Below are 72,089 nucleotides of genomic sequence, written 5' to 3' on the forward strand. Positions count from 1 at the left end.
AGGGGTTGAACTATTTATGAAGGAGAATGCTCTCACCAGCTTTAACCAGTGGCCAATCTGGACATTGGAAGTTTGGAGAGGGGGGATCAGGTCCAGTTAGATTAGATTAAAGTCTGTCACGAGCCTTGTGACCCATCAGGCCAGTGCTTATGCCAGTTTCCATGGCGTGAAGCGACTGAGAGTACGAGTCTCCCCCCCCCCCACCAGATAGGGCGCCAGTCTATCGCAAGGTGAACCACCAGCATTTTTGCCGGTACCCATTCTCAACTGGGTAGACTGGAGCACTGTGCGGTCAAGTGCCTTGCTCACATTGCCTTGGCTGAGGCTCGAACCCACGACCTTCAGATCACTAGTCCAATGCCCTAACCACTTGGCCATGCACCACACTAATCAGGTCCAGTGCCCGAGGATAAAAGGCAGCAGCAGGTCGCGGCAGTGTCATACAGCTTTGACTAGAAGCCAATCTGAGTGCCTCCACTCTGCCCACCAGAACAAGTAGGATCTCCCAGTGGCCACTCATTTTAATTCCATGTCCCATTCGCATTCCATTATATCCATCCATGGCCTCCTCCACTGTTGTAATAAGGCCACACTTAGGTTGGAGGAACACCTTATATTCTGTTTGGGTAGGTAGCCTCCAACCTGATGGCATGAACATCAATTTCTCGAACCTCTGGTATTGCCCCTCATGTTCCCTTCCTTCCCCTTTTCCCTCTCTCACCTTATCTCCTTGCCCACCCATCACCTCCCTCTGGTGCTCCTCCCCCATTTTCTTTCTGCCATCACCTTCTGTCTCTTTCACTAATCAACTTCCCAGCTCTTTACTTCATCCCGCCCCCTCCAGGTTTCACCTGTCACCTTGCGTTTCTCTCTCCCCTCCCCCCCACCCTTTAAATCTACTCCTCAGCTTTTTTCCTCCAGTCCTGCTGAAGGGTTTCGGCCTGAAACATCGGCTGTACTTTTTTCCACAGATGCTGCCTGGCCTGCTGAGTTCTTCCTGCTGTGTTGCTCAGATTTCCAGCATCTACAGACTTTCTCTTGTCCAGACATCAGAAGTTTGGATGGGGGGAAGCCTCAATCAGGTCCACTGCCAGAGGATAAGAGACAGCTACAGGTCATGGCAGCATAATAGAGCTTTGACCAGCTACAAATTGGCATTTGGGATTGATTAACAAGAGGAAATAAAAGGAAGGCATGGGCAAGCACAACAGCTGTCATCTGAGTGGACAGAGTCAGAGTGGTGATCTTCAGGCTTTAGCTCTTCAGGGCTTCAGTGAAGAGAAACTTCAGTTAGAGAAAGCAAAGGAAAGAAAAGCTCAAGCTTTTTCTCTTCTCTTTATACCTGCTCAGCTTGGACAGTAGAGATGAGAGGCAGGATAATGAAATGCTCCTCTTGCAGGATGGGGGAAGGCATGGAGACCTCTAATGTCCCTGACAACTCCAACTGCGAGAAGTGCATCCAGTTGCAGCTTCTATCAAACCACTTTAAGGAGTTGCAGCTGGAACTGGATAAATTCTGGATCATTTGGGAGGCTGAAGGGGTGATAGATAGCACATATGGAGAGGTAGTTACACCCAAGATGCAGGACGCAGAAAACTGGAAGACAGTTAGGAAGGGGAAATGAGTTAAGGCGCCAGTGCAGAGTACCCCTGTGGCCAACCCCCTCAACAACAGGTACAGTCTTGTATATCAATTTGGATACTGTCAGGGGGTGGGGGTGCGGGACCTAACAGAGGAGAGACACAGTGGTTGGGTTTCCGGCACTGAGTCTGTTTCTGTGTTCAGAAGGGAAGAGGGGAAAAGAGGCACACTGTGGTGTTAGGGCATCATTAGTTAGGGAAACAGACAGGTGATTTTCTAGGTGAGAATAAGGTGTCCGGATGATATGTGCCTCCCAGATGCCAGGGTCCTAGATATCACGGATCGTGTCCTCAGTATTCTTAAGTAGGAGAGTGAACAGCCAAAGGCAATAATCAATGTAGGAACCATTGGCCTGGGTAGGATGAGTGATGAGGTTCTGCATATGAAGTTCAGAGAGTTAGGAGCTAAGTTAAAGGGCAGGACCTCCAACGTTGTGATCTCAGGATTGCTACTCGTGCCACGTGCTAGACAGGCTAGAACTAGGAAGATCATACAGTTTAATAGGTGGCTAAAGAAGGAGGGCATAAGATTTTTGAATCATTGGGCTCTCTTTGAGGGAAAGTGAGAGTGATCCAGAAAGCACGGTTTGCACCTGAACTAGAGGGGGACTAATATCCTAGTGGGAAGTGTTACGTACCCGGTAACTGGGTTGCCAAACCAGCAGAAATGGATCACTCAGTTGGAGTCTGGTTTACTAGAACTAAGAAAGTTTTATTAAAGAAACAAGCAACACAGTAATCGAAAGGATAATAAATGCAACAGTTCAGCAATGATAAACACACATGTGCACAGAATTAAGATAACAGCATCAATCAAGCTCTATCGTTGTCTAGGGGTAAATGACCAATTTCAAAGTGACACAAAAGTCCAGTTCGATTTAGTTCAGTTCGCAGCAATCGTTGCCATGGACAACGTGGGGGGGAGGGAGAGAGAGAACGAGAACGACTGATCATTCAGAATGGCTTCCACTCACAGACCGGCAATATTGCTCACAAGCAGCTTTCGGGCGGGTCCTTTGTGATGTCACCTGAGGTCACCGACTGTGACCCCTCCTCCAGATGCGGTCGATCCTCTGCAGCGAACCCGGCAACCAAGCGAGGGTGGACACACACTGGGTTCCCGCTGATCGTACCTTTCCACTCTGTGCGTCTATGGGCCGATACTTCCCACCGACTTGTGAGAGGCGCACCGCTTCCAGGGTCTCGTTACCTCGGGTGTCGTGTGTGCTACCTTAGCGAACCTGTCCCTTTTTATTCCCCTGCTGGGGTATCGCCTGTCCATCACTTCAAACAGTTCAGGGTTCAAAGGGGGAGCCGATCTTGACAATACCCAGACTGATGGCTCCTTCATTAACATCTCCAAATGCTGCTTTATTGTGTTCCTTATCTCTCCCTCCCCTGAGGACAGGTGGCAGACCAACTGCTGATGCCACTGGTGCTATCCCAGGCCAGCAAACATCTTAATTTATGTGCATTCTCGTCACACTTCACCCTTTTAAGGATTTTTACCGGGGTAAAAATTACAAACATGAGTACATTATTTGATACACACAAATATACATCTTTATCAGCTATTTGGCTAATACAGAGAATTTTAAGTTGTCAGCACCTTGACAGACAGTCAGCAATCACATTTTCCGTGCCTTTTATATGTCTAATTTTTACATCAAATTCCTGTAGCACCAGACTCCAACTTAGCAATCTTTTGTTTTTATCTTTCACAGTGGCCAAAAACACTAATGGGTTGTGGTCAGTGTAAATTACCAGTGGTTTCCGTGCCGGGCAAATATAAACTTCAAAATGTTGTAATGCTAGTATGATGGCCAGTAACTCCTTTTCCACAGTGGAATAATTTCTCTGATGGGTATTAAATTTCTTGGAAAAGTAAGCGACTGGGTGCTCAACCCCCTCTTTGTCTGTCTGCAACAGCACCGCCCCGGCAGCTTCGTCGCTAGCATCTGTTGCTAGGGAGAAGGGTTTTGAAAAATCCGGCGCATTTAGCACAGAATGGTGACACAGAATCGCCTTCAGACTCTCGAAGGCTTGTTGGCAAAGGTCGTCCCACACAAACTTCGCATTCTTTGGCAAAAGCTTAGTGAGAGGGAGAGTAATATCCGCAAAGTTTTTGCAAAACTTCCTGTAGTACCCCACCATCCCCAAGAACCTTCTCAGGGCTCTCTTGTCTGTCGGGGTGGGGACCTCCGAGATAGCCCGCACCTTAGCCCCCGTCCTACCACAAATCCCAGATAAGTGACCTTTGCGTGGCCGAACTCACTTTTCGCGAGGTTCACCGTCAGGCTGGCTTCAGACAGCCGTTTAAACAGCTCCCCCACCGCCACAATGTGCTCCTCCCACGTGTTACTCCAGACCACTAAATCATCAATATATGCTTCAGTGTTCCTCAGTCCCTCTATTACTGAATTAATCATCCTCTGGAAGGTCCCTGGGGCGTTTTTCATGCCAAAAGGTAGAACATTATACTCGTACAAACCGGAGGGGGTGAGAAATGCCGAGATTTCTCTAGCCCGGTCGGTTAAAGGGACACACCAGTATCCTTTCAGCAAATCGACCTTGGTGATGTACGTAGCTCTCCCCACTTTATCGATGCAATCGTCTACCCTTGGGATGGGGTAAGCATCAGTCTTTGTGATGGCGTTCACCTTTCTGTAATCTGTACAGAATCGGATGCCCCCATCGGCTTTCGGGACAACCACGCAGGGGGACGCCCATTCCGACTTGGATGGCCTAATAATATCTGTGGCTAGCATGTGTTCAATCTCTTTCTCCACTAGTTTGCCCTTCTCCAAATTCATCCTATAGGGGTGCTGTTTAATAGGCTGGTCTGAGGTGCCCACAACATCATGCACCGTCCCTTTGCATCGCCTCGGGACATCGGGACATACATCTGTGTGCCGTTTAATTAGCTTTATCAATGGCCCGCTTTGTTCGGGGGTTAGGTGAGAGACGTTGTCAGTAAGATTAGCCAGAACAATAGAGTTCTTCAATCGGGTCGGCACCATATTCATCTTTTCAAGATGGGTTTTTCCCGTCTCATTCGACACCCCAGTCTCAGTAATTTCCGTGATAACACCAACCGGATTTTCTTTCTGATCGTGGTAGGCTTTTAACATGTTAATGTGTACCACCTGTGTGGGTTTACGCCTGTCCGGCGTTTCGATAACATAGTTCAAAGGGTCTATCTTTTTAGTTACCTTGTACGGACCGTGGAATCTCGCCTGGAGGGGTTTTGGCTACCACTGGGAACAGAACCAAGACCCGATCGCCCACTTGGAACTCTTTTTCGCGGGCAGGCCTATCATACCATTTTTTCATTTTAGTCTGGGAGTGTCGCAGATTTTCTTTGACAAGGTCACAGATCCTTTCCAGCCTCTCACGAAATTTTAAAACATAATCAATCACATTAACTTGGACTGCCGGACTGGACCATTGCTCTTCCAGTAAGGTCAGGGGTCCTCTGGGCCGATGACAAAAGACGAGCTCGAATGGGCCGAACCCCAATGACTCTTGAACCGTGTCCCTCACGGCAAATAGCAGGAGGGGCAAAGCATCATCCCAGCTCCTAGCGTTTTCTTGACAGTAAATTTTAATCATTGTCTTTAAGGTGGCGTGGAATCGTTCCAACGCCCCTTGTGACTCAGGGTGGTACGCGGAGGCCAAAATCTGCTGTGCTCCCATCTCATCCAACATCCGTCGGAAGGTGTGAGATGTGAAGACACTCCCCTGATCCGACTGGATTTCCCTGGGCAGCCCCACCGTACTGAAAAATTTCACAAGCGCCTTTACCACGGTGGGCACCTTCACGCTTGCCAGGGGCACAGCCTCCGGAAACCTGGTGGCGGCGCACATCGTAGTCATCACATAAACAACAGGAATTCTGCAGATGCTGGAAATTCAAGCAACATACATCAAAGTTGCTGGTGAACGCAGCAGGCCAAGCAGCATCTATAGGAAAAGGCGCAGTCGACGTTTCAGGCCGAGACCCTTCGTCATCACATACTCCCGCCCACTCGCAGTTCTGGGCAGGGGACCAACAAAATCCACAATGACTCAGGGAAAAGGTTCCCCGAAAGCGGGTATCAGTCGAAGGAGCGCTTTAGGCAGGACTTGATTTGGCTTCCCTACTACCTGACATAAATGACATCGCCTACAATATTCAACAATGTCTTTCCTCATGTTCGGCCAGTAAAATTCTGTCATAATTCTGTCGACTGTCTTCCTCACCCCAAAATGTCCACCAAGGGGTACCTTGCGGGCCAGGTTAAAAATCTCGCCCCTGTATAAAGTCCCCCCTGGCTAATGCTAAGTCTGCCTCAGCTCCCTCACTTCCTCTTGTTTCATTTCGTTCCGTCTTTTCACTTTCTATCCCCTCCTTGTACAAGGCTGGCAGAAACGTTTCAGCTAACTTTATGTTGGCCTCTGCAGCTTTTCTCGACATCCGCCGAGTTACTGCGCAAACGGGATAAACCTGCGAGTCCACGGGCGGGGCCTCCATGCTGACAGGCTGACTTGTCAGCCTCACGGCGGGGAACACAATTCCCCCCGCGAGGTCATTTCCGAGCAAGACTTCTACGTCTTTCATCGGTAATTCGGACCTCACCCCGATCGTGACTAGTCCAGAGACCAAGTTGCTTTGTAGGTGTATCTGGTGCAAAGGCACGGCTTCAGTCCCTTTTCCAATGCCTTTTATCACACTGACTTCCCCAGTCTCCGTCTCTGAGCTAAAGTCTAAAACACTCTTCAGTATTAGTGACTGACACGCTCCCGTGTCTCTCCAGATCCGCACTGGAGCTGGTTTTAACCCCTCCTTCACTGACACCAGTCCGGCCGAGATAAACTTCTCGCGCCCTTCCTGAACTTTATCAGACCTCCTCTCCCTTGGGGGTGGGTTTGCCGGCTCAATACAGCCAGTAGGAACCCCCGTTTTTCCTTTCCCTGTCTCCTTCCTTGGGGCAAAGCACCTGGACGCAAAGTGTCCGGCTTTCCCACAATTATACTTTCCCCAGGGGACTTCCTACCAGACTGCTCCTGGTCTACCTTATCCTTTTCACTAGTCCCCGGCTTACTTACTGACTTTTCTGGCGGACTCTCCCCGCCGTCCTGACGCCCCTTTTGGTAGCCTTTACTCAGGGCAAACTTCATTTTATGCATCAACGCATACTCATCTGCTAATTTAGCAGTTGCAGCTAACGTGGCTGCCTCTTTCTCATCGAGGTAGGGTCTCATACCCTCAGGGACACAACCTTTAAACTGCTCAATCAGGATCAGCTGCAGCAGTGTGTCATAATCCCCCTCTACCCCCTTTGAGGCGCACCAACGCTCACAATATGTCTGCATCTCACGGGCAAACTCTAAATACGTGCGGTCCCACTGCTTCCTCGCATTCCGGAACCTCTGCCGGTATGCCTCCGGGACCAACTCATAAATCCTGAGGATGGCCTCTTTCACCACCTCATACCTCTGGGCATCTTCCGCGGACAAAGCTGAGTAAGCTTCTTGGGCTTTCCCTTTCAGTACACTCTGAAGTAAAACAGCCCACTTATCCCTCGGCCAGTCCTGACTTATAGCCACTTTTTCGAAATGGAGGAAGTACTGATCCACGTCGGCATCGTCAAATGGGGGAACCAGCCTAACCTCCTGGGTCGCCCGGAACCCTCCACCTTGGTTCGGCACGAGCCCCTGCTCGGTCCTTATCTTTAACGTCTCCAGCTCAAATTCCCTTTCCCTCTGTTTCTCTCTCTCTTCTCGCTCCCATTGCCTCTCTTTCTCCTCTCTCTCCAACTGTCTCTCCCTCTCTCTCTCTTGCCTTTCTAACTCTTTCTCTTTCTCTTGCCTCTCTAACTCTCTCTTCTGCCTTTCTAACTCTCTCTCCTTCTCTTCTCGCTGCAACTGTCTGTCCCTCTCTTCTCGCTCCAACTGCCATACCCGGAACTCGTGCTCGAGTCTCAGTTTTTCAATCTGCATCTGTACCGCGTCTCCGGCAGGTTTTTCAATAGACACCACCTCCAGCTCCCCTTGGGGAAACACACCTTTAGATACATAGTGCTCTACGATAGCTCTGTGTATCTCCTCTCTCCTCATTGTCGACTTCCCTTTAGCAAGGTTCAACCGTTTGGCCACAGCTACCAATTCCGATTTCCTGGCATCCTCTAATGCCTCCAAGGTCGGCGCCTTTATAAATTCCTCAGCCTCCATTTCTGCTGTTTGCCTTTTCTTTCTTTCGGGAATTTTAACCCAATCAATTTACTCCGTCCCAAATTTAGCGTTCAAAATCGCGGACGAGAACCCCACTTATGTTACGTACCCCGTAACTGGGTTGCCAAACCAGCAGAAATGGATCACTCAGTTGGAGTCTGGATTGCTAGAACTAAGAAAGTTTTATTAAAGAAACAAGCAACACAGTAATCGAAAGAATAATAAATGCAACAGTTCAGCAATGATAAACACACATGTGCACAGAATTAAGATAACAGGATCAATCAAGCTCTATCGTTGTCTAGGGCTAAATGACCAATTTCAAAGTGACACAAAGTCCAGTTCAATTTAGTTCAGTTCGCAGTAATCGTTGCCATGGCGATGGACAACGTTGGGGGGGAGGGAGAGAGAGAACGAGAACGACTGATCATTCAGAATGGCTTCCACTCACAGACCTGCGATATTCCTCACAAGCAGCTTTCGGGCGAGTCCTTTGTGATGTCACCTGAGGTCACCGACTGTGACCCCTTCTCCAGGTGCGGTCGATCCTCTGCCGTGAACCCGGCACCCAAGCGAGGGTGGACTCACACCGGGTTCCCGCTGATCGTACCTTTCCACCCTGTGTGTTTATGGCCCGATACTTCCCACCGACTTGTGAGAGGCGCACCGCTTCCAGGGTCTCGTTACCTCGGGTGTCGTGTGTGCTGCCTTAGCGAACCTGTCCCTTTTTATCCCCCTGCTGGGGTATCGCCTGTCCATCACTTCAAACAGTTCAGGGTTCAAAGGGGGAGCCGATCTTGACAATACTCAGACTGATGGCTCCTTCACTAACACCTCCAAATGCTGCTTCATTGTGTGCCTTATCTCTCCCTTCCCTGAGGACAGGTGGCAGACCAACTGCTGATGCCACTGGTGCTATCCCAGACCAGCAAACATCTTAATTTATGTGCATTCTCGTCACAGAAGATTTGTTAGTGCTGCATGGTGAGGCTTAAACTAGAGTTGTAAGGTGATGGGAACCAGAGTGCCAGAACACTGGAGAGGTTGTGGATGTAGATGTAGATGTTGATAAGACCTCAGACAGTGTTAGGAATCAAAAGGCTGAGTATGGTGTGATTAGTAAACTGAGTTGCTTATATTTCAATGCAAGAAGTATTGTAGGAAAGGAGGTTGACAGTGCTGGTTTACAAACAGAGGCAAGGTGTAGTGAGGAGAATCTGTTGATAGGGCAAAATTGCAGTCAACAAGGAGATGAGTTGCAATGTAAAAGGTGAATAAAATCGAAAAGGGTGAAATCAGGATTGGAGGTATTGTATTAGAATGCGCTCAGTATATGGAATAAGGTAGATGAACTTGCAGTACAGTTGCAGATTGGCAGGTATGATGTTGTAGGCATCTCTGAATCATGGCTTAAAGAATATAACTGGGAGCTTAATGTCCGAGGATACAGATTGTGTCAAAAGGAGAGGCAAGACCGCAGAAAGGGGCATTGCTTTGTTGGTAAAAAAAAATGAAATCATAGGGTCAAAAGGTGTTGAATCATTGTGGGCAGAGCTAAGGAACTGCAAGGGAAGAAAGACCCAGATGAGAGTTGCAGACAGACCTCCAAACAGTAGTAAGGTTGAAAGGTTCAAAGATCCAATTTAATGTCAGCGAAACGTATACAATATACATTCTGAAAGGGTTTTTCTTCACAAACATCCACGGAAACAGAGAAGTGTCCCAAAGAATGAACAACAGTTAAACGTAAGAACCCCAAAGTCCCCCCCCAGCTCCCCTCCCTCTCGCGCATAAGTAGCAGCGAGTAATGATCCCCCCTCCCCCCACGGGCAAAAAAAGGCAAGTATTGGCACTGCCACCGAGCACGCGAGCATGAACAAAGCAATGGCAAAGACACAGACTTGCAGTTACCTCAAAGACTTTGCGGTTCACCCGGATTTCGACATCCCATGGGTTCTCTCTCTCCCTAATAAGGGAGAAGGAGAATGTGGCCTACAAATGACAATGGGAGACAGAGAATGCATGCCAAATGTGCAATGTTTTAATAATCATGGGGACCTCCAATATGCAGGCAGTCCGGGAAAATCATGCTGGTCCTGGATTCCAAGAGGGGGAATTTCTAGAAGGCCTAGGAGATGGCTTTTCAGAGGTTGGGCCCACTAGAGAATCAGCTGTTCTGGATTAGGTGTTGTGCAATGAACCAGAATTGATTAGAGAGCGTGAGGGACAAGTGATCATAATATTATTGAATTCACTCTGAAATTTGAAAAGGAGAAGCTAAAGTCAGATAAATCAATATTACAGTAAAGGGAATTACAGAGGCATGAGAGAGGAGTTGACCGGAATTGTTTGAAAAAAAAAACACTGGCAGGGACGATGGCAGAGCAGCAATGGCAGGTATCATTCTGGAAGGAATCTGGTAGACACAGGAGATATACATCCCAAAAAGGAAGTAGTATTCTAAAGGAAAGATGACACAACCACGGCTAACAAGAGAAGACAGAGCCTACATAAAAGCTAAAGAGAGGGCATATAGTAGAGCAAAAATTAGTGGGAAGCTAGAGGATGGGGAAGCTTTTAAAAACCAACAGAAGACAACTAAAAAAGTAATTAAGAAAGTAAAGATGGAATATGAAAGTAAGCTAGCCAATATTATTAAAGAAGATACCAAAAGTTTCTTCAGATACATAAAGTGTAATAGAGAGGCAGGAGTGGATATTGAACCACTGGAACACAATGCTGGAGAAGTAGTAATGGGGGACAACAAAATGGCAGATGAACTAAATAAGTATTTTGTATCAGTCTTCACTGTGGAAGACACTAGCAGTATAATGTAAGTTCCAGGTGTCAGGGAGCATGAAGTTACCATAAATAGAGAGAAGGTTCTTGGGAAACTGAGAAGTCTGACAGTAGATAAATCACCTGGACCACATAGTGTATCCCACAGAGTTATGAAGGAGGTAGCTGAAGAGATTGTGAATGCACTAGTACTGATCTTTCAAGAATTACTAGATTCTAGTAATCTAGACACCTGGAAGTCACGAAAATTTCAAATGTCACTCCACTCTTCAAGGAGGGATTAGAAAGGAAACTATTGGCCAGTTAGTCTGACTTCAGTGGCTGGGAAGATGTTGGAGTCAATTTTTAAGAACGAGGTCTCAGGGTACCTAGAGGCATGATAAAACAAGGTGTAACTAGCATCATTTCCTCAAGGGAAAATCTTGCCTGACAAATCTTTTGGAATTCCTTGAAGACATAACAAGCAAGATAGGCAAAGGAGAATCAGTTGATGCTGTGTGCTTGGATTTTTAGGGGCCTTTGACAAGGTGCCACACGTGAGACTGCTTAACAAGCTATGAGCCCATGGTATTATGGATGGATAATGCATGGATAAAGCAGTAGCTAATTGCTAGGAGGCAAAAAGTGGGAATAAAGGGAGCCTTTTCTGGCTGGCTGCTGACAGCTAGTGCTCTTCCACAGGGGTTAGTGTTTGGACCAATTCATTTTACATTATGTGTCAATGATCTGGATGATGGAATTGATGGCTTTGCTGCAAAGTTTGCAGATGATATGAAGACAGGTAAAAGGACAGGTAGCTTTGAGGAAGTAAAGAGGCTACAGAAGGACTTAGAAAATTAAAAGAATGGGCAAGAGTTGGGAAGTGTATGGTCATGCAATTTGGTAGAAGAAATGAAAGGGATGACTATTTTCTAAATGAGGAGAAAATACAAAAAAAAACTGAGTTACGAAGGGACCTGGGAGTCCTTGTGCAGGATTACCTTAAAGTTAATTTGCAGATTGAGTCAGTGGTGAGGAAGGCAAATGCAATGCTAGCATTTATTTTAAGAGGACTAGAATATAAAAGCAAGGATGTAATGTTGAGACTTTATAAAGTACTGGTGAAGCCTCACTTGGATTATTGTGAGCAGATTTGGGCCCTTATCTTAGAAAGGACGTACTGCAAGTGGAGAGGGTTCAAAACAGAATCACGTAAATGATTCCAGGATTGGATGGCTTGTCATACTATGAGCATCTAATGCCTCTGGGGCTATATTCACTAGAATTCAGAAGAATGAGGGGTGACCTCATTGAAATCTATTGATTAATAAAAGCCTTTGATAGAGTGGATGTGGAGAGGATGTTTCCTCTGGTGGGAGAGTCTACGAATAGACACAGAGTCAGAATAGAGGGGCATCCTTTTAGAATGAAGATGAGGAGGAATTTCTTTAGCCAGAAAGTGGTAAATCTGTGGAATTCTTTGCCACAGGCAGGTGTGGAGGTCAAGTCGGGACGTATATTTAAGGCAGAGCTTGATATATTCTTGATTGGTCAGGGCATGAATGGATGTGGGGAGAAGGCAGAGATTGAGGCTGAGAGGAAAATTGGATCAACCATGCAGAAATAGCGGAGCAGACTCGAGGGGCTAACTGGGCTAATTCTGCTCCCATATCTTATGATTTTATGGTCTTACAGAATGTTGTAGCGGTACTCAGAGAGGAGGTAATGTTGGACCTTCTGAAAAGACTTACAGGAAGATGGAAAACTCCAACAGGCCTGATAGCATATATCCCAGTGACTGAAAGAAGCAAGTGACAAAATTTACAATATTACTGGAGCCCTGACAAAAAATCTTTGTCTCTTCACTAAGAGCAGGTGAGGTTCCAGAGCACTGGAGGGTAATAAATGTGGTGTCTTTGTTCAAGAAGGGAAATGTGCCTACTGAAAGCCTCTTAAATGCTTCTATTGTCTGTGCTTCCACCTCCCTTCTAGCAGGGTAGTCCATACACCCACCACCCCCTGTTTAAAAAGTTTGTGACACACTTTTCTCTGAAACTTTCTCCCTTTCACTTTAAATGCAATTGCTTTACGTTTCAATGCAGGGCAAAATGTGCTGACAGTCTCTCCTATCTGTGCCTCATAATCACTGTTAAGGATCCTGCAATTAGCTATAAACTTTTACAATTGATATCTCCAAGTGCAACACCTCACTCTTGCCCAGATTAAACTCCATCTGTCATTTCTCCACCCCCCGCCCCAAGTATCTGTAGCTGATTTACACTGAATCTTCTACTCTCTACAATACAACTAATTTTATGTCATCTGCAGAATTACTAACCCACCCACCCACATTTCCTTCCGAGTCATGTGAATCCACACACTATGGGTCACTGTGGATCCCATGCATCTTAATCTTCTAGATGATCTTAACATAAGGACACTTGATGAATGTCTTAGTAAAATCCACGTAGACAAGAACCACTGCTATGCCATCATCAATCCACCTTCATCACCCCCTTGAAAAACTCAAACTTATTCAGACATGACCTGCACACACAAAGTCGGAAAGACTGTCCCTAATTAGGCCATGGTTTTCTAAATGCATTTAAATCTCATCCCTAAGAATCCACTCCAACAGCCTTCCTGTGACTGATGCGAAACTCAGAAGTCCATAATTTCCAGGATTAGCCCTGTTTTGCATCTCGAGCGACACAACAACATTTGCTATTAAAGCCCTCATCTGAGATTTAATAGGGCACCAAGATCTTGGTGAAAACTCAAGTAATCACATCTCCACTAGATGAAAGGGAAAAAAAATTGCAGTTTATGGGATAGTTAAATTGCAAAATGGAGGCAAAATCAAAAAAGGCAATGAATAAAGAACTGAAGGTATTACATTTGAGTGAACACAGCATATAGAATAAGATAAATCTTGTAGTGTAGTTAGAAATTGGTAAGTATGATGCTGTGGCTATCACTGAGTCAACGCTGAAAGAAGATCATATCTGGGAGTTTAACATCCAAAGATACGCCTTGTATCAAAAGGACATGTAGGTACAAAGAGGTGATGGTTTGGCTTTGTTGGTAGAAAATGAAATAGAATCCTTAGAAAGAGGTGGAATACCATTGGAAGATTTAGAATCCTTGTGAGTAGAGTTAAGAAGCTGCCAGGGGAAAGAAGTTAGTGTAGTTATTATTAAGGAGAGATGCTTGGGAAATTGATAAGGTAGATAAGTCACCTGAAACAGATGGACTACCCCTCAAGGTTCTGAAAGAGGTAGCTGAAGAGATTATGGAGTCTTTCAAGAATAACCAGATACTGGAATGGTTCCGGAGGACTGGAAAATTGAAATATCACATCACTCTTTGAGGGGGGGAAGGCAGACAAAAGATGTCTTGGCAGATTATACTCCACAATGATCTCACAATCTTCCCGTCCTTGATAAATACGATAAATACAGATACAAAAAATAAATTTGGAACTTGGCTACATCCTCTTCCTCCAAGTACATGTTCCCTGTTTTATCCTTGAGTAATCCTACCTTTTCCCTAGTTCAAATCAAGTTTAATGTTCATTTAAATCGTACATGGATACAGCCAAATGAAACAGTGTTCCTCTAGGGCCAAACTGAGGAAACATGTATGTGCATTCAAAATAATGAGAAAGGAAAAAAAGAGCTAAGTCATGTAAGGAGACAAATCGTTGACAAGACCGGCAAATTGATGGTTCCCAGCAGTCCAGCCTGTAATTCTGCGATCCACCACTGGAGGGCAGCACTGACAGGAAAGGCCACCCCCAACTGAGCCTAGTTATCATTTTGCTCCTGTTAGATGAGTAGAATGCCATGAAATTCTCTTTAATCCTGTATTTCAGAGCCCTCATGGCCCTTCTAATTCTATTCTTGAGTTATTTTCTAACTTTATATTTTTCAAGGACCCTGTTCCATTTTAGATTCTGAAACCTTCTATGTACTTCCTTATTACTTGACTAACTTTGCCAATCTTCCTTCCTACTGGAACATACTTGCCATGTTCAGTTGACCTTTAATGCCCACTATATGTCAGATGTGGAGTTGCTCAAAAAACAACTGTTCCCTATGATCTCTCCCTAGTTCCTGCCTAATCCTCTCATGATTTGCCCTCCTTCAATTTTAAATTATTTTGTAAATTCCAAACTTATTCTTCTTCATCACTATCTTAAAACTTCAGGTGTCACGATCATTCTTCTCTAAATGCTCCCCCACTGAAAGGTCAATCACCAATTATTTTTCAATAGAAGGTCTAGTATAGCCCCTGCTTTGGCTCAACTATCCACATACTAATTCAAAAAAGTTTCTTGGTTGCACGAAACAAGTTTGACTCTAAATAGACCCCTTGCAATATGTAATCCCAGTCTATATTAGAGAAGTTAAAATCTCGTATGATAATGATCCTGTTGTTTTTCCACCTTCCCCTAAGCCGTCTGAATATTTGTTCCTCAGTGTCACAGTGGCTGCTCAGGAATCCCATCAGAGTGACAGCGCCATTCTTATTTTTTGAGTTCTACACATACAATCTCAGTGGATGACCCCTCCATTACGTCCTCTCTGAGTGCAGCTCTGGAACATTAAGCATCCAATCCCATCTCCCTTTGGCCATTACCAGGACTCTGTGATGACCAGAACAACATAATTATATTTATTAATCCACACACTGACTTCATCATCATAATTATTAATACTCCTTGCATTAAAATAAATACACCAAACTGTCTGGCCTATCATATACTGTATATTGTCTTGCTGTATACTGTGTAATGTAGATGAACTGAACACACTGATGAGGGAGAGGGAGCAGTGGAGAGTCTGTCATCGTGCCTGACGCCGGTCTCCTAGGCCTGAGTTGACGTAGTGGTAGTAGTAGTAGTCTTGCTCTGACTGTTTGTCCTTTCAGAATTACTAGTGGTGACGTCAACCTTTCCCTCAATCCCTCTACTTTCTGACTTGGCGCTCTGGTTCCCATCCCCTGCCAGATTAAAATAAACTTTCCCAAGCAGCACTAGCAAACGTCCTTGTCAGGTGCAACCTTTCCTTTTTGTGTCGGTCTGCCCTGCACCATAAAAGACAGAAAAGTAGACAAACCCACTGAAGGGAAAAGATCAAAGGGTAGAAATATAAAATAAGTTTGGAGTTTATTTATTTATGTATTTGGAGATAGTGTAGAATAGGCCCTTCTGGCGCTTCAAGCTGTGCCAGCCAGCAACGTCCAAGTTATCCCCAGCCACACTGTGCCTCTTTTCCCCACCTCCCTCCTGTGTCGCAGAGGCAGACTCAGTGCCAGGGACCCGATCCCTGTGACCTTCCTCTCACAAACAAGAGAAAACCTGCAGATGCTGAAAACCCAAGCAACGCACACAGAATGCTGGAGGAACTCAGCAGGTCAGGCAGCATCTATAAAAAAGAGTAAACAGCCGACGTTTCGGGGTGAAACCCTTCGGCAGGACTGAGGAAATAAAGCTGAGGGATCAGAGTAAAAGGGTGGGAGGAGGGCAGGGAGAATCAAAAGGTGATAGGTGAAGCTGGGAGGGGGGGAGAAGTGAAGTAAAGAGCGAGGAAGTTGATTGGTGAAAGAAGTACAGGGCTGGAGAAGGGGGAATCTAATAGGAGAGGACAAAAGGACATAGAAGAAAGAAAAAGGGGGAGGAGCACCAAAGGGAGGTGAGGGGCAGGCAAGGAGATAAAGTGAGAGAGGGAGGGAATGGGGAATAGAGAAGGGGGGGGTGGGGTTGCATTACCAGAAGTTCGAGAAAATCAATGTTCATGCCATCAGGTTGGAGGCTACCCAGACAGAATATAAGGTGTTGCTCCTCCAACCCGAGTGTGGCCTCATTGTGACAGTAGAGGAGGCCATTGATGGACATGTCGGAATGGGAATGGGAAGTGGAACTAAAACTGGTGGCCACTGGGAGATCATTCTTTTTCTGGTGGACGTAGCATGGGTGCAATATATAGGAGGCCACACTGGGAGCACCGGACACAGTATATGAACCCAACAGGCTCACAGGTGAAGTGTTGCCTCACCTGGAAGAACTGTTTGGGGTCCTGAAGGGTAGTGAGGGAGGAGATGTAGAGTCAGGTGTAGCACTTGTTCTGCTTGCAAGGATAAGTGCCAGGAGGGAGATCAGTGGAGAGGGATGAATAGACAAAAGAGTCACTTAGGAACCAATCCCTGTGGAAAAGCAGAAAATGGGGGGGGGGGGAGGGAGGGAAGATGTGCTTGGTGGTGGGATCCCGTTGGAGATGACAGAAGTTTCACAGAATTATGTGCTGGATGAGGAGGCTGGTGGGGTGGTAGGTGAGAACAAGAGGAACCCTGTCCCTTGTGGATGACGAGCCCCATCTGCCTGAAGTGACTAGTTTTAAAGCACCAGTAACCCGCTTTTGTGCCTCTTCTGGTCAATAGAAATGGTTCCACCAGGCTTAGTAGCTAGAGGCAGGACTAGGTTGTTGGAGGCTATTTGAGTCACTTGCCATTGGTAGCATTAAATAGTTAGTGAGAGGTTATCGCCACTGCCACTCCTGCTACAACAACCTTAAGGAACCTGCATCAAACCGAAGATATAGACCGAAGGATTTTAGCAAATTCTACCTTGCTCCACCTGAGGTGTACAACCCATCCAGGGGAATTTTATGAACTTTAAACTGCCACTGTCTTCTTCATTGATGTTACTTTATCCTCAGAACTTTCTCTTTCACCATAACGTTGTGAACATTCCCTCACCACAGCCAAGTTTCTCCCTTTATTCAGAGATAATCAGTTTTGCACACTAATTTGCTCCACAGTCACAGCTCTCTGACTATTAATATTGGACTCCATTTTAAGTTGGCGGCAAATCTATTCCCACATTGTATTATCAATTTTCCTTCTAATTTGGTGCATCATTATATTACGTAATCTTCCACATTGCTCAAGCATTCATTGCCCTCTTTGCACTTAAATTGTGCCTGAGCCATCTCCTGTCTGGGACATGCTCTCTTCTTGTTACTTTCATCAAGCATGTGGTACAGATGCATAAATATCCACACTCATTTATTCAGGAACAGCCTCTTCCTTTCCACTACCAGATTTCTAAAAGTCCATAAATCCATGAACCCGACCTCATTATTGTTTTTAGTTTTCCAATTTATATATTTAGATTAGATTAGATTAGATTTTGAGGACACACAGTCCTCTTTTATTGTCATTTAGTAATGCATGCATTAAGAAATGATACAATATTCCTCCGGTGTGATATCACAAAAACACAGGACAGGCCAAGACTGAAAACTGACAAAACCACATGATTATAACATATAGTTACAACAGTGCAACAATACCATAACTTGATGAAGAACAGTCCATGGCACAGTAAAAAAGTTCAAAGTTTCTCGAATGTCCCACATCTCACGCAGACGGGAGAAGGAAGAAAAACCCTCCCTGCCAAGCCCGACTACAGTTCGACTCTGAGTCGTCCAAAAACTTCAAGATCTGATCAGCCCTCCGACACTGAGTACCAAGCACCATCTCTATCCGAACACTTCGACCTGAGCCTCAGTTGCCAGCAGCAGGCAAAGCCGGGGATTTTGGGGCCTATCTTCCGGAGATTCTCGATCGCACAGTAACAACAGTAGCGAACTGGGCTTTTCAGAAATTTCTCCGGATGTTCCTCTGCTCCTCACGTCTGTTTTCATCAAATCAGAATTGTCCACCGCCCCTATTTAACAGATACGATATCATTTCACCAGAAAGCTGTGTGCGCTGCGTCGCGCTGCCATCTTTTCCTCCCGCCTCGTAATTATAGTCATTTTATGTTGTTAATCTGTGCTACTGCTGCAAAACAATGAATTTTAAGTCATTTAAGACAAGATACGTTTGATTGATTCTGCTTTTGAGATGTTCTACACTGACCCGTTCCCTCACTGACAGTACCATTTTGAACAGCTTGAAAAACTGTCATACAGAATGTTTGCAACTGGAATGCAAAAACATTCTATGGTCCCAGATAATCATTTGATACTGTTGCAGAGTTGAAACATCAGCCGTCTTGCAGAATGCTGGGACACTGAAGTTGTGTATAATGTCAAAGTTCATTTTGGGCTTTCCTCAGAAATAGAGGGAGAGGCCAGCCATCAGCCCCTCGGCATGCTGTCAGAATCAAACAGATCACCGGACCAAAAAAAAAAATCCACATTCTTTTCAGCCTTGTGTAAGAAGCATTCACGTGTTTCCATCTGCAAAATTCCAATTGTCCAAGCATTTACGAGAAGGTCTGAGGGAGAATGGTAGGGCAGGGTTAGCAGAGACAGAGGGTAGGAGGGAATCAACCTGTGAAGAGAGCACAAGGCAAATCATTCCCCTCTTGCACTCAGTCCATGTGTACTGCAGTGCTTTATCATTGGAGCAGGGAAAAAAATGATCTTTATAGTGAGGTATATCATAGTCAGTGGACATTTCTTTCAGGATCTCTGGTTATTGTTGCTGCAAGCTATGCATTTCTCATCTGGATTTAACACAGCCTGCCTAATGCAACTGCCCACTTCAGCCAGTCAGATTGCTAAAATCTGCCAAAGCTTGATCAAGTGCAGAGGTGGTCCTCATGTTTAATTGCTCAGCTTATTTGAGATGGTGCTTATTTGGTGCATTCAGGTTCTAAAGTACTGTCCTTTCAAATCGAAGGCAGAGGCATGGATGCATTTCAGTGCAAACATTTGCTCTCAGCAAAGGGCACAAAAGAAATTAATCCTGGCCAATAGTCTGTTTGCTCTTGGGCATGTCCACATCTGAAAGCAGCATTAATTTGGGAATCTCATTCTGCGAGTCTGCAGCATGGAGTGTGTGGAATAGCAATGTCAGATTACCTCGGTAATGAATTTGTTTTGTTATGGGACTTAGAAGCCCGATATCTCTGCAATGCAGCTTTCTAATTCATTAACTACCTGTAACGCTTTATAGTTGGCTCCCCAGATGAAACTTGAACATGCCCCAGATAATCGCATAGGCAAACTTTGGACAAATCTACACTGACAACTATTGTAAGTATTCTTAATTTTCAGATCTTCTCATTTCATGACAGCTAATATTGTAGCTAGATTGAAATAACCTTGTGGGGAGTCGGTGAATACTATAGATAGAGAAATAATAAAGAGGTTTATTATTGTCATATGTACCAAGGTGCTTGTAAAATCTTTATTTTGCATGACATCTGCCATCATTTCATCATATCAATATATGGAGGAGAAATAATAACAGAATGCAGAATTAGAGTGTTACAGTTACAGAGAAAGTTCATTGTAGGCAGACAAAATGTTGTAAGGGGTAACAGGGTAGATTGTGAAGTCAGGAGTCAATCTTATCATACAGGAAGTCCACTCAATAGTCTTATAACAATGGGATAGTATCTGTCCTTGTGGCTGGTGGTATGTGCTTTTAGACTTTTGTATTACTTACCCAAAGAGAGGGAGAGAAGAAAGAATGGCCAAAATTAATAATATACATGTGTGGGAGAGGAGGTGAATCAGTAACTGGTAGCAGCAATTTTGAATTGCCCAGTTTTCAAACTTCTTGAGGCTTCGGATGGAAGGATCAACTTTACTGCATGGTCATTGCAAGCGGATGGGTTTGCCGACAGCAACCTCTCTGAGGACCATGTCTGAACTTCAACATCTGATCCACATTTGTGGCTGCATTGATTTATTCAGAGACTCACTGGGGCACTTACTGTGCTAAGCCACCCTTGCACCCAAAACACATTTTCCTTGCCTGGGCCTTGGGAGAAGATGTTATTTTCTGTGTGGTATACCTTTTGGACAAAAGCGGGGAAATTGGACAACGTTATCCAAGGGCCACTTATTTGGGCACCCCCAGGACAACAAGGTCTTAAAGCTGCAGTGAGGCATGTGCTTGTATGATGTTACATGCCTTCGATGCTGCAGCAAGTAGATTTTTAATTGCACCTGTGGATATATAGTTTAATGATGCAGAATTAGAAGGAAAATTGATAATACAATGTGAGAATAGATTTGCCGCCAACTGAAAATGGAGTCCAATATTAACAGTCAGGGAGCTGTGACTGTGGAGCAAATTAGTGTGCAAACTGATTATCTCTGAATAAAAGAAGAAACTTGGCTGTGGTGAAGGAATGTTCACAAAGTTATGATGAAAGAGAAAGTTCTAAGGATACTACATAAAGTAACATTAATGAAGAAGGAGGTGGCGGGCAATCTGGCAATTTAAAGTTCATAAGTTCCCCTGGATGGGCTGTACACCTCAGGTGGAGCAGGGTAGAATTTGCTAAAAACCCTCTCTTAGCCTTCATTCCTCTGGTCTATCCACAAATCTTGGCTTCAAATCACCTGGTCGCTTTGCTTTGATTCACTGTTTCCAATCCCGCTTCCTTGCTGCTTCAAATGATCCATTCTCCCATTCACCCCAGCCTGCTAAACTCTGATTTCTCTTGACAGGTTTCTTGCCCATCCCCACCAAGAACAATGATCAAATAAGTTACTAGCTCCCAAAGACAAACCAAAAGCTTCACTTGGAGCAGCTCATAAGTTATGTTAAGTGACGACAAACCAAGTGGGAGATCTATGGGAATTTAGATTTCCTAATAGGTGCATTGTCATATATCTAACTTCAGCTCACTGCTCCTGTACACAATTCACACATATTCAAATACACAATTCATGCTCATTTGTGTTCCTCTAAATTGTTTAACATTAAATTGTTTCCAGAGAAAGATGTTCCCAGAGAATTTAGCTGTCTCTGGTTGACATATTATTTATATCTGACAAGAAGTGACAAAAAGTGGAAAATGTCAGTTTCTTCAGTAGCAAATAAGAAAGTAATTCGTATACCTGCCTACTTGGATTCACAGCATGACAGCTCACATCAGTGGAAGAGAAACAGAGTTAACATTTCAAGTCAAAGAGCCTTCTTCAGAACAGGCAAAGAGAAAAAATAAACTTGTTAAACTGCAGGGAGGGTGATCATGATGATAAGCAGCAAACAATGGTATCTAGTCAACACGAGGAATTCTGCAGATGCTGGAAATTCACGCAACACACATAAAAGTTGCTGGTGAATGCAGCAGGCCAGGCAGCATCTCTAGGAAGAGGTGCAGTCAACATTTCGGGTTGAGACCTTTCGTCAGGACTAACTGAAGGAAGAGTTAGTAAGAGATTTGAAAGTGGGAGGGGGAGGGGAAGATCCAAAATGATAGGAGAAGACAGGAGGAGGAGGGATGGAGCCAAGAGCTGGACAGGTGATTGGCAAAAGGGATACAAGAGGATCATGGGACAGGAGGCTCAGGGAGAAAGAGGAGGAGGGGGGGGAAAACCCAGAGGATGGGCAAGGGGTATAGTGAGAGGGACAGAGGGAGCAAAAGGAGAGAGAGAAAAAGAATGTGTGTAAATAAATAAATAACGGATGGGGTACGAGGGAGAGGTGGGGCATTAGCGGAGTTTGAGAAGTCAATGTTCATGCCATCAGGTTGGAGGCTACCCAGACGGAATATAAGGTGTTGTTCCTCCAACCTGAGTGTGGCTTCATCTTCACAGTAGAGGAGGCCTTGTAAGCAGAACAAGTGCTACACATGCCCTTACACTTCCTCCCTCACCACCATTCAAGGCCCCAGACAGTCCTTCCAGGTGAGGTGACACTTCACCTGTGAGTCGGCTGGGGTGATATACTGCGTCCGTTGCTCCTGATGTGGCCTTCTATATATTGGCGAGACCCGACACAGACTGGGAGACCGCTTTGCTGAACACCTACACTCTGTCCGCCAGAGAAAGCAGGATCTCCCAGCGGCCACACATTTTAGTTCCACGTCCCATTCCCATTCTGATGTGTCTATCCACAGCTTCCTCTACTGTAAAGATGAAGCCACACACATGATTTCTGACATGTCATACATCTCTTAACTGTTTGTCCAGCTTGTGTCCTGAACCATCTTGCTAAGGCTGTGCCAGATAAGGACACAGCTCAGCTGGGGTAACCAGCCTATGACTACTGCCGTATCTCATAGGACCATAGAACCATAGAAACTAAAGCACAGAAACAGGCCCTTTGGCCCTTCTTGGCTGTGCCGAACCATTTTCTGCTTAGTCCCACTGACCTGCACACGGACCATATCCCTCCATACACCTCCCATCCATGTATCTGTCCAATTTATTCTTAAATGTTAAAAAAGAACCCGCATTTACCACCTCGTCTGGCAGCTCATTCCATACTCCCACCACTCTCTGTATGAAGAAGCCCCCCCAATGTTCCCTTTAAACTTTTCCCCTCTCACCCTTAACCCATGTCCTCTGGTTTTTTTCTCCCTTTGCCTCAGTGGAAAAAGCCTGCTTGCATTCACTCTATCAATACCCATCATAATTTTATATACCTCTATCAAATCTCCCCTCATTCTTCTATGCTCCAGGGAATAAAGTCCTAACCTATTCAACCTTTCTCTGTAACTGAATTTCTCAAGTCCCAGCAACATCCTTGTAAACCTTCTCTGCACTCTTTCAACCTTATTTATATCCTTCCTGTAATTTGGTGACCAAAACTGAACACAATACTCCAGATTCGGCCTCACCAATGCCTTATACAACCTCATCATAACATTCCAGCTCTTATACTCAATACTTCGATTAATAAAGGCCAATGTACCAAAAGCTCTCTTTACGACCCTATCTACCTGTGACGACACTTTTAGGGAATTTTGTATCTGTATTCCCAGATCCCTCTGTTCCACTGCACTCCTCAGTGCCTTACCATTAACCCTGTATGTTCTATGTTGGTTTGTCCTTCCAACGTGCAATACCTCACACTTGTCAGTATTAAACTCCATCTGCCATTTTTCAGCCCATTTTTCCAGCTGGTCCAAGTCCCTCTGCAGGCTCTGAAAACCTTCCTCACTGTCTACTACACCTCCAATCTTTGTATCATCAGCAAACTTACTGATCCAATTTACCACATTATCATGCAGATCATTGATATAGATGACAAATAACAATGAACCCAGCACTGATCCCTGTGGCACACCACTAGTCACAGGCCTCCACTCAGAGAAGCAATTCTCTACCACCACTCTCTGACTTCTTCCATCGAGCCAATGTCTAATCCAATTTACCACCTCTCCATGTATACCTAGCGACTGAATTTTCCTAACTAACCTCCCATGCGGGACCTTGTCAAAGGCCTTACTGAAGTCCATGTAGACAATATCCACTGCCTTCCCTTCATCCACTCATACTCCACCATCGTTTAATAACCCACCATTTTCCATCCAGTACCACTTTCTTCATTTGAGATCTGATCTTCCATTTCTTGAATATCTTCCAAGTTTGTCTGTGACGCAGAGCTTAACTTAATTTCCATGGTTTCAATTATCAGGAGTTGCCAACCAAATTCAGGTCTTCAATCCCAGGGTTTTCTGACTTCTGATATACAAACCCAGGACTCACCAACCTGGGGATCACCAACCCTTGTTCTAGGGCCACAGATCATGAACCTGCATCCTCGGGGATCGCTGGCCTCAACCTCAGAGTACACTAACCTGAACTCTGACCTCCGATTCCTTCAGCTAACTCTTCTTCATTTACTACCCCTGATCTGCAGGTCCCCTCATCTTTCTCCCTATACCTGACATGGTATGTAGCCAGAAGATTTTGGGACTAATGCCAGAAGTTGCTATACAGGTGTAAGAGGTAGAATGGTTGTATATTTAATGTTTCAATAATACCTGAGTAATTTTGTACATATGCATTGTTTGATTAAGCATTCTTGTTCATTTAAATAAGTCATTACAGGTTTTATGTAAAAAATGCGATAACTACATATGTCATCACGCTACCACATGGTACGAGTACGCCTGGCTTAAAATATAGAAAAAGTTACTCCTGTATTTCGGACTTCCCGCATCTTCCTTTGAATTAATTTAATGATTTGAGGTTACAAAACATAAGATTGGTGACAAGGTATTTTTAAATCAAGCCCAAAATGGTTACCCACCCATCCAAGCGTAGTGAGGCTTCCATGTTAAAAGAAACAGCGCAGCGAGCAACGACGAAACAGGGAAGCACTTGGAGTGACATCGGGTAAAATGGCTGTAAATGGAAGATATCACAGTTCATAAAGAGTGGGTACCAAGTGATGATAATCATAAAATGTCCAGAAATGGCTGCTTACATCAGAAAGATTGACAAGTTTGATGGACAATTGGCTCATGTATACTGAGCTAATGGAACAGTGTTTTGAAGCAAATGAAATAGCAATGAGAAGCAGGTGCCAATTTTACTGAGTTCATTTGGTTTAAAGGCATACAATTTGCTTCGTATTTTGACTGCCCCAACCAAACCTGCAGAAATGACCTTCTCTGTTATTGTACAAGAGATGCAGGAACATTGTTGTATGTAGAGTGCTTTAGGTTTCATAAGAGAAATCAAAAAGAAGGGGAGTCCATTTTAGTGTCCATGGCTGAATTAAACAGATTGAGCATTGTCAGCCTGGAAATGGGTTTAATTATACATTAAGAGATTATTTAGTTTGTGGAATCTTAAAAGAAAGCAGTCTGAAATGGCTCCTGACTGAAGCACAGCAGTGAAAGTCGCTGTTTCAAGGGAAACCACAGACAGAGACACAATTAAATTTGCAGTCAGGAATGAAAGTGAGCGTGAACAAAATTGCCTCGTCTAAATAGAAACCAGCCTGGCTGGACAAATTGTGTTACTATCGTGAAGGGACTTATATACACCAAACAAAATTTAAAGATGAAACTTGCAGAAATTGCAACAAAGTAGGACACATGCAAAGAGCATTTTGGGAAGACAAAAATAAATGGACTAGTCAGGGAAGAGAAAGAGGTAGAAAATCAAATTACAGTTTCAGAAAGAGCACTAATCTGCACACTGCCAATGAAAAATCTGTTAATGATGAGAGTGACACAGCATTGTGTAGCATTGAGATTTACAATGTGAAAACTAACAACTGACAAACAACATGGCTTATGCCAGAAGTGAACAGCAAATTAATTAAAATGGAATTGGGTGCTGGTTCGGCTGTTTCAGTCATTTCAAAAATGATTGAAATGATTATACTACCATTATCTGAATTATATGTTTTTCTAAATAGCTCTATCAAACATGTACTTGCCTTGATTACATTTTTAACCCTCCTACTAACATACTGTCGCATCTGTAAATACCGATAAAAGTCTTGTTTCTCTAATAAGTGTTTCTCTTTGAGCATTTCAAAATTGAACAGTGTTCCTTCTTTCATTATATTGCAAATAGCTGTTATTCCTTTAGCTGTCCAGTCCTTAAATCTAGCATCCAGTTTATTTAGCGTAAAATCCAAGTCATATGCACACCATTTAAGAATTGTAGTATCTCCCTCGTTTATATTCTTTTATAATAGTTATCCATATTTTAAGAGTCCATTTCACCTATGGGATATCAATAGTATTTATGTAACTTTGTAGGTTGTTATCAGCCAAAATTGTCTGTATGGGGATGGAAAGTATCCTCTCTTCAATGTTTTTCCATTGAGCATCATATGATGGGTTGCACCAACATATCACATCTCTCAACTGTGCTGCAAAATAATGATCTCTAAGAGAAGGTAGGCCCCATCCCCCCCTTGTCCTTGGCTAATTGCAAAGTTTTGAGACAAACTCTCGGCCTTTTACCTTGTCATATATATCTTGATAACATTTTGTTCCATTCCTTGAATTGATTTTGGTTAACCTCTATTGGTAGGGTCTGAAAGAGATACAATATTCTGGGAAATATATTCATTTTAATGGAATCAATCCTTGAATTGAGACTAAAAAATGGAATTAGGTTCCATCTTGTTATATCTTCCTTAATTTTTTATATATAGATGGATAATTGCATTCTGATAATTTTGCCAAATCTTTTGGCATTATGATGTCCAAATATTTGAAAGACTCTGTTTGCTATGCCCAGGGATATCTACTTTCAATTTCTCTTGGTGGGCTATAGTTATATGAAAGTAGTTGGGTTTTATCTATGTTGATCTTGTATCCTGATAATTGGCCATATTGTTCAAAGGACTGCATTAATTTAGTTAAAGAGTATGTTGGTTGCCCTAGACAGATCAAAATGTCATCCACGTTACAGGTCAATTTATACAATTAAATAGTAATTCCCCCGATATCTTCATTTTGTCAGATGTAGTGAGCTAATGGTTCCAGATATAATACGAAGAGTAGCAGTGACCATGCAGAGCCCTGTCTCGTGCCCCTTTCTAGGTTAAAGCTATTTGACAAATATCCATTGATTTTAATCTTAGCAGTAGGATTGTCATATAGTGCCTGTATAGTTTTAATAATTGTGTCATATAAACCAAATCTATGTAAAACTCTGTAAAGAAAATTCCAATTAACTGTATCAAATGCCTTTTCAGCATCCATGCTTATCACTATTGCTTCAATTTTATTTTTTAATATGATCCGTAATGTGAAGTGTCTTTCATATATTGTCTTGTGTTTGGCGTTGTTGTATAAAACCTGTCTGATCATTATGTATCAGTGTGGGTAGAAACTCTTCTAATTGTTTGGCCATGATGGAGGTAAATAATCTATAATCCACATTAAGAACAGATATTGGTCTAAATGACCCACATTCCATTTATTCTTGCCTTCTTTCGGTAAAGCTGAGATTATTGCCTCCTTCCAGCTAGGTGGCATTTGCACTGTTTTTAGAGCACAGTTCAGTGTGGGAAGTAAAACAGGAATTAACTTATTTTTAAATTCTTTATACCACTCTGCTGTGTATCCATCTGATCCTGGTGACTTGCTTAACTTAAGCCTACTAATTGTAGTTTTTAGTTCAGCTTCAGTTATGTCAGCAGTCATCGTTCTATTTTGTTCTTCGCTTAAAGTGGGCAACTCTAGAGAATTCAGGGAGGTGTCAATTTGGGTTGTGCTTCCCCCTGGAACTTTGGAATATAGAGTTTTGTAAAACACTTCAAAAGCTTCTTGAATTTCAATTAGCTTATTTTTTTATCACTTTTATTCTTGGATACATAAACTTTTTAATGTTTTGCAGAGCAAAAATGATTTGAAATTAAGTTTAATAATGAAATGACATTAACTTAATAATTCGCTTTAAAATTTGAAATATTTGTTGTAGGGAGTTACAATTAACTCTTGCACATCCAGTTGTTATATTAGCTAGATAGCTTGCTCAGCAAGTGGCTTCCGATAAGAATAAGATCTGACAATCATTCTCCTTTTAAGACCTAGGGTAACATCTGGAGAATGCTTTACAACAGGAACAATTTCCTCATGTTTTGACTTCTCACTGATGCTCTGATTTCAGCAGGTAGAATGGAGGAGAATCCTTATACAGGAGAATGGGAAGTTAAATGGAACATAGAACAGTACAGGACAATTTGGGCCCTTCAACACGCAATGTTGGGCCAACCTATATAAACCTACTCTACAATCAATCTAACCCTTCCCTCCTACACAGCAGAAAATCCTCTTACATCCTTTTAACAGTCTCTTAAATATCCCTATTGTATCAGCCTCTATCACACCCCCAGCAGTGTGAAAAACTGACATCTCTATACTTTCCTCCACTCACCTTCAGTTCACGTTCTTTGCTATTGGCCATTGCTGTCCATAGGAAAATATGCTAGATATCCACTTGATCTAAGCCTGTCATAATCTTATACACCTCTATCAAGTTGCCTCTCATCCACTGTCATGACAAAGATGAAAGCCCTAGCTGACACAAACTTTCCTCATGAGACATTTTCTCGAATCCAGGCAGCATCCTGGTAAACCTCCACTGAAACATCTCTAAAGCTTCCACATCTTTCCTGTAATGAGGCAGCCAAAACTGAACATAGCACTACACGCAGTAAGTGTGGTCTAACCAGAGTTTTATAGAGTTGCAACATAATCTTATGCCTCTTGAACTCAGTCTCCCATCTAATGAAGGCCAGCTCACCATATGCCTTCTAAACCAGCAAAGGCATCCTTTCACCCATATGCCTTTCAAGGTGCCTAGAAGTAAGCACAGAGAAGATGTCAGGGATAAGTTTTTCAAACAGAGAGTAGTGGGTATATGGAATGTATTGCTGGTGATGGTGGTGGAGGCGGATACAACTGAGTCTTTTAAGAGACTCTTAGATAGGTGCACGCAGCTTAGAAAAATAGAGACTTATACAATAGGACCTATAGGCAGTTTCTGGAGTAGGTTACATGGTTGGCACAACATTGTGAGCCAAAGGGCCTGTAAAGTGCTGTAGATTTCTATGTTCAATGTTTTATGTTAAACAACTCTATCAACCTGCATGGCAACCTTGGGAGATTGGTGGACTTTGATCCGAAGATCTTTCAAATGCAGACAGATTTTCAATAGGAAATGCTGTTTAATTTAGTGAAAGAGTTGCTTTTCTGTGATATATTTTTCTTTCCAAATTTTCCTTTTCACTATCTTTCTGTTGCTCATCGTCACTTAAGGGGCATTCACTATCTGTTCACGCAGTGAAATATTCTCAAAGCGCCTGCATTTGTATGCTGTAATGCAACAGCCAGCTCCCACAGGCACACAATGAATAAAGGCCAAGAAAGGAATCAGAATCAGGTTTATTATCACCAGTATGTGTCGTGAAATTTGTTAACTTAGCAGCAGCGGTTCAATGCGATACATGATAATATAGAAAGAAAAAATAATAAATAAATAAATGTATTACAGTAAAATCTATATGTATATTGAACAGATTAAAAACAGTGCAAAAACAGCAATAAAATATATTTTTAAAAAGTGAGGTGGTGTTCATCGTTTTAATGTCTAGTTAGGAATCATATGGCGGAGGGAAAGAAACTGTTCCTGAATCACTGACTGTGTGCCTTCAAACCTCTGTACCTCCTTCCTGATGGTGACAATGAGAAGAGGGCACATCCTGGATGATGGGGTCCTTCACACAAAAATGAGTGAAAGGATGCCTTTGCTTGTTTTGGTGGAAGAAGAACGTTGTTTTGGACTTGGGAGGAAGTAACTGTGATATAAGACCATAAGACAACAAGATATAGGAGCAGAATTAGACCATTTGGCCCATTGAGTCTGCTCTGCCATTCAATCATTTCTGATTCTTTTTCTCCCTCCTCAGCCTCACTCCCCAGCCTTCTCCCCATAACCTTTGATGCTGTGTCCAATCAAGAACCTGTCAAGCTCTGCCTTAAATACACCCAATGACCTGGTCTCCACAGCTGCCTATGGTAATAAATTCCACAATTCGCCACCCTCTGACCAAAGAAATTTCTCTGCATCTCTGTTTTAAATTGAGAGGACAGAAGTAAAAAGACTCAAGTTGGCTTGACAACTTATTTCCTTCTTTTAAAAGCACAAATAACCTAGGGTTTTTCTTTTACACATGATTCGATTGGCAATGCACGTATATCAATTTCTATTTTCCTTTTAGTAGCCTGGCTTTAGAACCAGGCAGAAGAAATATTGTTGAGTCTTCTTTCGTGAGGAACAAGTCATCTGGGATATCCTTCTCAGGGTGAAGGGAGTTTAGAAGGGTCACTCACAGGATGAAGAGACTTGGAAGAATAAAGAAACCTATCTCTATCTGAGGATATAGATAGTTGGGCAATAGGTCATCCCGGGATAATATTTCTGCCTCCTGTCTCCTAGACTTCGAGCTACCAACTTATTTTTCTCTGGTTTATGTTGAGATTTCTTTTCAAAATGGTTCTAAACCATCATTTTCTGTGAATTCTTATGTTCTAACCCCTGCAGGAAACATTGTGTGCCAATGTGCGTGGGTTCTCTGCAACAGTCTTTGGACTGAGTTCAGTGAAAAATCAGGGAAATTCCTGTAGAGCTGCTGAGGGGGAAGGAAGCACAGAGGAGGCAACTCACAAAGTTGAGAGGAATTGAGAGGGGAGACGGCCAGAATGCTTATCCCAGGTTAGAAATGCCAAATACCAAATGCTAGTACGTAAGGTGCAGGGAGAGAGTTTAATAGAACCTAAGTGAGGATACGGATTTCTTTTGGACTGGGGCAAATTCATTATGCAGAGAATGGCAGGTGCCTGTGTGGGTGGGGTGTGGCATTTAAAAGGTTGTTAAGGAGGCACTTGAATAAATGGGAAATGGGGAGATAAGAATCATGTATAGGAAGAGATTTAGTTTAATTTTACCTCATACTCAGTGCAGACAATGTGGGATAATGGGCATGTTCCTGTGTTGTACTGTTCTATGTTCCATATATCAGAGAATGAATTCTAATGAGATGGGAGGTACACTTTACAGACTGCCAATGTATTCAGAGGATTGTCATGTCACCTGTACTATTTTGATTGCTCCAAGTAGGTTAAAAAAAAAGTTTTAAAAGAACTAAAGCTGTTATTTGACAGATAAGTCCCGGAGAGCCGCACAATTGTACGATGGAAGGCAGATTTCTGCATTATTGTATGTCCTTGTCTGCTCAGATGGAGTTGTTCTGGGTACCTCTAAGCCAAGATATTCATGGGCATTGAAAATATTGTGCCACGTGATTGGCTCTTCATTCCAACACAGCGACTGAACGTCCTGGATTTTTTCAGCAGTACAGAGTATATCAGCTTTGCGTAAAGGGCAAATTATTGTTTTTGAAGAGTCACCAAAGCAGTGCAAGGGGTAATTTCTGGCCATGATATTTTCAAGGGCTACCAGTAAAGACAGCTACACTTGCAGTTACAGTACCCAGCTTGAGGTACTGACTGATGGCCACAGATAGAGTGATAGGTGTAGATTCACAAATTGGAGAATATAATGAGGAGGACCCACAGGGATCAGAGTGAGGACCGTGTCAATTCCTCTGATGCCTTGTTCCTATTTTCATAGAAGCATTCTGCATGTCAGTAGCTGACTTATTATGATGCCGCTGAGTGCTAGCTTGCCCTCCAGTCTTCTGTGGGCAATAAATAGCAGAGGAGATTATATCAATAAAAAGAAAACACTTTAGAGTTCACCTACACTGTCTGGTGATTACCATATGTTGCTCAGTAATTTATTCCGCACGCTGCATTTTGTGTATCTGGTGAGAATTGTCTTTATTTTATGTTAAATACCTGCTAAGAAATAATACCAGGCTCCCTCAAAGTGTTAATACATAATTTTAATTTTGGTAAAAAATATAGTACATTAGGCAAATGGTAACTTTAAGTCCGAGGGCACCTTTGGGCAGCTAACGCTCGTGATGTCACTTGCAATTTGTCTTCTACAGTCAGAATTGTGTGAAAGATATTTGTTGGTCAAGGGCCTGAGAGCAGAAAAGATGTACATATCCTAGCCCTGAGTAAATTTGTTCTCCTCTAATGCTCAGCTAAGGATTAGTCTGTAAGATAGTTCACCAAGAGAAATTATTGATGTGCAAGATGAAACTTTCCAACTAAAAATAATTGGTGTTTTCAGTTAGAAGAGAGCACATGGAATTGCACTGAAGAGGACTGTAGTACCAAAGCAAGCTGTTGGTTCAGTTGAGTATTCCAACATTTAAACTTCCAGACTGTGGCTGCTTTGCTACACTTAAGGGCAAGTTTGTTAGCAGTGCTAGGACATGATCAGGTTTTGGCTCAAAGGCCATTTCTTTCATTGCATACATCATTAATTGGGTCAGTAAAGTATGGCACTGAAACTCAAAGACAGGATTCAGTAGAAGGTAAACTATTTCTTTGGAAAATGAGTGAAGGTAAGTTCTAGAACAGGGGTTCCCAACCTTTTTTATGCCATGGACTCCCACCGTTAATCATAGGGGTCTGTGGACCCCAGGTTGGGAACCCCTGTTCTGGGAGGATATCTGTAATTAATAATAGACTTTGCTTTTGTTGCATGTTCTCTTACTCCCTAAGGTATGTAGGAGACTCTTGAATCTGAGGTGCAACCTTAGATTAATGGGATGTCCGTCTAAGACTGAGGTAAAAGAAATTTCTTCAGCCAGGGATGGTGAATCAGTGGAAGTTGTTGTCACAGAGGGCGATGGAGGCCAAGTCATTGATGTATTTAAGGCAGAGGTTGGCAGGTTTCTGATTGGTAACGAGGGTTAAGGGTCATGAGGAGAAGACCGGAGAATGGGGTTGAAAATCTAATCAAACGTGATTTAATGTGGAGCAGGCTCAATAGGGCCAGGTAGCCCAATTCTGCTCCTGTGGTTTTATATCAACTGTTCCATTTAGTAGAGTGAATTTATATAACCTTCCCTTTGCTGCTTTTCTGTACTCTTTTAGTGGCAGATGAACAATGCCACTCTTGTGAGGAGCCTCACCACCATTTGGACTGTGTTTCTGCGTTTCATACAATTCCTCATTTTTCCAAAATCTATAACATTGGGGTGGAGCTTATTTCAAATGTACCTGCCCATATAACCATATGACAATTACAACACAGAAACAAGCCATCTCGGCCCTTCTAGTCCATGCCGAATGCTTACTCTCACCTAGTCCCACCGACCTGCACTCAGCCCATAACCCTCCATTCCTTTCCTGTCCTTATAGCTACTCAATTTTACTTTAAATGACAATATCGAACCTGCCTCTACCACTTCTGCTGGAAACTCATTCCACACAGCTACGACTCTCTGAGTAAAGAAGTTCCCCCTCATGTTACCCCTAAACTTTTGCCCCCTAACTCTCAACTCATGTCCTCTTGTTTAAATCTCCCTCACTCTCAATGGAAAAAGCCTACCTGCGTCAACTCTATCTATCCCCCTCATAATTTTAAATACCACTATCAAGTCCCCCCTTAACCTTCTACGTTCCAAAGAATAAAGACCTAACTTGTTCAACCTTTCTCTGTAACTTAGGTGCTGAAACCCAGGTAACATTCTGGTAAATATCCTCTGTACTCTTTCTATTTTGTTTACATCTTTCCTATAATTCAGTGACCAGAACTTCACACAAAACTCCAAGTTTGGCCTTACCAATGCCTTGTACAATTTTAACATTACATCCCAACTCCTATACTCAATGCTCTGATTTATAAAGGCCAGCATACCAAAAGCTTTCTTCACCACCCCATCCACATGAAATTCCACCTTCAGGGAACTATGCACCATTATTCCTAGATCCCTCTGTTCTACTGCATTCTTCAATGCCCTACCATTTACCATGTATGTTCTATTTTGATTAGTCCTACCAAAATGTAGCACCTCACATTTATCAGCATTAAACTCCATCTGCCATCTTTCAGCCCACTCTTCTAACTGGTCTGAATCTCTCTGCAAGCTTTGAAAACCTACTTCATTATCCACAACGCCACCTATCTTAGTACAATCTGCATACTTACTAATCCAAGTTACCACCCCATCATCCAGATCATTAATGTATATGACAAACAACATTGGACCCAGTACAGATCCCTGAGGCACACCACTAGTCACTGGCCTCCAATCTGACAAATGGTTATCCACCACTACTCTCTGGTGTCTCCCATCCAGCCATTGCTGAATCCATTTTACTACTTCAATATTAATGCCTAACGATTGAACCTTCCTAACTAACCTTCCGTGTGGAACCTTGTCAAAGGCATTACTGAAATCCAACATCCACTGTTTTACCCTCGTCAACTTTCCTAGTAACCTCATCAAAAAATTCAATTAGATTTGTCAAACATTAGGGTTAGGGTTCCATGCACAAATCCATGGTGACTGTTCCTAATCAGATCCTGTTTATCCAGATAATTATATATACCATCTCTAAGAATATTTTCCATCAATTTACCCACCACTGATGTCAAACTCACAGGCCGATAATTTCTAGGTTTACTCTTAGAACCCTTTTTAAACAATGGAATAACATGAGCAATACGCCAATCCTCGGGCACCATCCCTGTTTCTAATGACATTTGAAATATTTCTGTCAGAGCCCCTGCTATTTCCACACTAACTTCCCTCAAGATCCTAGGGAATATCCTGTCAGGACCCAGAGACTTATCCACTTTTATATTCCTTAAAAGCGCCAGTACATCCTCTTCTTTAATCATCATAGTTTCCATAACTTCCCTATCTGTTTCCCTTACCTTTCACAATTCAATATCCTTCTCCTTAGTGAATACCAAAGAAAAGAAATTGTTCAAAATCTCCCACATCTCTTTTGGTTCCACACATAGCTGTCCACTCTGATTCTCTAAGGGACCAATTTTATCCCTCACTATCCTTTTGCTATTAATATAACTGTAGAAATCCTTTGGATTTATGTTCACCTTACTTGCCAAAGCAACCTCATATCTTCTTTTAGCTTTTCTAATTTCTTTCTTAAGGTTCTTTTTGCATTCTTTATATTCCTCGAGCACCTCATTTACTCCATGCTGCCTATATTTACTCTCTTTTTCCCAACCAACTTTCCAATATCCCTTGAAAACCATGGCTCTCTCAAACTTCTAACCTTTTCTTTCAACCTAACAGGAACATAAAGACTCTGTACCCTCAAAATTTCACCTTTAAATGACCTCCATTTCTCTATTACATCCTTCCCATGAAACAATTTGTCCCAATCCACTCCTTCTAAATCCTTTCACATCTCCTCAAAGTTAGCCTTTCTCCAATCAAAAGTCTCAACCCTGGGTCCAGACATATCCTTCTCCATAATTTTATTGAAACTAATGGTATTGTGATCACTGGACCCAAAGTGCTCCCCAACACATACCTCCGTCACCTGTCCTATCTCATTTCCTAACAGGAGATCCAACACTGCCCCTTCTCTAGGTGGTACCTCTGTGTATTGCTGCAAAAAACTATCCTGCACACATTTTACAAACTCCAAACCATCCAGCCCTTTTACAGTATGGGCTTCCCAGTCTACGTGTCGAAAATTAAAATCTCCCACAATCACAACCTTGTGCTTACTACAAATACCTGCTATCTCCTTACAAATTTGCTTCTCCACTTCTCGCTCCCCATTAGGTGGTCTATAATACACCCCCATAAGTGTTACCACACCTTTCCCAATCCTCAATTCCACCCAAATAGCCTATCCCACCTTGGCATTCCTGCTCAGGCTGCCTTTTAGGGCAGCCTTCTCTGGAGTGGATGAGATACAACAATTTTCAGGGCGGAGCTGTAGTTCCATACTGGGGTCAACAAACTTTTATGTTAATCTACTAAGTTAAAAGAAAGCTTTGAAGATAGAATAGGCTCATGGTGACCATTATCATTCAGTTCATTTCTGAAATCTATTTCTGACTCTTTTTCCTTTCTTTATGTACTTGTAGCAAGTGATATGATTACCATCTGGGATTAATCAAAAACTGACAAGAGTTCCACCATATTAAGTGTTCAGTAAAGCTCATACAATGTATTATAAATATTATTTTTCACTACTGAAATGTAAATTAATGATAATTAATTATGTTACAAACTGTTTCATTTATTTCAATGCAATCAATGGAGTGACAATCAATTTCACCCCTCTTTCAACACTCTGCATTTCCAATGTTCTTGTTTCAGTCTCAAACCCCCTACTTGTGGTGCCATGGGAAGCGTCCACTGAATGGGAGCTAGTGGTTGAAAAAGCCCTACAAGGATGGGTTAGCAATTCACACTTCACCAGTGATGTCCCAAACCTTTAAGTGCTTATCAACAAATACTTGCTGAACTTAAGTATTCACTGCATCTGGGAATTGTCCAACCTCTCTCCTGTTCCAACGCCACAGTTAACAACAGAGTAGCTCACTTCTGCTGAACTTCCATTTTAAAACTATTTCACTAATCATTTATTATTTACTCTTTAATTCTCCTTGAGTTATATTTCTGCCCTGTCCCTGGAAAGCACCATTGAATATGTATCTATAATAACTTCTTATTCCTATTAAATTACTCTGTAGCTGAATGATGAAAAGTGAATTGCTTTGCTCATTTAAATGTGGACTGTGGGTACTTTAATTATGTTTTAGTGGTTTCTCAAATGGCAAGACACTACCTGGATGACATTTTATTAGTAATTCAAAACATTTGCAGATCCTTTTCAAGGAGGAAATGTGAACTCGTGAAGGTTGCAACAAACTGGCAAGTTCTATTTTATTCCTAACTTCTCTCCTCAGTATGAAATGTATATGTTAAGTGAACTCTACAGCGAAATTGTGCTTTTCACAATCCATTGGAATGAAATGCCTGCAAATACTTGTTAGACACAGAAGCAGCATTTCAGTGCCCCCTACTGGCTGACCCCAGAGCAGAATCTTTGCGGATATCAAAAGCAATCTTCCCTTTCCCTGTTCCAGCAACTCACATCCAAAATAAAGCTGGAGGAGCCCGGAGGAGGATGAGAATGACATTCAAACATAACACTTCATGATGTTGTTTGAATTCAGAAGATCAAGACGTATTGCAATATGTTTTTTTTTGGCTTCAGTGGTGCAAGTAAAGAAATACTTTGACAGTCATCGATAATGTTGCTACTATCCCAATAACACTTCACAACGTGCCAAGGATGTGACTTTATTTGTAATGTGCTGTGAAGGTAATGTCCCACATCTCACCAGGGTTACTGCTTTCATCACAAAACTGTGGATGTTAAAAACCTCAAAAGAAACAGAAGAACGGTTGGGTATGAAGGCAGGGGTGTGTTAAATTTGTTCAATGGTGACATAAATAATAGAGGTGTGTTTGTTTTATTCAGAGGTGACACAAATATTAGTGTGGTTGTTGACAGTGAGAGTGATAATTATAGACCATGGGATGGTTTTGATTAGTTGGTAAGATGAGCAGAGTAATTACTGATGAATGTTAATCCTGATACATGTGAAGTGATGGATTTTGAGAGGACATGCAGAGTGAATGTGATGATCCCAGGGAAGACTGACCTTGGTGTACTACTCCATGGAAGGTGGCAGTACAGGTAGCTAGGATGGTGAAAAGGGTGTACAGGAATCTTACCTTCAGTATGTGAAAGGAAGGAAGTTGTAACAAGTTCATAAAACTTTTTTGTTTGCTGGTGATGAAATAGTATGTACAATTCTAGTCACTACACTAGTGAAATGATGTGATTGGACAGGAATGGGTGCAGAAGAAATTCATCAGAATGGAATGTTTGAGCTGAGAGTGGATTGGTTCACTTGCTTCCCTTCGATGGGTGAAAAAATTATGAGGAGAATAATTGAGTAGATGGTAGGAAAAATTATCCTCAGCAGAGTTATCTAAAACTGAAGTGTATGGGATTAGAGTAAGGAATTAGAGATTTACGGGGAATCTGAGAAAGAAATGTTTCATCAAGAGGGTGAATGGAATCTAACTAAAGAGTTAGTGATAGCAACTACACTCACTACATTTAAGAAATACCTAGACCAGCACTTGCATTGTCAAGGAATAGAAGGCTGCAGACGAGAGCTAATAATTGGGGATTAGTGCAGACATTCACTTCCTGGTCAACGTGCACATAATAGGCAAAAGGGTCTGTATGACCATGATTCTGTGATTGAGTGCAGATCCAATACAGTAGCTGTGGATAAACAAAGTTAATGTTTTGGGTCAATGACTTCAGCAGGAACACGATTAATTTCAAGAGGACTAGAATATAACTGCAAGGATGTAATATTCAACTTTATAAAGCACTGGTGAGGCCTCTCTTGGAATATTGTAAGCAGGTTTGGACCCTTTATCTTAGAAAGGATGTGCTGAATCTGGAGCGGGTTCAAAGGAGGTTCACAAAAATGATTCCTGGATTGAATGACTTATTATATGAAGAGCGCTTGATGGTTCTGGGCCTGTATTCACTGGAATTCAGAAGAATGAGGGGTGACCTCATTGAAATCGATCAAATGGTGAAAGGCCTTGATAGAGTAGATGTGGAGGGGATGTTTCATACAGCAGGAGAATCTAAGACCAGAGGACACTGCCTCAGAATAGAGGGACATCCTTTTAGAAAAGAGATGAAGAGTAATTGCTTTAGCCAGAGTGGTGTAACTGTGGATTTTTTTTGCCACAGACAGCTGTGGAGACCGAGTCTTTGTGTATATTTAAGGCAGAGGTTGATAGATTCTTGATTAGTCAGGGTATGAAGGGATATGGGGAGAAGGCAGAGATTGGGGTTGAGAGGAAAATTGGGTCAGCCATGATGAAATGATGGAGCAAAGTTGATGGGCCAGATAGCCTAATTCTGCTCTTATATCTTATGGTTTTATGGTCTTATGGTATTGGAAGGAAGATACTAGCATGAATAGAAGATTAGCTGATTGGCAGGAGACAAAATGTCAGAATAAAGGGGCCAATTCTGGTTGGCTGCCAGTGATTAGTGGTGTTTTGCAGGAGTTAGAATTAGGGACATTTCCTTTCATGTTATATGTCAACAATTTAGATAATGTAATTTATGACTTTGTGGCCAAGTTTGCAGATGATACAAAGATAGATGGACTTGAACAGATTGGGAGAATGGGCAAAGAAGTGGCAGATGGAATATAGTGTAGATAAGAGTATGGTCATCCTCTTTGGTATAAGGTAAAAAGATGCAGACTATTTTCTAAATTGGGAGCAAAATTCAAAAATCAGAAATGCAAAGGGAATTGGGAGCCTTTGTGTGGGATTCCCTAAAGGTTAACATGCAGTTTGAGCCGGTGGTAAGAAAGGCAAGTGCAATGTTAGAATTCATTTTGAGAGGACCAGAATATAAGAGCAAGGATTTGATACTGAGGCTTGATATGGCAACGGCCAAACCTCATTTGGAGTAATGCGAATGATGGGACCCTTATCCAAGAAAGAATGTGCTGGCATTGGAGAGGGTCCAGAGGAGGTTCACAAGAATGATTCCGGAAATGAAAGGATTACTATACGAGAAGTGTTTGATGGTCTGGGACTGTACTCATTCGAGTTTAAAAGAATGAGGTGGTATAACATGGAAACCTATTGGATATTGAAAAGCCTAGACAGACTGGATGTGGAGAGGTTGTTTCCTGTAGTGGATTAGTTTAGGACCAAAGGGCACAGCCTAGGAATAAAGGGACATCAATTTATAACAGAAATGAAAAGGAATTTTGTGAGTCAGAGAGTGATGAATCTGTGTAATTCATTGCCACTGACGGCTGTCGACGCCACGTCTTTGAGTATTTTAAAGCAGAGGTTAAAAGGTATTTGGTTAGTCAGGGCATCAAAGGTTTCAGGGAGAAGACAGGAGAATGGGATTGAGAGGGATAGTAAATCAGCCATGATGAAAGAGTGGAGCAGACTCAATGGAACCGAGTGGCCTAATTCTGTTCCGATGTCTTATGGTCTTATGTCAATGTCAGGCTGCCATATACGCTTATTCCATTTGGCATCTCATGGTCCATAGCATTCCAAGCTTTTATGATATTCACGTGCTCATCTGGATACATGTTAAATTTTGTACAAGGCTCAGAATTTCCGACATTGAAAGACTGTGGAGGGACAAGGGGGATGATGTTGAAGCAGTTCTGGATGTCAGCAGTGCACTTGTGGATGATGTTGAGGGCTGTTCAATAACAGTGATCCCTTTCCATACCAGGTAAGATAACTGTAAGTTGGAGGAAAGAAAAATCCTTTCAGGGGATTCCCTGGAAATCATTGGGTAGGAAAGAATAGAGCCAAATGTGTGTGATCTTGATGGAGATGCAGAATTGTGCATTGCAGCAAAATTTAACAAAGAATGCAGACTGGTTGAGACAAGCACGGAGGGATTCTCACAACCCTACTGAATGCTATTGTTGATTTTTGTATGAACCTGTGCTGGACACACCTCTTCTGCCATCTAAAAATTTAACAATGACACCACTGTTGTTGGCAATATTTCAGATGGTGATGGGGAGGCATCCAAGAGTGAGTTGGGCAATGCTGCAACAGAAAACTTACACTCAATGTCAGCAAGACCAAGGGATTGATTGTGAGCTTCAGGATGGGGATGCCCAGAGAACACAAACATCTTTATTGAGAGGTCAGCAGTGGTAAGGATGAACAACTTCAAGATCCTGGGCATTAGCATCTGAGAAGATTTATCCTGGGCCCAACATATTAATGCAATTATAAGGCACACATGTGAGTATCAGGAGTTGGATGTGTCTCTGAAGTCTCCAGAAAATTTCAACAGATGTACCATGAAGAGCATCCTAACTGGTTGCTTCACCACTTGGTATGGAGGCTCCAATACAAAGATCAAAATTGGCTGCAGAGAGTCATAGATTCAGCTGGCTCCATCATGGGCACAACCCTTCCCACTACTGAAGACACCTTTAAAAGGTGGTGCCTCAGGAAGGTGGAATCCCATTGTTAAGGGTCCTAACCATCTGGGATATGTCCTCTTCTCATAGTTACCATCAAAGTGAAGGTCCAGCAGCCTGAAAACTCCTACTCCTTGTTTTGGGAAAAGCTTCTTCCCCTCTGATATAAAGTTTCATGGATCCATGAACCCATGAACATTGCCTCGCTAGTCATCTTCAGCACTACTTATTTTTCAATAAAATTCATAGTAACTTTTTATGCCTGTCCTGTAGAGCTGCAACAAAGAATGGATTTCACAACATACTGTATGTCAGTGGTAATAAACGTGACTGATTCTGATTAACTTGGTGCTAAGGACTAAATAAAAATTGATTTAAGATACTAAAACCTAGATTTAGGGTAAGCAGTTAAATGTTCACATGGACTAGAAAGGAAAGAGATGAAATCCTCAAAAGGAGCATCACGAGTCTCTTTAAATTCTGAAGGAAATACCATCCAGTTTCCCTCTCTGTCAGAAGGATCTGATGAAGGAGTAGTGGTGTAGTCTTGATGAGTGGTAGTTATTGATAATATTATATCACACTGGGGCCAGAGGGTGAAGGTGATGCAGTATTTCAAGGATCATGCCAAGCAGGATGAGCTGAAAAAAAGCTTATTACATAATGTAACAACAGTCTGCTGGAGGAGATCAGTGGATCGAGCAGAATCAGTAGGAGGAAAGGTACTATTGTCATTTCTGGTTGAGACCATCGACAAATCCTTTCCTCCCTCAGATGCTGCTTGATCCACTGAGTTTGTCCAGTAGTCTAATGTCTGCTCCAGATTCCAGCATCTGCAGTCCCTTATGTCTCCTGGTGCAGTACATTTTGATCCTATAAACTCCAGATTCAAAGTCATCTTCATCTACTTCCTACCAAGTGAAAGTTAAAATTATAAACTTAAAGTAACAAAACAGAGTCTTATTTCTGTCAGAAAGCTTCAAAGAAGAATTTACATCATGTTTCACAAAACAAATCACATCTAATCCTTCAGTGGAGCTAATGGCACCTGTGGTGTTTCTACCCACCAAATGTCATTCAGTAAAATCCCTGACCATTCATCTATCACCTCCTTGAATCTGAAGATGATGTTTCACTATTGGAAGTCATGTGTAAGGTGACCTCACTCTGCGGGACAGAAGTTAATTTCATTACTACTTTCGTGAAAGTTCTTCTGAATTCAATGCAAACAGAATCATTCAGCACATCATGTTATTTCCCAGTGAAGCATCAGTCGCAATCCTTTTTCCATACTTCCCTGTGTCCATTCAGTTCTCAGACTCTGTAGCTCAATTCTCTTCCATCAATTTTGTTTATGTTCGTTATTAAGTTATTTTAGGTCAATAGAGGGCAGCCAAACTCTACTAGCATATGAAGATGTAGAGGAACCCGGAGTATCCAGCGGAAACCAGTGCTTACAGAGAGGACATACGAACTTCACACGGGTAGCACTGGAGGTCAGAATCAAGCCCTGGTTAATGGACCATGATGCAGCAGTACAAACTACTGCACCATCCAAATATTGATGCAGGGCTTCCTGAATGTTACCTACAATGTCCGTCATGAGATATTTCACACAATGAAACTGAATGGACATTTTCTAATGCAGCAGACGTGAAGATGTTCAACCAGTTGCAATATCGCATTCATACTCAAATTTTTAGGATTTTCTGTTGACTACAGACTTGTCCTATGATGTAGTGCGGGTGTTTGTATACCATACACATTTATAACTTGTTTTTATTTTTAAGGGACTGGTATACCACAGCCTTAGGAGGGTGTAGAGTTTAGGAGGGATGATGGCACTTAACGGCAACTCCATTATTTGCATCTTCGGAAGCAGCTCTATTTCCACCTTTAATATCTTTATTTTTCCCTTTCAGGGTTCTTTTGAAGACCCTGACCTGCAGTTACACGCAGGCTTCGGTTCTCTGCGGGAATGGGACCCATTCTCAGGGTTCCACAACTGGCCGTTATTTGACATGCCAAGGGTTTGGCCTGATAATCTCGCTCATGTTCAGAGGCCTAAGATTGTGGTGCTCTGGAGACGGGCAGATCAGGGGTCGATGTCAGGGCAGGAGACTCGTGTGTCGTCGGGGAGGCCGGAAAATCTTGCGCTGTGGGCCCGAAGATGCAAGGTGTTTGCGATCTTCGGACACAGAGCTAGAAAAAAGCGAAGAAACGGACTTTTAACATCGTAAAGCAGCGGATTGTTGTTATGTCTCCCACTCGCTCTGAAAATGGGGGACAGATCCCTCTCCCTTACCAGGGAGAGAGAAAACCTGTGGGTTGTTGGATTTCAGATGAAATGCGAAGCCTTTGGGGTAACTTTGGTCTGTGTCTTTGCTATTGCTTAGCACGCGCTTGGGCTCGGTGATGGTACCGATGCGCATTTATTTTGTTGGTGGGGGGAGGGGGATCATTGCTTGCTGCCACTTTTGTGTGGGTGGGGGGGAGCCTTGTGGCTCTCACATTTATCTGTTGTTCATTCTTTGTGACACGTTTCTGTTTTTGTGGATGTTTGCACGGTTAAAGCATTTCAGGATGTATATTGTATATATTTCTCTGACATTAAATTTGACCTTTGAACCTTTGGAACCCTGACATAGCAATCATCTGTGGTCTTTGTAAAACAGACTAAATAGCCTACACTCACAACCAACCTCCTTCCCCAGAGTGTCGAACCCTCTTCCATTCACAACATAAGGCCCTGACGCAATTCATATCAGTTTGTGATTAAGCTTCCTTGAAGTCTCTTCAGGTGCATGGAAAATGGAAGAGCAGGTACTGAATGTGAGGAAACAACACAGAAATTAAAAGCAGATATACATACTTTTATATGTTGTGCTCTGTTAGACTTTAATAGACCACGTTTCATGTGGAGTCTGGTGGTAACTCTGTACAACAAGTTTTTCCAGTTTGTTGAGTACCTGTGTAGATGCAATGTTTGGCCTCACAACCTTTCATACCTTGAAGGCAGCAGTGGCAGATGAAAAGCCTTTGCTTTGCCTAATAATCAATAGCAAGACACAATAATCAGTAGATCAAACCATGAGCCAAACAGATCAGACACAGAGCTCAAAACAGTGCTCATAACAAACAAACTAAAAAGGGGGCTAATGGAAACAAGATACAAGTCAGCAATTATTCATCCTGTCTGAATCCTATATCTCATCTTGACTACAAGAGCACAGCTTCAATAGGAGCTCATGGCAAGCTATATCATTTATCATCCTTTAAACAAATTGAAATTTAAGGGCTGTGTTCGTGAAACACAGAAAACAATTACCATTGAATTTTAATAGTAGTTTAATTTATTGGATCAGAAATGATGGATGGAAAGGAAGAAGAGCTTTCATAGCAAGACCCTCTTACTCAAAATATGAGAGGTGTAGTCCAATATTAATGCTGAGCACAGTTCCCGGCATCGGATGGCAGAGATTAAGAAAAGAATTCACTTCTCAGTGAAAGTGAATTCCCACAAGAATTGCCCCTTTGAATAGAAAGCTTGCAGATCGAAGCTGAGGCTGCCACTTTAATTGCAAATAATTAAAACACTGATGATGTATTGTAATTGGAAACAATTCATTTTAGTAAGTAGAAGGGACTCAATCAGAAGTGATATTTTACCCTGTGGGATAGTTTGCTCTGACTGATGGAACATTGGCTAAGTTCCTGAGTGGCTTTTATATTGTCCAAACTCCGATTAACTTTCAGTAGTGAACAGTGAAAGAACAAATGACAGAGACAAAATTTCCTGAGAACATTCTATTGAGGTCTCTTGTGTGGCAGAGCTGCACAGATACACAGAGGGCATGTGCTATTGTCTGGGAAGGCACCATTATTTATACCAAGGCCATTACCGGACCTAGGGTGAATGATGGTACAAAAAGGTATTAATTACTGGTGGTTTCTCAATAGTTAATGAGTGCAATATATTCTGCACTTAAGTTTAAACAAAATTTTCAAGGAGGGTGCCCCAATCAGTCTCATGCTTTTAGTTAACATGAAAAAGACTCAATGATGGCTTGGACAACAGCCAAAGAAATAGACCTAATGATGTTTTTCTGAAAATCCGCGCGTGCTGATGCTGAAATTTCAAGCAGCATTATTTGCAACAACATGGTAGTTCCTAATCCAGATTTGGGATTCTGTGTGTTCAAAACCAGAGTCCGTCACAAAGGAGTACAGAAGCCAGAAACATTTACTGTGCAGCCTGACCTGCTGAGTATTTCTGGCATTTCCCTCTTTAAATTGAGCATAGATAAGAGTCCGGGTTTTTTGAGCAACAACTCTCATTGCTGACCTCAAATAAAACAGCTAATGATAAAGTTCTAGCAAGATTTGGCTCTCTCATATTTGGGTTCTTGTTTGTTCAGGAGGTAACTAGTGTCCTAAAACGTTGAGTGTATGTCTTCAGGCTCCTGTACCTCTTCTCTGATGGTAATTATAAGAAGAGAACATGTCCTAAGTGATGGAGGTCCTTAATGATGGATGCCGTGTTACTAAGGCATCACATCTTGAAGATGTCCTTCAATGGTGGGGGTGGGAGGTGGTGGTGGCTAGAGTCCATGATGTACCTGACTGAGTTTGCAAGCCTCTGAAGCTTATTTTGATCCTGTGCAATGGCCCCTTCATACCAGACAGTGATGCAACCAGATAAAATGCTCTACGCAGTGCATCTGTAGAAATATGCTGAAGTCTTTGGTGACGTACCAAATGTTCTCAAACTCCTAATGAAATGTGGCTGCTTGGAAGACTTGAAGAGAGTCTTCCATAATCTTTGGTTACATACCAAATAGCCTCAAACTCCTAATGAAATATAGCCGGTAACAATCCTTGTTTACTCCATTCCCCCCAACCTTCCACTTCACCTGGTATCATCTATCACCTGCCAGTTCGAACTCCTTCCCCTCCCTCCATCTTCTTACGTTTGCTTTGCAATCCTGGTGGAGGCCCATGGCCTGAAACATCAGCTGTTTATTCATTTCCATAGATGCTGCCTGACTTGCTGAGTTCTTCCAGCAGTTTGTGTTTGTTACTGAAGATTTCCAGCATCGTCAAAATTACTTGTGTTTACATATTTTAAGCAATATATTCTGGAATACATTTGCAAGTTTATCAGGAGGGATATGTAAGAGTTTAATGGTTGCAACACAGGAGAGTGTACCAAGCATACTCCAAAGCAAAAACGATATATACACATTTTTACACATGTCACAGAGTCATTGAGTCATACAGCACGGAAAAAAAACCCTACAGCCAAGTTGGTCCACATAATGAAGATTCTCATTTAAGCACATTTGACCAACGCCTCTCTAAAGCTTTCCTATCTATGTAGTTGTCCAAACGCTTTTTTCAATACTGTTGATGTACCTCCCTCAACCGTTTCCTCTGGCAGCCCATTTCTGGGTGCAAGGAAAAATACTTGTGCTCCTGTTAAATCTCTCCCCTCTCACCTTAAACCTATGCCCCCTCATTCTTGTTTCCACCAAGACTGGGAAAAGGACCGTGTATTTACCTTATCTATGCTCCTCATAATTTTATAAGTTCACCTGTCATTCTCTTACTCCTCAGTGAATCAAGTCCCAATCTCCGCAGCTTCGTAAATATCCTCCGCACTCGTTCTCATTCAGTGATATCTTTCCTAAGAACGACCAAAGCTGAAGACAACATTCCAAATGTTGTCTCACCAACATCTTGGCCAACTGCAACATAACATCCCGACTTTTATCAGTGCCCTGGCTAATGTAGGCCAGTGTGTCAAAAGCCTTCTTTCACTGCCTTGTCTACATACGTGAAACTTCAGATGCCACTTTCAGCTACTGCCTCACAGCGCCTGATGCTCCAGTTCAATTTTGGCCTCAGGAGCCGTCTATATGGAGCTTGTGCTTTTCTTCCTGGGACTGTGTCGATTTCTTCCAGGAGTTCCAGTTTTCTCCAACATCCAAAGGCGGCGAGTGTTCAGCAAGTTGACTGTTGTACCTCGCCCTTAGTGTGTAGGTGAATGGTAGAATACTGTGGCACTCGTTGAGAATATGGAGAGAATAAAAAGTGGGATTAATGTAGGATTTGTGTAAATGAGTTAACATGGAATCAATGGGCTGAAGAAACTGTTTCCATGCTTTTTCAATCTGTAACTCCATGATTGGCACAGTGACGAGCAGGATCTTTTAAGTTCAAACACTAGTGCTCAGACATGCGGAGAACTGAGGTACAGCACCCAGTGCAGTGTCGGAAGAACTCTGCACTCTAAACCTCTTCTGATCTCTGCAGCTGTAAGTGAATACAAGGGGCTTAAAATGCATCCTTGGTGGTACAGGCATGATTTTTGCATCAACAGTCGATGAGCCAGATTTCAGAAGTGGTGTGAGTGTGGGTATAGGTCAACATTGTTCTGCTTAGCACACAGGGCCAAAGATTTATTTTTATCTTCACAATTCAACTGGAGAAATTTGAAGAAGCAGTTTGAAAGCCTTCTCTAGAAAGGATCTGGTGCTAACTATTCTTCCCCATCTGACTGATCTGAGTTCAACATACGAGCTTCTTCCGAATATACTTGTTAAATTCAGCAATGAAATTATTTTTCCTTCAGGATTCATGATCTAAGATTATTTAATGTCATTTCCTGTACACAAGTGTAAGGAGAACGAAATAATTGTTACTTCGGATCCAATGCAACGCAATAAAAACACAAATGATAAAGACAACAATAACGTTAACAATAAAAGCACAATAAATATACATATTATACATAAGATAGCCTCTACATGAAGATTGATTGTATTACCACAATGTAATGCTAGGCTGCACATAAGGGAACTGACAGGAAATAATAAAGTAGTGGTGGAGTTAGTGGGTGGAGATTTTGATGCTTGAGGAAAGTTCAAACTACCTTTATTATCGAAGTGTGTATACTTTATACAACCTTGAGTCAGCCACAAAAAAAAGAAAACCAACAGAACCCATTAAAAAAAGATCATCGAACACCCAATGTGTAGAGAAAGAAAAGATAAATCATGCAAACAATAAAAGTGAGCAGCATTTAGAACTGTAGTTCACAAAAGCCAGTCCATAGCCGCAAAGTGGGTTATCACTGCAGCCAATTCAGGAGGCCATGAATTGCAGCCCACAGCCTCAGTACAGTGCAGAGATGATTAAACCTCGCAGAGCAGCGAGATGAACTGGGCTGTCCCTCGACTCCGGCACCTGACCTTTTCAATCTGGCCTAGCGCTTAAATTGCCCAACCCTCAGGTTGTGGCAGAACTGAGGCGAGGCGAGTGGAGGCAGGATAGAATCGAGGTGGAGCCTGGTCCTGAGAGCGAGTCAAAACAGAAAACTATTCTATGTTTTCTGTTCCTTGCTCTCGGACCTGGGCCCTGCTGCTTCAATACACTCTCGGGCCTGAGCCTCACCACCTTGACTCTGCCTGTACGCGACCTTTCCAATTTGGCCCGGCACTTAAATCGATCAAACCTCAGGTTTTGACTCGCTCTCAGGACCAGGCTCCACCTCGATTCTGTCTTGCCTCCACTCGCCTCGCCTTAGTTCTGCCACATCGAATCACCTTCAAGTCCAGTCCAGCAATGTCCAAACATTGGCTCATTCCCTTCTCCAGGCCCCAGCGTGGCCACTTCAATTCAGCCCATACACACCACACCGCAACCATCCTGGACCTTTGAGACTTTAGTTCACACTGCAAAAATGCCAGGTCGCACATGAAATTCAAAAGCTCAACTCCAAAAGGGAAGTCACAGGCTATTGTTTGCAGTAACTGATTTTGAGTCTGCTGGCCCTGGTGTAGATGCTTTGTAGCCTCCTCACTGATAGGAGTGGGACAAGCAGTCCATGAGCAGTGTGTATGTGGGATCCTTCATGATGTTACTGGCCCTTTTCTGGCATTTCTCTGTATATATGTCTTTAATGGCAAGTAGACTGATGCCAGTGATGTGTTGGGCAGTTTTGACTACCCGTTGTGAGGCCTTCCTGTCCATCACAGTGCAGTTTCCATACATGGCAGTGATGTAGCTTGTTAGGATGCTTTCTACTACGCGTCTGTAAAATGACAGATGTCGATGTGCAAAGTCAGCCTCCTCAGGAAGTAGAGGCATTGGTGAGCTTTCTTGACTATGCAGGATGTGTTCTGGGACCGTCAGTGATGTGCACTCCCAGGAGTTTGAAACTGCTCACAGTTTCCACTGCTGTGCTGCCAATGTAAAGTGGGGCTTGACTGGTGTGGGCTCTCATCATGTCGATAGCCATCTTCTTTGCCTTGTTGACATTAAGGAAGCGGCTATTTCCCTGGCACCAGGCTTCGAGCTTTTTCACTCCATCATCTCACGTTTGTTGGTGATTAGCCCTACCACTGCTGCGACATTAGTGACCTTGACGATGTGATTGCTTGGGTGCTTGGCCGTGCAGCTCATGTGGGGGGTGGCACCAGTTTTGAGGATGATGGGGAGGGAGGAGTGGTTGTGTATCCTTAATATCTGAGGTCTGTTCGTTCATAAGTCCAATACCCAGTTACACAGTGCTGTATTTAGACCGAGGAGTAGGAGCTACTTCAACAAGGTCTATGGCACAATAGTGTTAAATGCTGAACTGAAGTCGGGAAACAGAAATCTGACATAAGTACCCTTGTTTTCAAGGTGTATCAGGGCCGGGTACACGGCAGATCCTCGGGCATCTGTTGTAGGGCGGATCTGTCGGTAAGCACATTCAATCTGAACATCACAATTTTAAGAAGTAGGTTGAAAATACATCAACAATTCTCCGAGCTCAGTGGCAACTGCTGTAGAAAATGGGAGTGCAAAGGTTAACCCCATAAAGATCTTTTAAAACTCAAGAAGTGTAGGCACTGAGAAAACGTTATCACTCCTCATGCAGCTCGTACATTCAGGATGGAATTTAGGAGAAACCTATTTTACCAAAGAATTGTTAGGACAAGTTATCATATCGAGCCCAGTAAAACTGATGGATTAAGATAAAGAATAGGAGAACTTCAAGGCAGAACATACAGGGTTAATGATAAGGCACTGAGGAGTGCAGTGGAACAGAGGGATCTGGGAATACAGATACAAAATTCCCTAAAAGTGGCGTCACAGGTAGATAGGGTCGTAAAGAGAGCTTTTGGTACATTGGCCTTTATTAATCAAAGTATTGAGTATAAGAGCTGGAATGTTATGATGAGGTTGTATAAGGCATTGGTGAGGCTGAATCTGGAGTATTGTGTTCAGTTTTGGTCACCAAATTACAGGAAGGATATAAATAAGGTTGAAAGAGTGCAGAGAAGGTTTACAAGGATGTTTCCAGGACTTGAGAAACTCAGTTACAGAGAAAGGTTGAATAGGTTAGGACTTTATTCCCTGGAGCGTAGAAGAATGAGGGGAGATTTGATAGAGGTATATAAAATTATGATGGGTATAGATAGAGTGAATGCAAGCAGGCTTTTTCCACTGAGGCAAGGGGAGAAAAACATCAGAGGACATGGGTTAAGGGTGAGGGGGGAAAAGTTTAAAGGGAACTTTAGGGGGGGCTTCTTCACACAGAGAGTGGTGGGAGTATGGAATGAGCTGCCAGATGAGGTGGTAAATGCGGGTTCTTTTTTAACATTTAAGAATAAATTGGACAGATACATGGATGGGAGGTGTATGGAGGGATATGGTCAGTGTGCAGGTCAGTGGGACTAGGCAGAAAGTGGTTCGGCACAGCCAAGAAGGGCCAAAAGGCCTGTTCTGTGCTGTAGTTTCTATGGTTTCTATGTTTTCTATGGGAGGGCTGTGGAAAAGGGCACAAGTCGATATTTGACTCCATTTTGCTGATCAAAGCAATGAATGAGATTGGAACATCGAGGCGAGTATGGAAGGTGAGCACCAGCTAGCTGCCTTTTGATTTCCAGGGATCACTTTGCTATGCTGCCAGAGAGGCATGCCACTGTGCACAGAGAATGTTGCCCAGGTTTTCTGCATTTTGGATGTCGACTTGAACTATAGAGTTTTTGTGGTCTTATAGTTTCTTTGGATTCTATGTTTCTCGTATTTTTCTTGTTTTTTTTGCGTGAGGGAAGGGATTTGGGGGTTGATGTGCCTGTTCTGTTTTCGTTCACTTTTTTGTGTGAGGAGGGGGGAATTAGGGGTTAATGATCATGCTGCCTTTCTTCTTTTACCTTTATTGGTTTCTGGCTGCCCAGAGAAGAAGAATTTCAGAGTTGTATACGTTAATAATAAATAAACCAGCGAGTTGTTTATTATGTCTCCCCGCTCGCTGTGAAAACGGAGACATCTCTTTCTCCCATATTAGGGAGAGAGAGAGCCTGTGGTATGTCGAATACTGGGTGAAACCTGAAGTCTTTGAGGTAACTGAAATTCTGTTGCTTTGCTCACGCTTGAGTACTCGGTGGCGAGTACCGATAATTTTATTGCCGGTGGGGGGAGGGGGGATTGTTGCTTGCGGCCGCTTACACGCGGGAGTGGGGAGCTGGGGGGTACCTTGGGGTTCTAACATTTAACTGTCGATCATTCTTTGGGGCACTCCTCTGTTTTTGTGGATGTTTGCAAAGAAAAAGCATTTCAGGATGTATCTTGTATACATTTCTCTGACATTAAATGTACCTTTGAAACCTTTTGAACCTTTGAACCTATGTGCAGCATGCAGTGTGCTGTTGGTAATATATTTTACACCGTGGCCCCACAGGAATGCTGTTTTGCTTGGCTATATTCATGTATTCATGTTTGGCTCCAAAGGTAGTCATAGCCGAAGGGTGGTAGTGGGGGATGAGCTCCCACTGCTAAACAAATGCTCTTCATGGTGTGCATCTCAAACAGCCTCTGACAACCAAGTCCAACTCCTGGCCTTTATGTGTGGCATAGTTCTTACGCCCAGCGGAGCTGTTCTCACTGACAGGAGAAGGGGCAAAGGCGGACCACTGGCGCCTTAAAACCAGTTGCTCCAGGCAGATGGGGCTCATTAACGACGGATGGTAGCTCATCTAGGAGAGGAAAAACTCCGATTTCAAACTTCCGCTTCCTTGCGCTATAATCGCGCATGGGAAAGGTTTTGGGAGTAAACCCCGAGGAAAAGTCCAGAGTCAGAGTCCTGAAGGCAGCTGACTACTGTACCCAGCACCGGCACGGCAACTCCTGCGATTCTGCTGGCACCAAACTGTATTGACTTTCGTCTTTCCTTTGGAGCTGTCATCAGCATGGCGGGGGGGGTGGGGTGTCCCACTGCATGGGCAACAGACGGATCTCCATATCAACTCTGCCCTGGCTTTGCACCCTGGAGAGACCACTCCCCAGTGACTACCAGAGGCGCAATACCCATGGTTGACCACGACCAACGGAGGCCACACACATTCATGCATGGTTAAATGATAATTAAATATGAAACTTGAAACTTTATTCATTGACAACAAAGTTTCACTCCCAGATGAGCTAGATGCCTTTTATGCTCCAGTAGAACATGGACGCAACTTCGCGAACCTTCACAACCCCCATCAACCCTATTATTTCAGTCTCTGAGGATGTTGTGAAAATATCCTTCAGGAAGGTGAAATCAGAAAAAGTACCTTGCCTAGATGGTGTTCCTGACTAAACACTGAAGACCTTTGCTAGTCAACTGTTTGGAATGTTAAATGTCATTTTCAACCTCTCACTTCAGCAGTCTGAGATACCCACCTGCTTCAAGCAGGCCAAAGAACGACATGGTAACCGAGGTCAATGACAATTGTCCAGTAGCACTTATGTCCTAAACACAAGTGATTCTGCAGAAGCTGGAAATCCAGAGCAGCACACACAAAATACTGGAGGAACTCAGCAGACCAGGCAGCATCTATGGAAAAGAGTAAACAGTCAACTTTTTGGGCTGAGACCCTTCATCAGGACTGGAAAATAGAGATGAGAAGTCAGAGTAAGAAGGTGGGGGTGGAGGGGAGGAAATACAATTTAGTAGGTGATAGGTAAAACCAGGAAGGGGAGAGGTGTGAAGTAAAGAGCTGGCAAGATGATTGGTGAAAGAAATAAAGGGCAGGAGAAGAGGGAATCTGAGAGGATAGGACAGAAGGCCATGGAGGAAAGAAACGGAGGATGAGCACCAGAGGGAGGTGATGGGCAAGTAAGAAGATAAGGTGAGAGAGGGAAATAGGAATGGGGAATGGTTGGTGGGGGGGTATTACCGGAAGTTCAAGAAATCGATGTTCATGCCATCAGGTTGGAGGCTGCACAGGCGGAATATAAGGTGTTGCTGCTCCCACCTGAGTGTGGCTTCATTGCAGCAATAGAAGAGGCCATGGACTGGCATGTCGAATTGGGAATGGGAAGTGGAGTTAAAGAGGGTGGCCACTGGGAGATCCTATTTTTTATGGTAAACAGAGAGGAGGTGCTCCGCGAAGCAGTCTCCTAATCTATGTCGGGTCTTGCCAATATAAAGGAGGCCATACCGGGAGCACCGTGTACAGTAGATAACCCCAATTGAAGTATCGCCTCAGCTGGAAAGAGTGTTTGGGCCCTGAATGGTAGTGAGGGAGGAGGTGTAGGGGCTGGTGTGCATTTGTTCTGCTTGCAAGGATAGGTGCCAGGAAGGAGATTAGAGAGGAGGGATGAATGGACAAGGGAGTCACATAGGGAAAGATCCCTGCAGAAAACGGTAAGTGATGGGAGGGAAAGATGAGCTTGGTGGTGGGATCTCACTGGAGATGGTGAAAGTTACAGAGAATTATGTGCTGGACGCAGAAGCTGGTGGTGTGGTAGGTGAGGGCAAGGAATCCTCTCCCTGGTGGGGTGGCGGGAGGATGGGGTGAGGGGATGATGTGTGCAGAATGGAAGAGATGCAGTTGAGGGCAGCATTGATGATGGAGGAAGAGAAGCCCCGTTCTTTGAAGAATGAGAACATCTCCTTCATTCTGGAATGAAAAACTTCATCCTGAGAGCAGATTCAGTAGAGACAGAGGAATTGAGAGAAGGGGATTGTGTTTTTACAAGTGGTAGGGTGGGAAGAGGAATAGTGCAGGTAGATGTGAGAGTCTGTGGGTTTATAATAGACATCAGTAGATAAGCTGAGAAAGATTGAGAAAGGGGAGGGAGGTGTCATAAATGGGCCATATAAATTTGAGGGCAAGGTGGAATTTTGAGACATGATGAAGTGGAGGAGCTCCGCATGGGCGCAAGAAGCAGCACCAATGCAGTCGTCGATGTAGTCTAGGAAAAGTTGGGGAGTGACACCGGTGTAGGCTTGGAACATAGACTGCTTCACATAGTCGACAAACTGCAGGCATAGCTCGGACCCATGAGAGTGCCCATGGCTACAGCTTTTGCTTGAAGGAAGTAGGAAAAGCCAAAGAAGAAATTATTGAGAGTGAGGACCAGTTCCACCAGATGGGGGAGAATGGTTTGGAGGGGAGCTGGTTGGATCTGGTGTCCAGAAAGAAACAGAGAGCTTTGAGGTCTTCCTGGTGGGGATGGAGGTGTATAGGGACTGGGCATATATAGTGAAAATAAGATGATCGGGGCCAGGGAGCTTGAAGTTATTGAAAAGATTAAGACCTGTGAAGTGTTATAGAGGGACTGAACCATGGGGATAAAGCTGACTCAAAGTTTGCAGATATAAATTCAGTGAGGCAGGAACAATGGGCCCATCTGGACAGGCAGGTTTGTGGATCTTGGGTAGGAGGTAGAAACGGGAGGTGCGGGGTGCAGGAACTTCAGGTTGGTGGCAGTGGACAGGAGATCCCCATAGTAAACAAGGTTAGTAATCGTGTGGGAGACAATGGCCTCATGCTCTTTAGTGTGATCCTGTTCGAGGGGTAGGTAAGAGGAGCTGTTTGGCAGTTGTCGCCTGGCCTCAGCAAGGTAGAGACCAGTTTGCAGGACTAGTTCAGCATACTACTGTAGGTATTGGTAGAGAGGAATAATGAATCGATGTTTCAGGCCAATTCCCTTCATCAGGGCTGGAAAGGAAGGGGGAAGAAGCCAGAATAAGAAGGTAAAGGAATTGAATCAAAGATAAGCTGGAAGGTGATAAGTGAAACCAGGTGAATGGGAAGGTGGGTAGGATGAAGTGAGGGCTAGGAGGTGATAGAGTGAAAGGTTAAAGGGCTGAAAAAGAAAGGATCTGATAGAAGAGGAGAATAGACATGGGAGAAAGGGAGGGAGAAAGGGAAGGAGAAGGGGCACGAGAGGGAGATGATAGAAGGCAAAGAGTAAGAGGGGTGTCAAAGTTCAAAGGAAGTTTTATTATCAAAGTACATATATGTCACAATATATAACTCTGAGATTCATTTTCTTGTGGACATACTCAGCAAATCTATAGAATAATAGCTATAACAGAATCAATGAAAGACCGCAAAACTAGGGCATTCAACCATAGTGCAGAAGACAACAACCTGTGCAAATGCAAAAAGAGAAAACAATAAGATGAATATGCAATAAACATCGAGAACATGAGATGAAGAGTTGTTAAAGGTGAGACTGTTGGTTGTGGGAACATTTCAATGATTCAACAAGTGAAGTTGAGTGGTTATCCCCTTTTTGTTCAAGAACTTGATGGTTGAGGGGTAGTAACTGTTCCTTTTTTTTAATACAACTTTTATTGAGTTTTCGAAGTGATTACATAGAATGATAATATCTACCCTCCCCCCTCCCCTTAACCTTTCCCCTTAGTGGGTGGAGTCAAGAAACTGCAACGGTAAAAAAAACATTTTGGGAATCATATATAGACCTCCAAATAGTAGACACGATGTGGCATTGAGAATGCAAAGGGAGGTGGAAAAGGCATGTAATAAAGGTAATCTTACAATTGTAATAGGAGAATTCAATTTGCAAGGGGATTGGGAAAATCAGTTTTGTGTTGGATCACAAGCAAGGGAATTTGTTGAATGCCTATGAGATGGATTTTTAGAACAGCTTGTGCTTGAGCCTACTTGGGGAAATATTATCTTCAACTGGGTGTTGTGTAATAACCCAGATCTTATTAGGGAGCTTAATGTAAAAAAACCTTCAGGAGGTAGTGATCATAATATAATTGAATTCATACCACAATTTGAGAGGGAGAAGCATAAGTCACATATATCAGTATTACAATGGAATAAAGGGAATTACAGAGCATGAGAGAGGAGCTTGCCCTGATGCATTGGAGGAGGATATTGGCGGGGATGACAGCATATCAAAGGCGGCTGAAGTTTCTGGGAATAGTTCACAGGGCGCAGGATAGATATGTCCCACCGAAGAAGTTGTTCTCAGGTGGCAGGGTTAGGCAACTGTGCTCGACAAGGGAAGTTAAGGACCGCATAAAAGCCAAGGAAAGGGCACATAAGGTAGCAACAGTAAATGGGAAGTTGGATGATTGGGAAGCTTTTAAAATCCAAAATAAAGCAATGAAAAAAAGCTTTAAGAAGGGAAAAGATGAAATATGAGGCCAAACTAGCCAATAATAAAAAGCAGGATACCAAAGCTTTTTTTCAGTTCTATAAAGAGTAAAAGGGGGGTAAGAGTTATATAAAATCATTAGAAACTGATGCTGTTAAGGTAGTAATAGGGGAAAAAGATCAACTTAATGAGTACTTTGCATGTGTCTTCACTGTGGAAGACAATAGCAGTATGCCAAAGGTCTGTGAGTGCCAGGGAGTAGTAGTGAGTGCCATTACTATTACAAAGGAAAAAGTGCAAGTCAAACTAAAAGTTTTCAAGATGGATAAGTCACCTGGACCAGATGGAGTACAGCCCAGAGTCCTGAGAGAGGTTGCTGAAGAGATAATGGATGCATTGGTCATGATCTTTCAAGAATCACTTGATTCTGGCATCGTCCCCGAGGACTGGAAAATTGCAAAAGTCACACCACTCTTTATAGAAGGGAGAAAGGCAAAAGGAAGGGAATTTTGTCAGTTAGTCAAACATCAGTGGTTCAGAAAGTGACTATCCCTCTGAAATACTGTTAAGCCCACTGATTTCCTGCAGCAGTTTGGGTTTTGCTGTGAATTCCATCATCTACCGTATCTGCTGTCTCTGAACTGACATTTTCTTCCCTGATACGTTATTCTCCTTCATCACGGACCTTCTCACACCTCCTCTCCTCCAGTCCTATTTTTCTCTGTGGATTGAAACTAATTAAAATAATTTCTGCATTAGCATTGTATCCTGCAGCTGCAGTTTGGTTTAGATGTGTGTACACATTTTATAATTGGGGAGAAGTTCTGGTGTTAGTTTAATGTTTCAACAAAAACAGCTTTATTACTAACACACTTCAACATACTAAAACATTTCCATCCACAAACTAGTAGGCTAACTTGATTCTTAACTGGAGGAAATTATGAGGCCAGATGTAAAATAGGAAAGGATGGACAAACTTGGGTTTGTTTTGTCTGGATCAGCAGAAGCTGAAAGGAGACATGATAGAAGTTTATAAGACTATGAGAGACATAGGTACTTCTTACCAGGGTCAAAATGTCTAATACTAAAGGGCATTCATTTAAGGTGAAAGGGGTTGAGTTCGAAGACATTCAGATCAAGATTTTTACACAAAACATGGGTGGGTGCCTGGAATGTACAATTTAGGATGGTTCTGGAGGCTCTCAGATAGGCCAAGGAATGAATATATACACACACACACACACACACACACATATACACGCACAATATACATATATAATTGTGGATACGATAGGGTCTTTTAAGAGACTTTTGGATAGATACATGGAGCTCAGAAAAATAGAGGCTATGAGTAAGCCTAGTAATTTCTAAGGTAGGGATATGTTCTGCATAACTTTGTGGATCAAAAGGCCTGTATTGTGCTGTAGGTTTTCTATGTTTCTATATATACAGTGTAGATATATATATATATGTGTGTGTGTGTGTGTGTGTCAACAACTTCACCTACCTGGGCAGCATACTCTCTCGCGCAGTGAATATAGACGCTGAGGTCAACAACAGGATTGTCAAAGCCAGCGCCGCCTTTGGGAGACTCCGTGAGAACGTCTGGGAGCGGAGAGGACTCAGCCTAACCACCAAGCTGAAGGTCTACTGTGCAGTGGTCCTTACCGCCCTCCTTTACGCCAGCGAGACCTGGACTGTCCACAGCAGACACGCCAAACAGCTCAACCACTTTCACCTGAGCTGTCTCCGCAGACTCCTCCACATCAGGTGGCAGGACAAAGTCCCCGACACGGAAATCCTGGAAGGAGCTGGGCTCTGCAGCGTCTACACCCTCCTGCTGAAAGCCCAAGCCAGGAGTGCTGGACATGTGGTCAGAATGCCAGACAGCCGATTGCCTAAGCAGCTGCTGTACGGAGAACTGTGTCAGGGCAAGCGCTCAGTCGGGGGGCAGAAGAAACGTTACAAAGACTGCCTCAAAGTGTCCCTCAAAGGCCTGGGTGTCGACATCAACACGTGGGAGACGCTTGCCCTCGACCGTCCAGCTTGGCGTAGCAAGATCACCACAGGAGCCCGTGCAGCTGAAGTCAGGCGCATCATCCAGACGCAACGAAAGCGTGCTGTGCGCAAGGCCCGAGCAGCATCCACTGCCACGACAGCACCCACCCACTTGTGTTCCACATGTGGGTGAGCCTTCAGGGCCCGGATTGGCCTCATCAGTCACCTCCTGACCCACAGCCACCAATCTCCCATTTGACTTTGAAGCCATGGTCAACTCTACTCTTCAAGAAGAGAGGGAGGCAGGAGAAAGGAAATTATAGGCCAGTTAGCCTGACCTCAGTGGTTGGGAAGATGTTGGAGTCGATTGTTAGTGATGTAGTTGCGGGGTTCTTGGAGGAACGTGATAAAATAGGCCAAAGTCAGCAGGGTTTCCTTGAGGGAAAATCTGCTCTGACAAATCTGTTAGAATTCTTTGAGGAAATAACAAGCAGGATAGACAATGGAGAATTGGTGGATGGTGAGTACTTACAAATTTGTCAACTTACAAACTTTGACAAGTTGCTGCACATGACGCTGCTTAACAAGATAAGAGTCCATGATATTACAGGTGTTACGAGAATGCACATAAAATTAAGATGTTTGCTGGCCTGGGCTAGCATCAGTGGCATCAGCAGTTGGTCTGCCACCTGCCCTCAGGGGAAGGAGCGATAAGGAACAATGGAGCAGCGTCTGGTGATGTGTAATGAAGGGATGTGGGAGAGAGAGCTGTCTGGAGCGGCTCCCCCCCTTTGAACCCTGAACTGTTTGAAGTGGTGGACAGGCGATACCCCAGCAGGGGGATAAAAAGGGACAGGTTCGCTAAGACAGGGACACACGCCACCCGAGGTAACGAGACCCTGACAGCGGTGCGCCTCTCACGAGTGGGTGAGAAGCATCAGACAACGACAAGGGTGGAAAGGTACGATCAGCGGGAACCCGGTGTGTGTCCGCCCTTGCCCGGGTGCCGGGTTCACTGCAGAGGATCGACCGCATCTGGAGGAGGGGTCACAGTCGGTGACCTCAGGTGACATCACCAAGGACCCGCCCAAAAGTTGCTTGTGAGCTATCCCGCCGGTCTGTGAGTGAAGCCGTTCTGAATGATCAGTTGTTCCTGTTCTCTCTGTCTCTCTTCCCCCACCTTGTCCATCGCCATGGCAACGATTACTGCGAACTGAACTACTAACTGGACTGAACTCTGAGTCATTTTGAAATTGGTCATTTACCCCTAGACAACGATAGAGCTTGATTGATGCTGTTATCTTAATTCTGTGCACATGTGTGGTTATCATTGTTGAATTGTTGCATTTATTATCCTTTCGATTACTGTGTTGCTTGTTTCTTTAATAAAACTTTCTTAGTTCTGGTACTCCAGACTCCAACTGAGTGATCCATTTCTGCTGGTTTGGCAACCCAGTTACGGGGTACGTAACATAAGTGGGGTTCTTGTCCGGGATTTTGAACGCTAAATTTGGGACGGAGTAAATTGATTGGGTTAAAATTCCCGAAAGAAAGAAAAGACAAACAGCAGAAATGGAGGTTGAGGAATTTATAAAGGCGCCGACCTTGGAGGCATTAGAGGATGCCAGGAAATCGGAATTGATAGCTGTGGCCAAACGGGTGAATCTTGCTAAGGTGAAGTCGACAATGAGGAGAGAGGAGATACACAGAGCTATTGTAGAGCACTATGTATCTAAAGGTGTGTTTCCCCAAGGTGAGCTGGGGGTGGTGTCTATTGAAAAACCTGCCGGAGACGCGGTACAGGTACAGCTTGAAAAACTGAGACTCGAGCACGAGTTCCGGGTACGGCAGTTAGAACACGAAGAGAAAGAGAGAGAGTTAGAAAGGCGGGAGAGAGAGAAAGAGGTAGAAAGGCAAGAGAGAGAAAGACAGTTGGAGAGAGAAGAGAGAGAGAGGGACAGACAGTTGGAGAGAGAGGAGAAACAGAGGGAAAGGGAATTTGAGCTGGAGAAGTTAAAGATAAGGGCCGAGCAGGGGCTCGTGCCGAACCAAGGTGGAGGGTTCCGGGCGACCCAGGAGGTAAGGCTGGTTCCCCCTTTTGACGATACCGACGTGGATCGGTACTTTCTCCACTTCGAAAAGGTGGCTATAAGTCAGGAATGGCCGAGGGATAAGTGGGTTGTCTTACTTCAGAGTGTACTGAAAGGGAAGGCCCAAGAAGCTTACTCCGCTTTATCCGCGGAAGATGCCCAGAAGTATGAGGTGGTGAAGGAGGCCATCCTCAGGATTTATGAGTTGGTCCCGGAGGCATACCGGCAGAGGTTCCGGAATGCGAGGAAGCAGTGGGACCGCACGTATTTGGAGTTTGCTCGTGAGATGCAAACATATTGTGAGCGTTGGTGCGCCTCGAAGGGGTTAGAGGGGGATTATGACAGACTGCTGCAGCTGATTCTGATTGAGCAGTTTAAAGGTTGTGTCCCTGAGGGTATGAGACCCTACCTCGATGAGAAAGAGGCAGCCACGTTAGCCGCAACTGCTAAGTTAGCGGATGAGTATGCGTTGACGCATAAAATGAAGGTTGCCCCGAGTAAAGGCTACCAGAAGGGTAGTCAGGACGGCGGGGAGAGTCCGCCGGAAAAGTCAGAAAGTAAGCCGGGGACTAGTGAAAAGGATAAGGTAGACCGGGAGCAGTCTGGTAGGAAGTCTCCTGGGGTCGTCTGTTATAATTGTGGGAAAGTCGGACACTTTGCGTCCAGGTGCTTTGCCCCAAGGAAGGAGACGGGGAAAGGAAAAGCGGAAATTTTGAATGGCTGTATCGAGCTGTTAAGCGAACCGCTAGGGAAGGACAGGTCTGAAAAAGTTCAGGAAGGGCGCGAGAAGTTTATCTCGGCCGGATTGGTGTCAGTGAAGGAGGGGTTAAAACCAGTTCCAGTGCGGATCTGGAGAGACACGGGAGCGTGTCAGTCACTAATACTGAAGAGTGTATTAGAGTTTAGCTCAGAGACCCAGACTGGGGAGGTAGAGGTCAAAGGTGTTGGGGAAGGGACAGAGTCCGTCCCTTTGCACCAGATACATTTACAGAGCAACCTGGTCTCTGGACTAGTCACGATCGGGGTGAGGTCCGAATTACCGATGAAAGACGTGGAAGTCTTGCTCGGTAATGACATCGCCGGAGGAATCGTGTTCCCAGTCGTGAGATTGACGGGTCAGCCTGCCAGCATGGAGGCCCCGCCCGCGATGGTGAATTTGGCTAAAACATTTCTGCCAACCTTGTATGAGACAGGGTGTAGTGAGATAAGAGTTAGTGAGGGAGCTGGGACGGACGTAGCAGTAGCCAGGAAAGAATTTGTGCAGACGCAGGAGCGAGACGAGGGGCTGATGGTTTTTGCCGAGACCGCTCTCTCTGACACAGCCTTGACAAGCTATTGTGCGGAGGAGGAAGTGCTAAGGAAGAAAGGGAAATCAAGTACAGTACCCGCAGATGAGGAGTGGGGGGTGGTGCAAAAGAGTTATGGGGATGAGGTTTTTAACATGGCCCACGAGGTACCCCCCGGTGGACATTTTGCGGTGCTGGAGGAAACAGTTGGTGGAATCATGAAAGAGATTTACCGGCTGCCCAGGGGGAAAAATGTTATTGATCATGACCGACGCGAACTGAGACGGTCACCGGCTTTTGATATGCTAACAAACCTAGTCGGTGTTAGCGTGGAAATCAATGAAGCTAGGGGCCCCCTGATAAGAGAAAAGAACCATTTTGAAAGAATTAGGATGGGATCGGTCAGATGGGAGAAGGCTATTGTTTTGGCCAGGTCTACTGATAAGGTCTCTCCCTTAATCCCCGAACAAAGCGAATCTTTAGAAGGAGTAATTAAACGACTGGCACCTATGTGTTTGATTGTCCCGAGGAAATGCAAAGAACTGGGACGTTGGGTGATTGTGGTTACAATAGGGCAGCCAAGTAAACAACACCCATATTTTTCGAGTAATTCAGTGACTAAAGGGCTGATGAACACAGAGGTGTGTATTGGCAATTTAACACGGCTGTCTGAAGCCAGTTTGATAGTGAACCTTGAAAAAAATGAATTCGGCCACACGAGGGTCACTTACCTGGGAATTGTGGTGACACAGGGGCAGCTGGCAGTGATGCAAGCTACAGTGCAGGCCATCGCTGACCTCCCAACCCCGACAGACAAGAGGGCCCTCAGAAGGCTCTTGGAGATGGTGGGGTACTGCAGGAAGTTTTGCAATAACTCTGCGGTCAATACCCGTCCCCCTCCTACTAAGCCCTTGCGAGAGAAAACTGAGTCGGAATGGGACAACCCTTGTTATTGTGGTCCGGGACAAAACCAAATGAGAGGTTACATTGGTCGCAATTCATCAGTGTTTTTGGCCACTATGAAGTTTGCTGAGTTGGAGCCTGGTCTAAGGGATTATTAATAACACGTGTAAAAGGAACAGAAAATGTGATGACTGTCTGTCAAGGTGTTGACAGCTTCAAATTCTCTGTGTTAGCTAAATAACTGTTAAAGATGTATATTGTGTATGTATCAGATAATGTAGTCATGTTTGTAATTTTTACCTCCCGGTAAAAATCCTTAAAGGGGGGAAGTGTTACGAGAATGCACATAAAATTAAGATGTTTGCTGGCCTGGGCTAGCATCAGTGGCATCAGCAGTTGGTCTGCCACCTGCCCTCAGGGGAAGGAGAGATAAGGAACAATGGAGCAGCGTCTGGAGATGTGTAATGCAGGGACGTGGGAGAGAGAGCTGTCTGGAGCGGCTCCCCCCCTTTGAACCCTGAACTGTTTGAAGTGGTGGACAGGCGATACCCCAGCAGGGGGATAAAAAGGGACAGGTTCGCTAAGACAGGGACACACGCCACCCGAGGTAACGAGAGCCTGGAAGCGGTGCGCCTCTCACGAGTGGGTGAGAAGCATCAGACAACGACAAGGGTGGAAAGGTACGATCAGCGGGAACCCGGTGTGTGTCCGCCCTTGCCTGGGTGCCGGGTTCACTGCAGAGGATCGACTGCATCTGGAGGAGGGGTCACAGTCGGTGACCTCAGGTGACATCACCAAGGACCCGCCCAAAAGTTGCTTGTGAGCCATATCGCCGGTCTGTGAGTGAAGCCGTTCTGAATGATCAGTTGTTCCTGTTCTCTCTGTCTCTCTTCCCCCACCTTGTCCATCGCCATGGCAACGATTACTGCGAACTGAACTACTAACTGGACTGAACTCTGAGTCATTTTGAAATTGGTCATTTACCCCTAGACAATGATAGAGCTTGATTGATGCTGTTATCTTAATTCTGTGCACATGTGTGGTTATCATTGTTGAATTGTTGCATTTATTATCCTTTCGATTACTGTGTTGCTTGTTTCTTTAATAAAACTTTCTTAGTTCTAGTACTCCAGACTCCAACTGAGTGATCCATTTCTGCTGGTTTGGCAACCCAGTTACGGGGTACGTAACACAGGAAAGATACTTGTATGGATAGAGTATGACTGGCGGGAGACAAAGAGTGGGAATGAAGTGTGCTGTTTCTGATTGGCCGCCAGTGATCAGTGGTGATCTGCAGGGGTTGATTTACCACTTCTTTATACATCATAAGTCAATGATTTGGTTGACGGAATTGATGGCTTTGTGGCCAAGTTTGCAGATGATACAATGATAGATGGAGGGGCAGGTAGTATTGAGGAAGCAGGGAGGCTGCAGAAGAACTTGGCCAGAATAGGAGCATGGAAATGGAGTGGCAAATGGAATACCGTGTCAGGAAGTGTATGGTCATGCACTTTGGTAGAAGGAATAAAAGCATAGACTATTTTCTAAACGAGAAGAAAATTTAAAAATCTAAGGTGCAAGGGAGCTTGGGGGTCACATGCAGGATTCCCTGAAGGTTCATTTATAGTTGATTCTATGGGAAGGAAAGCAAATGTAACTTTAGCATTCATTTTGAGAGGACTAGAATATAAAAGTAAGGATGTAATGTTGAGGTTTTATAAGGCACTGGTGAGATCTCATTTGGAGTATTGTGAGTAACTTTATCGAAGAAAGGATGTGCTGATATTGGAGAGGGCTCAGAGAAAGTTCACGAGAATAATTCCAGAAATGAAAGGCTTTTCATATCAGGAGCAATTGGTGGTTCTGCTCTTTACTAGCTAGGATTTAGGAGATCTCATGGAAACCTATCGAATGTTGAAAGGACTAGATAGAATAGATGTGGAGGGGCTGTTTTCTATGGTGGGGAAGTCAAGGACGAGAGAGCACAACTTCAGAAAAGAGGGACATTCATTCAGAATGGAGATGAGGAGAAATTTCTTAAGCCAGAGGATAGTGAATCTGTGGAATTCATTGCTGTGGAGGTCAGGTCATTGGCCAGGCATTTAACGCTGAGGTTAATAGGACCTTGATTAGTCAGGGCATGAAAGATTATGGGGAAAAGGCAGGAGAATGGGGTTGAGAGGCAAATGGTTCAGCCTGATGAAATGATGGAGCAGACTTGATGGACCAAATGGCCTAATTCTTATCTTTTGTCTTATGGTCTTATGTTCTCAATATTAATTATGTGCAATTTATACAAGAGAGTATACTGAGTAATGTAATGAGTGACAGATAACCGATATTCTTCATAATAGAAACTGTTCTACATAATTCACAAACTCCATTATTGAGTTGTAATGTTCACTTTCAGAGAAGGGGTCCTACGTTATGACATTAGTTTAAGGTGACTGATTTTGGTTTGGTTGTGAAGAAAGTAAAAAGCTGCTTCATTTATTAAGCACATAAAATGGCTCTTACATGTTTTATTCACAAAATCCTCCAACACAATTAGAACAAACTAAAAACAAAATCCATGTTAATGCTGCTTGGTTCAAAAGCTGACTGCTTGAAGGAAAGTAGCTGTTCTGGAATTTTTACATGGGCACTGCGGTAATGTGGTAACTAGCGCGATGCTATTACAACTTGGGACATCAGAGTTTGGAGTTCAGTTCCAGAATCCTCTGCAAGAAAGTTTGCACGCCCTTTCCATAAGCTCATGGGCTTCCTATGGGTGCTCCAGTTTCCTCCCACGGTCCAAAGATGCTTTATACTTTATTGTCACCAAACAATTGGTACTAGAACGTACAATCATCACAGCGATATTTGATTCTGCACTTCCCGCTCCCTGGATTACAAATTGATAGTAAATATTAAAAATTTAAGTTATAAATCATAAATAGAAAAATAGAAAAATGGAAAGTAAGGTAGTGCAAAAAAAAACGAGAGGCAGGTCCGGATATTTGGAGGGTACGGCCGAGATTCGGGTCAGGATCCGTTCAGCAGTCTTATCACAGTTGGAAAGAAGCTGTTCCCAAATCTGGCCGTACGAGTCTTCAACCTCCTGAGTCTTCTCCCAGAGGGAAGAGGGACGAAAAGTGTGTTGGCTGGGTGGGTCCTTGATTATCTTGACAGCACTGCTCCGACAGCGTGTGGTGTAAAGTGAGTCCACGGACAGAAGATTGGTTTGTGTGATGTGCCGCGCCGTGTTCACGATCTTCTGCAGCTTCTTCCGGTCTTGGACAGGACAATTTCCATACCAGGTTGTGATGCACCCTACAAGATGTACCAGTTAGTAGGTTAATTAGTTAATGTAAATTGTCCTGTGATTATGCTAGGGTTAAATAGTTGGGTTGCTGGAAGGCACGGCTCATTGGGCTGGAAGAACCTGTTCAGTGCAGTACCTCTTGATAAATGAAGTAAATGAATAGATAGTCTGGTAATCTTGGTTTTGTCAATAACTTCAGCAAAGGAACTTGAAGACATATTCAAGAAGTGAAGAGAGGTAGAGGGTGAAGAGATTTAAGGCAGTGAAGGTTCAGAGAGAGGGATGACCAGAGCAGGGAAAGAAGGAAGAGACTTGATAAAGAGAGAGGGGGGATATGTATGGTAGGAGGAAGGGTATCAGCATTTTCCTTCTACTTAAAATAACTAGCTCTAAAGGTTCCCAAAGGTAGAGGTGCAACAGTAATTCTGAGACCTATAGAACAGATAATTGGTGGAGAGAGTGCAAGAGGTCCAACAGCTCATTGGCAGCCTTGAATTAAATCTGAAAGGCAACCATGTCTCAAATATCTAAAGACCCATCCCAATGTGAGTGTCAATGATGGAGGCAACCTTGGAGGAAGACAATATCCACAGGTTAGAATACAGCAAAGAATACTTACTACAAGGCACAAGGACAGCTTCTACCGCACTGTTATAACACTGTTAAATAGTTCACTAAAATGATAAATTAGATTTGTTGATCTCACAATCTACCTTGATATGATCTGGCACCTTATTGTTAACCTGCATTGCATATTCTCTGAGTGTAACACTTTATTTTGCATTGTTATTAATTTATCTTGTTCTTCCTCAATGCACTATATAATGATCTGATCTGTATGAACAGCATGCAAGACAAGCTTTTCACATATGACAACAATTAACCATTCCAATATTTTTTGAACAATCAGCCTCCCACTGTGGGCCTGTGTTCAGTGGACACCTTTTAATTTCAAAATTACTGCTTTCTCTTTACATTTTAAACAAGGTTTTGAAGACTTCTTTCTTCTTGTTTGTATTAATATCTGCTATTCCTATTCCATAGTCCTGAAAAAATACCCCATATGTGACAATTCCCTAACAGAATTCATTCCTCAGGAAACAGCTGGCACTTGACTGATAGAAGATCGATGAGATGACATGTTCAACTGAGAGGCACTTAGGCTTGGGGACAGATGGTACTTTGGCACAGGTGTAAGTTCACAAACTTATCTCTCTCAGGAATGCTGTCACTGTGGTCATCTGGAAGAAAGGAGACAGGTCTAACTATCATAACTAGAGAAGGCTTTCCCTGCGTTCTGCAACTGGCAAAGCTTCCTCAGCCAACTCCTCTCAATGGTTTTTACGGCACACTGACAACTACACTGCATTACCTCTGCAGACTATTATGTGTTTTCATGCAGTATGAGTAGATTAAAGAAAGACTGGTCTCCTTTGATTAGTTGGCTGCTACCCCCACAACTCTTCACATAACCATCCCTAACATGAACTGCCCTTATTTCCTTCCTAAGATAAGGGGACCAAAACTTTTCAAATCTGATGCAATAAGCCAGTAAGTAATTTTTTCAACCAACATACATCAAAGTTGCTGGTGAACGCAGCAGGCCAAGCAGCATCTATAGGAAGAGGCGCAGTCGACGTTTCAGGGTCTCGGCCTGAAACGTCGACTGCGCCTCTTCCTATAGATGCTGCTTGGCCTGCTGCGTTCACCAGCAACTTTGATGTATGTTGCTTGAATTTCCAGCATCTGCAGAATTCCTGTTGTTTAAGTAATTTTTTCATTGCATCTGTGCCTACAGATAAAATTTACAAGGATGTTGCCGGGTCTAGAGGACCTGAGTTAAAAGGAAAGTTTGAATAGGTTACAACTGTATTCTTTAGAATACAGGAAATTGAGAGGAGATTTGATAGAGGTATACAAAATTATGATAGGGTAAATGCAAGCAGGCTTTTCCCATGGAGGTTGGGTGGGACTACAACCAGAGGTCATGGGTTAAGAGTGAAAGGTGAGAAATTTAAGGGGAACATGAGGGGAAACTTGATCACTTAGAGGGTCGTGATACTGTGAGATAAGCTGTCAGCACCAGTGGTACATGCAAGCTCGATTTCAACATTTAAGAGAAGTTTGAATAGGTATATGGATAGTAGGGATTTGGAGGACTGTGGTCCCAGTGCAGGACGATGGGAGTAAGCAGCTTAAGTGGTTTTGTCGTGGACTAGATGGGCCAAATGGCCTATTTCTGTGCTGTAGTTCTCTATGATTCTATGCCATGTACTTGTCTATATGACTAGGGACTGGGACTAGGCAGAATAATAGTCTGGCATGTACTAGATTACAGTCTGTGCTGTAGTGTTCTATGACTACAGTTCATAGTTCCCACATTGACCTCAGCAAGAAGTTCAAAACCCACTGAACTGGAGTGGAAGCAAGTCCTCCTCAGTCCTGAGAGAAAGAATAAACGAATTGCTGGGATAACTCAGCTTCTCTGGAGGGAAATAGGTGGTTAAGATTTTTGGTCAAGACATCTCATCTGGACTCAGAGGGTAGAAGAGAGACTGCTAAAATAAAGAAGCATGGGGATGGAGTGGGCAAGAGTTGGCAAGCAACAGGTGGATCCACATAAGGAAGGTAAGCAGGGATAGGCAAATGGAGGAGGGCAGAGTGAAAGTAGCAACAGTTTTGCAAGTGATAGGTAGATGATGGAATCTGATAGAAAAGGAAGGTCTAATGTGGAACCAAGTAAGGGAAGTTGGGGAAAGGAGTGGGAATAGTGTGAGGAAGGGAACCAGTAGAAGAAGTGTGTGGGTGAAAGGCAGATGAAATGGGTGGGGAGGGGAAGAAAGAGCAATAGGTTTCTAGGTTGATCAGAAGGAGAGAGAAAAGAGACAGGGGGAGAGTTAACCTGTAATTGGGGAATTCATTGTTTATGCCATCAGATTGCAGACTGCAGGCAAAATATAAGGTATTGTCCCTGTAGTTTGCATGTAGCCACACCCTGGTGACAGGGTCAGACAGATCAATGTGGGAATGGGGAGGGGAATTAAAATGGCTGGCAACAAGGAGCTCCAGACAACCATGGCTGACTGAACGTACAGAAGCTTGACAAAGCAGTTGCCCAGTCTGTGTCTGATTCCATTGATGTAGGGCAAGTCAAATTGACAGCATCAAGTGTGGTCAACATAGCAGGAGAAGGTGCAGGTGAACTGATGCCTCTTCTGGAAGGGTTGTTTCAGGACTTGAATGGGGTTGAGGGAGGAAATGTAGGGATGGTTATTTTACCTCCTGAAGTGATGGGGGAAGTGCCTCGAGAGGAAGATGGAAGGGTGAGGAGGAACAAGTGGATCAGAAAATTATGGAGGGAGTGGACTCAGCAGCAAGCAGAAAAGGGTGGGGAGCGGGGAGATATAACTGCTGGTAGGACCTTACAGAAATGATGAAGGACGATATGCTAGATATGTAGGCCAGTGGGGTGAAAGGTGAAGATCAGGGGAGCTCTATCCCTGTCCTGTATGTGGGGGGAGGTGGGATAAGAGCACCGGTGTTACAGGCTGTGAATCTTTGTCCAGGATGACATCAGTACTTATAACAAGACAATGACCGGACCCAGAGCAAGTGACGCCACAAATTTACTGATAATTTTTCAATAATTAGTGATTGTAGTTTTGATGGTCTAGATGGTGCCCAACAGAAGAAAGTAGTTAGTAAATTATGACAGCAAATAGCTGTAGTACTGGCTGTAATTCTGAATAGCCTGGGTGGGGAGAATGGAATCTGTTTCTCACACAGAATTATAGAGAACAATACAGGACAGATACAGGATATTTGGCTCAACCAACAAATATGAAAAGCTCCAGGCAAACAATCTCAGTCTCATGATCAACCTTTCTTCTCATAGTATAACACAAATAAACCTAATGTAAAGGGAATTTTGTGAGAAATAAATGGCTTTCAATGTGGATTCAGGCAGCTTAGTTTATCAAAGTTTTTCATTTCCGATCCTGGACCAATCCCTTGCCAGCTGGAGCTTCTAGTTGCAAACCATTTTGATGCTGCCTATTCACTCACTGGCTTGCCTGTCCTTAACCAGCGCCACTGCTGTGGGGAGGCTACATGCAAGCAACATGAACAGAGGCACATACTCCGCCTCGGTAGTCTACAATGTTGAAATGCACGGCTTCAGTTATGGGGTGAGTTTGGATAGGGAGGGCTCATTTTCCCTGATAGAGGTGACCCATGTCAAGGGTACCAAAAAAAGAGGGCATTTTTATGATGAAAGGAAGGTGTTTAAAGGCATTCTGGGGGTCAATTTCTCTAAAGTGGTTGATATTCAGAACTTGCTGCTAGTGGAGGTGGAATCTAATACAATTATTTTAAGAATCATTAGACAGACATTTAAGTGGTCAAGGGATAGGAGGATATGACCCTAATGCAGGTGAATGTGATTAATGTAGGTACACAGAAAGGTTAGCATGAATGTGATGGGCCGAACAATGTGTCACTGAATCAAGCAACCTTGATATTTATTAATTTATTCTCTGAAATGTTCCTATGCAGATGGGAAAGATTATTATATAAATTAGACATATGTTGTTCCATAAATATAAAGCAAATTTTGAGCCAAAATGTCGACAGCTCCTTTCCTCTAACAGATGCTGCAGCTGTTTGTTGTTCCAAATTCCAGAATGTGCAGTCCCTCATGTCACCAAACAAATCAATTAAGCTGCATAAGAATCTAAAACGGAGCAGGCAATTCAACGTTTGCTGAAAGAGCAATGAGTTACTGACCTTGCCTCACAATCGGCGTTGATCTGAAACATTATCTCTATGTAGCTCTCCACAGATGCTGCCTGAACTGTTGAATGTTTCCAAGATCTTTTTGTTTTAATTTCAGATTTCCAGCATCTGCAGTGTTTTATTATTTTTTAAATTCTTCATCAGAACTTGGATTATGAGTCAGCAGCTGAGAAGTAAGGATTTTTGTCTGTGATCATACAGCAGAATAATCTGTCAGCAGTTAAATATCTGTAATCCAAGCAGGTGCAAATGATGGTTGGGATTTGATCGCCTGATCATTCTGGGACATGTTGGGGATGACTTTAATGAAATCATCACAGTGTTGGCAATGAGAAGACAATTAATAAATCTCCCATTGGATCAGACGTTAAACAGACATTGACAAACTGGGAGTGAAATCCAGCACATCTCAGTTCTGGGTTAGCTGGAATTCCAGGAAAATTGTTATGTACTGTTATCCCACTTGTTCTGTCATGAACACTAATAAGTAATCATCTTGTGTCTTAACCATGTTTAATGAGGTCAGGAAGCACTGGATCCTTATTATATCCGAACTTTGCTTCAACAATCACTTTGGAACTATGATTCTGTAAGAAGTTCTGTCTTCTGCAGCTGTGCATAATTTCAAAAGCTATATTTGGTTTTCATAGTCAATTTGTCTTTCTGTAAGTTTAAGTTTATTTTAGATTCCTGTACTCTACACAGATCTTTGACAAATTTGTTTTCCCCATACATTTCTTCTCCTAATTTTTTTTTTTATCCATCCACAGAGGGCCTACTTTTCAATCTGCATATATTTTCTTTGGTTTGAACCCATTCTGCATGCCGACTACAATCCCTGGCAGCTGCTTACAAAAAGATACGTTTTTCCTATGATATGCAAAAAATGAGTACTCAGAAACCTCTTGGGAAGACACTTCAGGAAAAGGGAACATTTTTAGTAAGAGGAGAAATCAGACACAAAAGGTTATTAATATTATTTCAGCTGCTTGAGGACAACCTGTTTCTATACCCACAGGAATAAAATGAATCAGTTTTTCATATATTATTTTTACTTTATTGAGCAAGAATTATGGTGAACCTTCTATTGCCTGGTCCTGGTCAGAATATCCAAATCTCAAACAAAGTTGAGTCCAATATCCTCACAGGGGAACTGGGAGAAGATAAAGTCACTGGGTGTATTGTGAATGTCTAGGCAGGAGAATAGGAACCCAAGAGGAATGCCCCAAGGGAGACAAACAGAGCAGTGAGTGAGCATTAGAAAGTGATAAATGAACAAAACCAGAAAGCAAACAGAGTCAGAGTAGGAAAAAGATGACAAGACCATAAGATATAGGAGCATAATTAGGTCCATTTGGTCCATCGAGTCTGCTTCATCATATCATCATGGCTGATCTATTTTCCCTCTCAGCCCCAATCTCATGTCTTCTCCATGTATCTGTTCATGTCCTGATCAATCAATAACCTATCAACTTCTGCCTTAAATATACATTAAGAC

The sequence above is a fragment of the Mobula hypostoma genome, chromosome 2, assembly GCF_963921235.1.
Source record: "Mobula hypostoma chromosome 2, sMobHyp1.1, whole genome shotgun sequence".
NCBI lineage: Eukaryota > Metazoa > Chordata > Chondrichthyes > Myliobatiformes > Myliobatidae > Mobula > Mobula hypostoma.